At 40.6% G+C, this 71,454-nt stretch overlaps 4 protein-coding genes and 2 long non-coding RNA genes across 6 annotated transcripts; 4 read left to right on the forward strand and 2 right to left on the reverse strand.

The window, feature by feature from the left end:
* Window positions 1-4,501: 4,501 nt before the first annotated feature.
* On the forward strand, window positions 4,502-8,170 carry LOC310721119. The gene is made up of 3 exons (XR_014531934.1): window positions 4,502-4,911; window positions 4,955-5,613; window positions 6,272-8,170. It is a non-coding gene; the product is annotated as an uncharacterized lncRNA (long non-coding RNA).
* A 4,264-nt stretch (window positions 8,171-12,434) lies between these two features.
* On the reverse strand, window positions 12,435-23,977 carry LOC310721096 (clathrin heavy chain linker domain-containing protein 1-like). Its single transcript, XM_083532393.1, has 11 exons — window positions 23,675-23,977; window positions 23,130-23,317; window positions 18,492-18,625; window positions 18,218-18,419; window positions 17,141-17,256; window positions 16,947-17,046; window positions 15,700-15,806; window positions 15,459-15,630; window positions 15,151-15,353; window positions 13,321-13,500; window positions 12,435-13,028 (listed from the first exon to the last, which is right to left on the reverse strand). Exons 1-11 carry the CDS (start codon window positions 23,888-23,890, stop codon window positions 12,832-12,834), a joined length of 1,815 nt encoding a protein of 604 aa, XP_083388519.1. The 5' UTR covers window positions 23,891-23,977; the 3' UTR covers window positions 12,435-12,831.
* An 802-nt stretch (window positions 23,978-24,779) lies between these two features.
* On the forward strand, window positions 24,780-27,278 carry rps27a (ribosomal protein S27a). The gene is made up of 6 exons (XM_083532429.1): window positions 24,780-24,884; window positions 24,993-25,057; window positions 25,424-25,478; window positions 25,677-25,762; window positions 26,876-27,007; window positions 27,087-27,278. Exons 2-6 carry the CDS (start codon window positions 25,010-25,012, stop codon window positions 27,234-27,236), a joined length of 471 nt encoding a protein of 156 aa, XP_083388555.1. The 5' UTR covers window positions 24,780-24,884; window positions 24,993-25,009; the 3' UTR covers window positions 27,237-27,278.
* Window positions 27,279-27,412: 134 nt separating this feature from the next.
* Window positions 27,413-28,277, forward strand: LOC310721572. Its single transcript, XR_014532102.1, has 2 exons — window positions 27,413-27,667; window positions 27,698-28,277. It is a non-coding gene; the product is annotated as an uncharacterized lncRNA (long non-coding RNA).
* A 1,574-nt stretch (window positions 28,278-29,851) lies between these two features.
* Window positions 29,852-48,533, forward strand: LOC310721558 (stonin-1-like). The gene is made up of 13 exons (XM_083533342.1): window positions 29,852-30,050; window positions 33,961-35,863; window positions 36,834-37,036; window positions 37,150-37,201; window positions 40,138-40,169; window positions 41,470-41,571; window positions 42,674-42,797; window positions 42,982-43,028; window positions 43,259-43,352; window positions 45,971-46,479; window positions 46,573-46,842; window positions 47,887-47,976; window positions 48,079-48,533. Exons 2-13 carry the CDS (start codon window positions 34,042-34,044, stop codon window positions 48,184-48,186), a joined length of 3,453 nt encoding a protein of 1,150 aa, XP_083389468.1. The 5' UTR covers window positions 29,852-30,050; window positions 33,961-34,041; the 3' UTR covers window positions 48,187-48,533.
* A 1,617-nt stretch (window positions 48,534-50,150) lies between these two features.
* Window positions 50,151-58,537, reverse strand: LOC310721092 (lutropin-choriogonadotropic hormone receptor-like). Its single transcript, XM_083532380.1, has 11 exons — window positions 58,245-58,537; window positions 58,037-58,108; window positions 55,619-55,693; window positions 55,174-55,248; window positions 54,995-55,069; window positions 54,694-54,771; window positions 53,907-53,975; window positions 53,537-53,611; window positions 52,908-53,096; window positions 51,528-51,596; window positions 50,151-51,446 (listed from the first exon to the last, which is right to left on the reverse strand). The coding sequence occupies exons 1-11, from the start codon at window positions 58,409-58,411 to the stop codon at window positions 50,309-50,311; spliced, it is 2,082 nt and encodes a 693-aa protein (XP_083388506.1). The 5' UTR covers window positions 58,412-58,537; the 3' UTR covers window positions 50,151-50,308.
* Window positions 58,538-71,454: the final 12,917 nt, after the last annotated feature.

The raw sequence follows: 71,454 nt of genomic DNA on the forward strand, positions 1-71,454 counted from the left end.
TGGAACAATGTGCTCAAAGTTCAGCTTGCAGAACCATGTCATTTTCACACACTTATCATATATATATAGTTCCTCATTTCACTACACAAAAAACCCTACAATTGACTCACTTTATTTCACACATCTGTTTTTATGAGTTACATGACCATAGCTTTCAGTCACCTGAGCTTCCTGTGCTTGAAGATGCCCTTTAACACGCTCGGGTCATGTATTGATCTCCTGGTGCTCTGAATGGAATCGATTATTCATACATGTGCTGTAAGTAAAACGAGTTAAGCCTTTAATGCACTTGCAGAGACATCAGTCTGATGATATCAGGGAAAAGAGTATCCGTATCCTCCTGGTTCCTCCTGCAACTCTTTGCATTATGTGACTCGGTGTTCGTTTGCAACGCGTTCAAAAAGCTTGTTCTTGCTTCATACGCTCTTGGATTACTGCGATATGGATGAGTTTAGTTCACTTATCGAGTTTTGAAATGTACTTTGGAATGGGAAATGGTTACTGATAGTGAGGATTATAATATTAATAATAATCTGTGGAGAGCCATCAGGGCCAGAAAATGTACTTTTGTTTGAATTTATTTTTGCGAATGAATAGTTATTAAATCATTCCTAATAATTCTCATTTCATAGCGTTTCTCTCGGGGACGAACGTTACGATCGAATCAGATTCTAGCCTTCAAATTTAAATATTTAAATCTATATTGCTTAAACCAATCAGATCGCGATGTATCCGCTCCAAGGCCCTCTAGAAGGCATCCGATCACGTCTGCATTTTCTTCGATCGGATGGTCAGAGCTCGCAACCCGCGTCTGTAGAAAACTGCACGGCATCTAATCTCGTGAGTTTAATAGATTTTATTTAATTCTACAATGATCGACAGAGGAGAAGAAATCGATTCCTTACAAGGAAGTTCACAAGACGCGTCCAGCATTTTCAAGAAACATCGCGAGTCAAAATAGTTAAGCTTTTTCGTAAAAACTGATATACATTCCCTGTAGAATCTGCACACAAAACACACAATTCGCTCCCGTTAGAGACGATGTATGCGGGCGGTGCAGCTGCGGCTACAGTGAAAGGAGACGTGTTGAATTGTGTTTGTTGGGTTTCTTGCTTTATGGAAATTATTCTCACTTTATGAGACTCCTGTGTGTGATGCAGTGCTCTGTTCTACTGCGTTTCTCTGTAATATTGATGGTTTCTATAGAGGTGGTGTCATAATGATGGTATTACGAGGAGCATTGTTTCAGGTAGAAGACCACTGAAGGCCTGGGGGTAAAATACATGGATAATACCGGTTATAATAATATTAATATTAACATTTTTTTATAATTGGTAATCAGCTGTTTAGAAATGAAGGATACCTGTTTTTTCAGCATTTATTCATTTACTTATTTATTCACGGACACGTGAAATGGAGCAAGTGTGGAGTACCGTGCGATCAACTGCATTATTCAGGTTGTGCGCTGGTTTTTACTTCGAGCTGTATCAGTTTTCTTATGCTGCAGTGAAAGACTAAGAGAGAATGGCAGTGCTTTAGAGAGAGAGAGAGAGAGAGAGAGAGAGAGAGAGAGAGAGAGAGAGAGAGAGAGAGAATGACTGCCTGCTTAATGTACCAGGAATCAGGCTAAAAATGTACCACATATAATTATACTTTTACTCCATACAAAGTCAGGACATTATTTTTTTCGCCAAAAAAAAACCTCCTGTTCTTGCGTCATGCAAAAGACATTCCCAAATCATCACCCCATAAAATCCATTCATCTTCATTCCCAAGATATTAATGGCGACGTTTAACGTCCTAGATGTTATTCATTGGAGCACAAGGGCGTGACTCTCGCAGCTTTCAGATAAGAAACGCTCGCTAAACATTTCAGGAATGAGGCCTTGCAAGGATGAGTCCTAAAAAAAGGAGCTCTGAAGCCATTTCGGCGTCTTGATTACACACTGACCTCCCCCGGATTGAGTTCTCTTCAATTGGAGACCACTCTGCGTACCTGAGGATGGTTTCAGATGAACAGCCTAAAGATCTTGAGCAACTCCAGAACTATGAGAGTATTTGGACTGTAATTAATGGCTTTGGTCTGCAGTTTGCATGAAAACCTCAACAATGATGGAACTGTAACGAATGGACTATCGGTGGGGACATTCTAAAACGCATAACGTGGGGAAAAAAAATGCAAAGGCGGCGTTTTTAAAAGACCAAACTCAGTAAACACAAATCTATACAACGTGTTTTACGTTACAGATTTACAGTTAACAGGATTTTATGCAGAGTAACATGCATATATCGTCTTTATAAATCTGAGCAAGAAGCTTAGGGGCTTTGCTCAAGGGCCCAGCAGTGGTTTAAGGGCCCAGCAGTTGCAGCTTGGTGGGGATGGGATTTAAACTTAGCGCTAGCACTTCCCCGTAAATCATTCTTTAAAAAATATGCAACTTAGGTAATGAGATAAAATTCTTGCACCAACAAGTTGCCATTGTTGGGCCCTTAAACAAGGCCCTTAATCCTCAACTGCTCAGGAGTATAAATAAGATAACTATCATCGTAATCGCTCTGGATAATCGCTTCTGCCAAACGATGGGAATCCAAATATAAAAGTGTCACTTTGACATCTAGTTGTACGTGTGAATGTAACCTACTTGCTAGCAAGCTAGATTTTTTCCAATTTAAAAATTCTGGGACTGGAAAATCTAGACGAACTCCAACATGTAATTGAATCCAGGCTAGTAATCTGCTACTAAATAATTGCCGGTTTACTCCCACACTAACACTAGAGTATCAACCTGGCTAAGATTATTACTAATTATCTAACATTACGATCGCATGTCTAGCAAACTAGCTAACATGAGGTGCACTGTTATCCTGGATAATCAAAACCGGTAGTCAAGTTTGCTAGCTGAAGCAAGGATTACTAGCACACTAGCATTGCAGTTCAAATGTTTATATTTTGCTAGCAAGCTAGACAACATTAGGCATATCATTGTTAGCATGGTTTGCAAGCATGTTAGCTAGCATTAGACGGTTTATGGTTCATCTACTTATACATATTGAATCATTTATAGCCGGTTCAGGAAATTCCTTTAGTCTGTTGTTGTTTTTTTCATTAGCATAAAAATAATCGAACGTTATGCTATCTATTATATTAGCCTATGTATTTAGCTAGTGGGTGGAAATGAGGACTTTGGCCTCTTTATTAAGTATATTTATGGGTCTGAAGGGATAATTTATGTACTAAAATGGTAGCTCAAGTTGCTTTAATGCTAGAACTTCCCTTGGTTTATAAATGAGGTAAACTTCATAACGACCCTCATTCCCTGGTGATGATAGAACATCAATCCTTCATGTCATCCGTGTTATTTTTAAAGAATGTAACGCGATAGCTGCCTCTGCCTGACACGACTTGTGTTGTAGGAGCCAAGGAAGCTCGGATATTTCCAAACCCGGCTGGAAAAGTGAAAGCAGGGATAGAAATAACCACGAGATGTGCTGGTCATCTCTGTGCTTGAGGGATTTCTAGAGGGGACAAAAGGGTAACAGAATAATTCATGAAGCATGACTAAGTATCCTTTGATTTTGCGATGATGGCACCCAAGTTGTTGGCGTTTCTACCTTTGCCTTGTTTATGCGTGAATTATCCACCACGTCAAATAAAGGGCAGTGGGTGGAATTAAAAAGAAATCTAGAAGTGTGAAGGAAAAAATCAATAGTTTTGCTTAAAAATCTAAAAGTCTTTAGTGGGTTTTGAGGGACACATGCATGTTCCCTTTGTTTCTATGCAACAAACTAGAACTTGTAACAGTATGTTTATTAACTTTACATTTTTCCTCCATTTGAATGAAGAATAGGTTTACAAACTCTCTGTATGCGGACAGTTCATTTCTCCAAACCTTCAGCTTAAATACTTTGCCAGGCCTCTTCTAAAAAGATGTTTTTCACTCAATTTCTTTGTGATCCAGTTAATCTCAGAGCAGTTTGATAGGATTTCGGTGCAGTGACTGGGCATGGTGTTGAAGTATGGAATGTTGGTTCACCCCAATGGAATAAATCTTAACCTTCCCTGCTCCAAAACAATGCTAAACCATTAAGCTTCCACCTCCATGTTTGACTGTGTTCTCCATCTTACAAAAGTTCTTTTGATAAAAATAAAAATGTCCCATTTGGACTCTGAAGAACTTTCTTCCACTCATTCACCAACCATTTTTTGTTTAGATTTTTCTTCCTTTAGAACAGGATGGAGATCTCATCTTCAGCTAAGACAGATTTCTCAACCTCATACAGATGCGGTTTGTGTTGAGTATTTGACTTATCGTGTAAATCAGCGAGTTCCCCTTTTTGTAAAAGAAATCCGTCTGTGTCTTGAAAACATTTACGAGGAAGGTGAAAGTTGCTCGTTGCAGGCAGTCCAAACTTGTGCAGGATACGGGCGAGAGATGTTATCATTCCTCGCGGGGAGGACATAGGTTCTTTTTTTTTCCACTAAATGAGATTCCTGAATGAAGACGCTCCACCACCGGAGTCAGAAATGCAGAATCACTGTCGAGACTAAGGTCATGATGACGCTGCTATTCCGGGCCTGTGAACGACTGTGATCAGCGATCAACATTTCAGCAGCATGACTCATACACTGGCTCATTCTTCAAGAATAAACAACACATATGCTCTTTTAGAGATGAATATACCCGCTTTGTAGGATCTCAGATCGAAGGAATCCTCCAGCGAGATTTTCTCGTGAAGCTCTAGTCATTGTAAGGTGGGTAATTTATCATATTTTCCTGCCTGGAATAAAAGAAAAAGAAGCTGCAGAACAACTATAAATTGATAATAATGCAAAAATGTATGTAAAATTGTACTCATTGGCAAAATTGCTGTTGAATGAGAAGATGTGTCGAATGAAAACGAGCGACTTCAGTAAACAAGTTGCTTGTGTTGATTTATTAATATGGAAAACCAGCATATGTTTTTGTTCCTTCTTCCTTTTATAATAATTTTACCACCCAGTCTAGGCCACACAGAGTAACTAGCTCGCGATTCAGGAGAATGGATCTTTATCAAATAACACAAACCAGACACACACAACGTGTTGGTATATTGTTAACACAAGTGGTATCATTTACATATACACACACAACTGTACAACGGTTTGTCTTCAGGGTGGACCGAGGCCAAAAAAACTGAACAAAAAATGTCTTCGTTTGAAAGCTTCTTTACCTAAAAAAAAAGAAACAGGAAAATACTTCCCGAAAATCAAACTTCCCAAACTCCCTACTGCAAAAATTAAAGAAAAACAATCCCCACCCCCAAAGGAAATGGCAGCCACACACCTACTGGCAGTAAACTAAGTGATAGCTGTAAACAGAAAAGGTAAACAAGTCCGAAAGGGCAAACCAAACTCAGGGTCAAAATACAAGCAAAAGTCAAAACCAGAACAAACACCAATCTTCTTTAAATTGGAGCATCGGTCACGATGTCATCGGTTGCAGGCGGGATCAAGGCAGGCCAGGGCAGTCTGGAAACTCTGGTTGGGAATGGAACCTGCACATAACACAACATACAACGGCTTCTCCCTCTAGGGGTCGCCACAGCGGATCATCCGCATGTTTGATTTGGCACGTTTTTATGCTGGATGCCCTTCCTAACGCAACCCTCCCCATTTATCCGGGCTTGGGACCGGCACTAAGAGTGGCTGGGGTTGGTTCCCTGACCTGGTCGAACCCGGGCCTCAGCGGTGAGACCGCCGCATCCTAACCAATAGACCACCAGGGACCTATAACACAACATACAACGAACACGACAAATAAAATAAAAAGTGAGGGTTGTAACAATAATAATAATTATAGTGATACGAATTTTTATTTATGTGCGTCCCACGTGACACTCAAGGACACCTTACATACAATAAAACCACAAAACAATAAACAACAACAATTTCAAATAATAAAACACTATACAACCAATAAGGCGAACATTATAAGACCCCAAGTTCTTTACGCAGGCGCGGGACGGTAACGAAGTAAACGTAATCCGTTATCGTACTTTAGCTGTACTTTCGTTTTTTCACTACTTCGCGATGTTACAAAATCAAATTTTACTCAACTACATTTTGCAAAGTCATTCGTTCCTTTTTAATTGGATAAAAACTTAACTGGTCAAACCACCAATCAGGATCGAGAGCGTTTTGTTTTCGAGAGTATAGGATTACTTACTTAATTCTTCCTGACATTGTGGAGGACTGAAATAGCACAATGTACGCACCTGTGACTGGCAAAAGTGTTTCTTCTGATACAAAAACTAGTTCCTGTTACAGTAAATATAATATGGTGACCCCCACTCTTCTGGGGAGAGGTTTTACTAGATTTTGTGGAGATTTTTGTGAGATTCATTGAGCCACAAAGGTGTTAGTAAAGTCAGGTACTGATAAAGGTGAGGTGAGTAGGCCTGGGCCTAGACCTCAGCAGGAGATCTTCCACTCGATCCCATGTAAAGCAGATCTTAATGAACAGGTTTGGGTATCCGAGTTTAAAAAAAGAGATCTTATGTGGAAAGAACCACAGATGGCATAATAATCAGTAACTATTACCAGACTTATATGAGGTTTTGGTGCTCCAAAAGCCGTGCCAGATTTCAAACTGTGCTCTGGAACGGGATTCTGTTGCCCCGGGTATCGTATTGCCTCTTCTGCCCGCTGTTCCCAGTGCTGTAGTTTTGCTGCACTACGATCCTGATGAGACAGCTAAAGCGACTCGGGTGGAAGGGATTAGACCTGATGCCTTGCTCATCAAACAGGCCTGAAGCTGTAGAAGGTGATGGGAAACAAAACAGGCTTTGTAGAAGGTGATGGGAAACTTGGAAACGGCATTCAAGTCCTCATCCTGCGTTCGTCTAATTATTTTAATCTAATTACCCGCCTGAAGAGCAAATCTGAAGTGGGGGTTCTCCAACCCTTTGTAGACCACAGACCAGTTTGGTTTTGCTAAATATTCTCACGACCTGCTGGGAGGGCGTGTGTAGGAGGGGGAGGGAGTAATTGTGGGTTTAGAATCACTGACACGTTTTAATCATTTCTATTTTTCTCCATGAATACGGTTTCAATTAACCTCAACAGTCTATTCGAAGCATTTCATTGCATTTCTTCTTAAAATGTACGTTTGCGTTTCTATCCGATCAGATTTCAGCCGTCACGTGTTGCCGGGGGGCCGCGAGGTCTTCAGAATCAACCCTGCCCGCCCTTGTTGCATAAATTCCATGTCGCATGAAGGCTTTTGCTTCAACCAATCAGATTTCGTGTATAGCAGGCGTCCAATAACATCAACATTTTCACGAGCTTTGATTGGACGGTCACAGAGCGCACTAGTCGGAGCTCGCGAACCGCTTCTGCAGCGCGAGCTCGAATCTATTGGTGTGGATTTTTTCATTCCACCCTGACAGACAGAGTCTCCAATCACTCTTATAATAAACTCTGATCTTCTGGGAAGATGTTCCACTACATTTTCGGGAGATTTCTAGCTCATTCAGCCAGTTTACATCAGGTACTGATGTAAAATGAGGTAATGAGGCCTGGGGTGATGTTCACATTCATCTCAAAGGTATTTCATAGAGTTAGAGGTCTATAGCAGGAGATCTTCCACTCCAACCCATGGAAAGCATATCTTCATGGAGCTGGAACAATGTTTTGCTTTCCTAGTTCAAGTGAAGTGAAAAGTCGGTTGTCGCAATACTTTTGACCGCATAGGGTCTTTGTATGTTTCTGCTCGCGGGGTGCCAGGAGTTAAAAAAATCCTTGAGGATTCCCATGGGAATCCATGAGCCGTTTTCCACTTTCACACACAGCAACATTCAAACTTGACGTCTAAAATATCATGCAGACTAAATATAAAATGGTTCCAGGTGAACTCACAATAGAAAGTGACTAAACGTGAGACAGACCTGTCTCTATCACACACACACACACACACACACACACACACAAGACTAAATGCTTAGCTAATATTCAAAAATACACTCCAATGCTAGCAAAGGTTTTGCTAGCAGGAGAGAATTGTGTTGAAAAGCAAACAAAAATGGTTTCAACAAAAAGTCCTTTGTGTCATGGATAAAGCTGAAGTCAAAGCTCTAAGGAGAAATACTGTGAGGAACCGAGATGAAAAAAAATAATAGAGAAATAAAAAAACAGATTTTAAAACACATCCCTGTCTTAACTGGGTTTCTTGCTTTAGTAAAATGGTTTTCACCTTCATATGTGAAATGTCTCTCTCTCTGTAATGTGTTGATGGTTTCTATAATTGCGACGTGATCGTGGTGGTATTAAGAGGTGGATTAATTCGGGGGAAAGTCCCCACTGAAGGCTCAGGTACCAAATGCACGGCTACTGATGTCTACTTTCTCAATTTTCTCATTAGAATTTATATAATAATCCATATTCTTCTCTCTTCTCTCTCTGTGTCGAGTTAAACATGCTCCTGAGGCTCCAGTGACCACTGTTCCTGCCCCTCTCCCCTCCGTGGATCTTCCCACTTAATCCAGGTCTGCCTCTGGATAGAGTTCTCTTCGACTGGAGGCCACTCTGTGCAGCTTGGGACGGTTTCTCATCAACGCCTTGGGTGGTTCCATTAAATTCCGGAGTAAGAACGGGAGCTTTGAGGATGGATTGGACTGTAGTTAATGTCAACAGTCTCCTACACTGACTCAGGACTACAGTTTCGCTTCTGATCATCATCACTGCACCTCAACATCCTTTATCTGCTATAAATGGACATTCGGTGCAACCCAGATGAGGATGGGTTCCCTCTTGAGTCCGGTTCCTCTCAAGGTTTCTTCTTTATGCCGTCCCGGGGAGTTTTTCCTTCACCACAGTCGCCACCGGCTCGCTCATCAGGGACAAACTTACTTAAAAGAACATCTTCATTTTTAATCACCACATTATCTGTGGAAAGCTGCTCTGAGACAATGTTCATTGTTAAAAGTGCAATACAAATAAAAATGAATTGAATTGAATTTGACTTTAGTACGTTTTGTTTGATGTGCGGATGGTCCCCGAGTTAGGGTTCGACTAGATTTGGCAGCAGCGTATGATGTAGGACGTGCAGCCGGGAGGAGCGAAACTCCCGCTCTGTGAGATGCCTCGGCGGAGTAAAGTCTTCAGTGATAAAAGTGTGTCTTCCAAACGCAAAGTACGTCTCCTGCTTGTAGTGAAAAAAGAAGAGGAGGAAAGGACTTAATGTGTGGTCGTCGTAACGTAACGTATCTCCAGCGTAAGTAGAGGAATACCTGTACGGTACCTAATTACATATTAGTTAATTACATCATATCCGTTACTAAGTAAATAAAAAAATATATATAAATGTAGAAAAAATTTTTTACAATTAAATAAAAAATGATGCAAAGAGAAATTGGACTTCACCGATCGATTGATGGGCGGAGAACAAATGCACAACACAAAAAAGAAAGAAAGATGGAAACTGATAGAAACGCAGGGCGGAATGCCGTCGAATCGAAGGTTGTTCACTCGCGTGCGCTCGCTGTCTGAATTCTGAATCTGCATTTGCGATTTCTCTCATTATCATAAATGACATTATACTACATTTATTTGTATTTAATTTTTGCTGCAAAAGTGCACGTCAGACTCAAATCATATTTTTGCGCAAATTATTTGCTCACGATTACACAACTATATTTAACCGTAAATGACGGCGTATTTAAATGATCATTCAAAAAAAATAAAAAATTTAATAAAATTAGAAAGCATTCGAATTATTGGAGCAATTAAAAAAAAAAGGGAATAAAAATAAAATTTGTCCGTGAAATATTAGTGTTAAAATGAAAAGGATATTAAACTATATATAATAAAATTAAATTCAATAAACGAAATAAAAAAGGGAAAAAAAAGAAGAAAAATAAAAGCAATCACGCAGTAAAAAAAAAGGAAAAGAATTAAACACATCACATGGCACAACTATGACCATCATCACCATTATTTTAACACCATCATGTTTTTTTATTTTAATTCAAAAAAATTTTGTTATAACACTTTAAAGGTGTTCCTTCAAAAAAAAAAAAAACGTTTCAAATTTTTATCTCGTCCTTTTCGAACTACAATATAAAGTATAAAGTAAAGTTTTATTAAAGTAACTTTCACATTTACTTAAATAAAACTTTGTTTTTTTACACCTGAGATGAAGTCAATCATGCTGAAGACGCCAGCCAATCAGATGCATCCATGAGCACGTGTATGAGGAAGAGGGCAGATAGCGAATTTCTCAGATTGATTCCCTGAGAAACGAAGCTTCGTACGCTTCACCCTGCGCTTAGTACCAGGTAGAGAGACGGCTAGAGGTTTAAAATGGGCAACTTTCACCCAAAATTCTCAAAAATATCCAAAGATATTGGATTATTATAGCATTTTAGAGGCCTCCATTTCCATCAGGTTTATATTGCTGAAAAAGTATACAATACACACTATACGATTCATCACATACTCTTGTGTTTTATTCCTCTAAATGGTTAGGAGTTAATGGTGGACAATGAGACATGGTCTGGCCCCAGTGTGCAGGTGGGGCGTGAACACTGGGAGTGTGTCAAATGCGGATGCGAGAGTTGAGCTGCAGGGAGAAAAACAAGCCGCCTGAGCGAGTCGAGTGAGGTAACGCTACGAGTGACGCTGCAGTTCTTCGGCTACACACTCTCACACACACACACACACAACCACACACACACATTCACACACAATAACAATGACCCAGCAGAAGGTTCAGGCTCGGGTCGACTCCGGTTGTTGCAGAAGATCGATAGGAACTGAAACGCCAAAGGCTTTGGCTGCTCCCCAACACACACACACACACACACACACACACACACAGACACACACAAACACACACACACGATTCAAATCAATGGTAATTAAAAATGATTGTATCTCTGTAAAATATATTGTAAAATTTTAAATAGAATTTTCACGATTTCATGATTTCACTTCAGGAATTCCCTCTTTGCAAATTGTGGAATCAGGTCGAATCCAATCAATTCCCGTTTCGTATATATAAAAAAAACCTTTCCTGCAAGATGATTGGCTGCAATTAAAAAAGTGAGGACCTGCAACTGCATCTTTGCACGTGGAAAAAAAACGCGGACACGCGCAAATGATTTCATAACGATAACCTTGTAGAACTACATTCAAACGTAGATTATGGAAAGCGGATTTACGTTTGAAGGTATTGAAATTATTGAAGCGAAAAAAAAGGAAATATTATTATTAAACGATGCAAAATATGGAAAGGAAAAAACTGAATAATAAAACAAAATCCAATAAATAAAAAAAAAATAATAATAATAACAATCCATCACCAGTGTCACAAATCACTGAGATCACCTGAGATGTTGTACGGTTTAGAGACAGTGGTATTGAGTAAAAGACAGGAGGTGGAGCTGGAGGGAGCAGAGCTGAAGATGTTGAGTTGTTCGTTGGGAGTGATGACGATGGACAGGATTAGAAATGAGTTTATTAGAGGGACAGCGTATGTAGGACATTTTGGAGACAAGGTGAGGGAGGTGTGATTGAGATGGTTTGTGCAGAGGAGGGACATGGGGTATATCAGTAGGAGAATGCTGAGGATGGGGACACCAGGAAGGAGGAAAAGAGGAAGACCAAGGAGGAGGTTTATGGATGTGGTGAGGGAAGACATTCAGGTAGTTGGTGTGAAAGAGGCAGATGTAGAGGACAGAGGGGTATGGAGACGGAGGATCTGGTGTGGCGACCCCTAATGGGAGCAGCTGAAAGAAGAAGAAGAACATCATCATAATTTTTAACATCATCATCATCACCATCAACTTCATCATTATTTTAACATCACCATCACCATCATCATCATCATCATCATCATCATCATCATTTTAACATCATCATCATTTAACATCATCACATCACCATCATCATCATCATCATTTTAACATCATCACCATCATCATCATCATCATCATCATTTTAACACCATCATCATCATCATTATTATTTTATCATCATCTTCATCACCATCATCTTGAGATGATTTCCAAGTTTTATTTTTTGTGCTGTGTGTTTAGAGATGATGACTAGGCTCAGTGTGTGTGTGTGTGTGTGTGTGTGTGTGTGTGTGTGTGTGTGTGTGTGTGTGTGTGTGTGGGTGTGTGTGTGTTTGTGGACTGAGGAGGAGTCGCTTGCTTTCATGTGCCTTGTTACCATAGTGGCGGAGCGACGTGACAAAGAGCTCAGTGTGCAGTGGAGGAGATCACAAAGCTGCCCATTTTCTCTGGCCTGCTGGGAAGAAAAAGCATCCACGCTGACAGCGACCCCCCCCCCCCCCCCAACACACACACACACACACACACACACACACACACACACACACACACACACACACACACTTTTAAAATCTCATTATCATTCCCACTGACGTGGTTTTTTTGGTACCGACTGCATCCTAAAAAGTGCTGATGCATCAGTGATGAGTCGTTCATGAACGATTCTTTCTTCTGAGTCACATCGGAGAACGAATCGTTCTTGAACAAAACGTCACAATTGAGTTACTCGTTCTTTATCATAATTTGTCCTCAGCTGTGTCGTCATATTTTCAGAATTGGAACTCAAAGTTGGTGTATGTAGACGTGTTGGATCTGCTTATTGAAAAATTATCATTTTTAATTATTTCTGATCAAACAGACAAAAAAAAAAAAAGATTGGTTCATTTTGATGATTGAGATCCAAAGAAACGAGTCTGATCTTCCCATCACCATGAAGTACTGAACAGGAACTGAGTTTCCCTGAAATCTTGTGTTTGACTCACAGGCGCCACCTGGTGGCTACATGAAGACGTGCTCCATGAGCTGGGCACTGTCGTGGCCTGGAGAGAGGAGCACGGCGCCGTCGTGGAGCAGCAGCGTGGACGTGATCTCCTGCGCCAGGTCCACACGCCCGGTCTGCTCACAGCGACCGGCGATTTCGCTCCAACCCTCGGCACTGCACATCTCGTCGTCCAGGATGGTGTTCTGGAACGCACCTGAGTGAAGAACGTTGAAGAACCAGTGCTATGAAACATTATGATGACCAGTGAGACACCTCACCAAGACGCCCAACTTATCCCCTGGTCCAAAGAATAAAATGGAGACTACGGTGATGCCACTTTGTGCTGTTTTTCCCCGCAATGTCCATTAGTTTTAGGAACAAAAAGATCACGTGAAAGGGTGCCGATAATTCTGACAGCAACGATAAATGACATCCACATACTTCATATGTGTGTGTGTGTGTGTGTGTGTGTGTGTGTGTGTGTGTGTGTGTGTGTGTGTTCAAACCTTGTCCACTTGCTTGAATCTGCTCCAGCAACTGGAACCCCAGATCCTCCAGCTCGGAGTCGAGAAGATAATGAAGGATAAACCCGACAGACATGAGCGCAGGAACGCTGTTGCAAGGCCGAGTGAGGTCCTGCAGCAGCGCCACACTGGGAAGCTCCTTCAGCACGAATACCACGTCATCTGTAAAAAAAAAAAAAAAAAAAAAAAAAAGGGTTTGGAATACAGCTGTGCATCGGCAAGAATCCGTCGATACGATATGTATCGCGATACAGAGGTTTGCGATACGATACATTGCGATACTGAAAGCAAGGTGACATATTGGGATATTTCTTATTGTAGGCATTGATATCATTTTTATTAAAGCTGTCAATTTTTTCTCCCTTTTTATTTTCTCTTCTCTTTACCGTTCAATTTAAAAAAAAAAATTTTTTATACATATGCACATTAGGTTATTAAAGATTTAACATGAAGTGGGATTGACGATGATGATGATGATGATGATGATGATGATGATGATTGTATTATAGGCGAGTAGAAGCATGATCTGAGCTCTAACTACTGTTTTACCTATAAAAGCTACAATCGCAGACTTTTTTTTTATTTTTTTACAAACAAATAAAATAAACTCCACCGGAAAATCATTTGTAATCGCTAAACATTTGTTTTTTTTACCGATGAGTCTCAAATCGGCGCGCGTCCGGCGTTTAAAACCGTCCGTGTGGAAACACGGTGAAAGTTCCGTTTGGTTTCCGGATGATTTACGTGATTTAAAATTTGCATAAAGCTTCCATATTTTTCTGTGTTGATTAAACGTTTCTATTTTGAACAGATAAAAACGTGTGATGAAGTTGCGAATTATCACAAGTTACCTTGTGACAATCATGCGATTAATCGTGATTAAATATTTGAATCGCTTGACAGTCCGGATATATATATACACACTTAAGTTATATATTTATATATTATAATTATATGCTTAAACCTTACTTTAGACTTTATACTTTTAATAGTCTTATATTTTTATTAATTTATTAATTAATTTATTTTTATTCTATTTACATGTTGGACAGTCGTAAGAAGCATTTCTCTACGTCATACTCTAAACTCGAGCAAACGAAAACGGCCACTAGTTGGCGCACAAAGCGCTGTTCTTTGAACTACAGGTAGTCGTCGACTTACGACCACGATTGGGACCGACAGACCGGTCGTAACACGATTTGGTCGTAAGTAGAGTAGGCTATATGTGCAGTACTGTGAAATGATGCCGGAAGCTGGTAAAAAAAAAAACGTACGCCGCGGCTAGCGATTGTGGTCGTAAGTTGCATAGGTCGTAAGTCGGCGACTACCTGTACAAATGAAGCTTTGTCTGGTTGTAAATACAACCACGAACAGCACGTGTTATTCCTGATCTTTTGAATAAAATTGTAACATATAAGCTCCTGAAAAACAAACCGGACGTGAACGAAACATATTGGCGTTGGTGTGAGTCACAGTTTAGATAAAAAGACTGCGATCAATCCGGTGGTCAGGATTTAACCTCAAAATGAAAAACAACTGACATGAATCTTGTATGATTAAAAAATATATATAACGATACCGCGTTTATTTTGAGAAGTATCGGCGAACAAAATATCGCAATCCTGGCGTGTATCGATATTTTCTTACACCCCTCGTTTGGAGGGAGTCTCCAGTAAAAACGCTTTGTGAGATATAAAGATATAAGGCTAGACGTTTTCTACAAGGGCTGCCGAGACTTCTTCTGAAGTGATGCATCACAGCTTGGATATGAGGAGCGTGTGTGTGTTGTGAGTGACCGATGGTGTTCCTCACCGATTGTGAATTCTTTGTGGTTGTGAATGAATTGTAAAGCGGCGCCGGTGAGGCCTCGTCTGCACATGCTCAGTGCGGCTTTCCTGAGCACGCCGCAGGCCGTGTAAACGATCTGCGCCAGGGCCAGGCAGGTGTCCACGGTGCGTAGGTGACCGGTCGCGTAGCTGCAGATCAGATCACCTAATTCCTCACTGAACGTCAATCTGCAGGTGGAACACACGAAAAAAAAAACAAAAAAACGATATTTTATAGAAAATTCTTTTCAATTTTTCACCCGTTCTCCATCTCCAATAATTAGCGATTTTCACCTGTGCTGAGAGACCCCGAACATCACCAACTCGACGTGGCCGTGCCGCAGGGCAAAACGGACCCCCTCCTTAGACATCTTCTCCGGGAGCGGTTTTCCAGCCGGTGCCGAGTTCATCAAGGACCGAAAGAAGAACAGCAGAGGAGGAACGGCCCCCTTGTGGACTGTGATATCTACAGAAGAAGAAAACTGGTGTCAAAAAACTGCAACCGGCGCGAACGTCGTGGTGGAACGCACCGTACTTTTGAATTTCTCCATGACCCCGATGTTCCTCAGCACTCCGTAAGGGGACATGGAGGCCTGGAAAGCCGCCGTCTCGTAGTCGGCCGCTTCGAACAGCTCTATAAATCTGCGGAGGTGGAAATGCAGATGGGATCAACAACGCTGAGGACGTGACGGTCAAAGTATTGCTAGGTGGTGATTTTTTCGTCTGGATTCAAATAAATACAAAATTATGGAATGAAGACAATCCGGAATACATTTGAAGACGGCGGTTTGGTCTGAAAAACCTTCCGCGTTTACACGTTTGTTTTTTGCGTGTTAGCAAAATGTAAGACGCTTCGACCCGCGAGTCGTTTCCACGTGACGTTGATTTACTTTACGGCTCTCCGGAATGTTGCGGTGACGATGTTTTCGCAGTCCATTTAAAAAAATTAAAATAAATAAAAATTTTAAATCGATCCACTTTGGAAAGACGTATTAGTGTGAACATGGCTATGGTATATAATTGAATTTAATGAACCAGTCAGTGGGAGAAATAATGCACAATTGTTGTGGCGAACCGGAATTTACTGGAATGTTTTTGAGGATTGCTGAATTTTTTTTTTTCCAAAAATGGTGCTTCCGAAATCTGTTCGGATTCGAAGTTTTAGTGCAACGTAAGGAAGAAAAAAAGGGACAAATCTAACATTGCGAGATTGAAGTTGTAGCAAAAAAAGAATAAAGTCGAAATATTTGAACCCCCGGGTGAAGTTCTGCCTTTAACTCCGACAGGGTCGATTTCATTCATCATCATCATCCTCTCTTGAGAAACATCTCCTCTTTGAATAGCACACAGATGTTTTTTTGGATCATTTGGTCTCGAATCTACTTTTTAGTGCTGCGTCCAAAAAATGTCAAACTTTCAAGTCGTAATTACGAGAATAAAGTCGAAATATTTTGACGATAAAATTTTAATATCTGAAGAATAAAGTCGCACAGATTCAAGATCTACTACTCTAAACGGGACTTTATTCTTCAAATATTTCAACTTTATTGTCAAAACATTTCGACTTTATTCTCGTAATTACGACTTGATCTTCAAAAATTTGACCTTTTTTTAGGACGCAGCACTGAAAAGTAGATTTGAGACGAAACGATCCAGAAATATACGGACTATGTTATAAAAAAAAAAAAAAAAAAAGTTGCTATTTGCAAAAAAAGTTGCTATTTGATAAACAAATTAATTAAAAACACGTCTCTGTTTTAGAAAAGTGACTCTCGGGGAAACCTTTCCACATAAAACGCCAGACGTGTCGATTCCTTGATCTTCCCCGGATCGTCCGTTTCTAGACCGCTGGTCTGGAAGCCCGTTTGGTCGTTTTCAAGTTCTGGAACAAAGAACACAGGGCAAACGAGACCAATGCACATCGATGTTACTAAAAGTATGTTCGAAGCTCCAAACATGGAAGAACTTGTGGTCACCTCTCATTCTTGATACATGCTTCAATTCAGAGGACAGGCGCTTGGGTAGAGTAGTGCGTCGTCCTGAATTTTCCCAGCGTCCGAGAGCTTCCTTGAGGTACGTCAGCTGTTTATTCCTGAAGACCAGATCGGCTACTTGTGATTACTACATACGTTTTAAACATCTGTATTATGAAAACCATTACGCTATTCTTTATACACACTATATGGACAAAAGTACTGGAAGACCTGATTCATATATGGATCTTCTTGTATTGTATACAACTTCAGAAGACCAACTAGGAGACCAAAACCTATTCCAGCATGACAAAAACCCAGGTCTATAAAGGTCTACAGTACATGGGTTGAATTTAGAGGAAGATCTCCTGCTATAGAGCTTCAACCCTGTTGAACACCTTTGGGGTGAATTGGAACTGCACCCCAGGCCTCCTCACCTCACCTTCATCGGACTTTACCAACACTGAATGGCTGAATCAATTTCCACAAAATCTAAGCGTCTTCCAAGAAGAGAGGAGATTAATATAACAGCAAATGAGGACTAAAATTGGCCTTTCAAAAACCGTGTAAAGATTGGATAGTTTTTTTAGTGACTCGATTCTCTGAATCTCGTTTGTCAATATAAACAAATCTTTTTGGAGTCATTTGGTTCATTTGATCAGACATTTTTCAATAAGCAGACACCGCCCCCCCCCGCCCCAACACATTTACATAAACCAACTTTGACTATCGTTATAATAATACAAAAATATGACGATGCAGCCGAGGACAAATTATGATAAATATTGTATTGTAACAATCACATGATAAAAGAACGAACGACTGGAATCAGAGGACTCATGAGACAAACTACTCGATTCTGTTTCCAGGAGAAAATGAACTAATCTCTTTTCAAAACGACTCGTTCCTCTAAGTTCATGAACGACCCATGTGAAGGGGTCCTCAGGGGTACTTCTGTCCATATAGATTCATCATGAAAAATGATGTGTGTAAGTTTTAGTTTTTGTGCATCTACTGATATTGTAGGCTCTTTGGAAAGTTGGCGGACTGAACAACCATTGTGCTCAGTGACGTTCTCACCAGAGAAGCAGTTTGTCGTTTTCTGCAGAAAGTTCATCTCTTTGGCTCAATATGATTTTCATTTTCCAATCCAGCTCGAGTTTGACCCTCACTGGAACATACTCGCTTGTTTTCTTTATCAAAAGTTCATTTCGCTTTTGCTCCAAAGACTCCAGATGTTTATCCAGGCATTCCAGGTTTAACGACTCACTTAGTGTAAGACCTGCGGATGGAGAAACATCAGGAACTGGAACTAAAGAGACACTTTAAAGAACATGGATTTCAGGTGAAGTACCTGGTGTTTGACCAATGTGAACTGTGACCTCTGATGTTTCCACTTGTTGCGAATCTTCTTGTTTATTTTGGCCTCCCTGAAGCCTTGTTATGTCTGTTTTCAAGTCAGCTGTGTTTCGCCGGATGGTTGCAATCCTGAAAAAAGGAAAATCGAGAATTGCTTTAGATGTTTGGTGTTTTTTTGGGCCAATCCAGTCTACTACTGACCACTCTGTCTTCCTAATGAACTTTCTCCTCAAAGAAACCCAACCCAAAGGAAATCCAGGTGGCATCTGAAGAACGTCTGTGCTTTAAAAATTTTTACCAATCCTATTCATTTCCATTAAATTATATCCAAACCAGTTTACTTTCACAGAAATTCTAACCAATCCTGTTCACTTAAACAAATTCTAACCAATCCTGTTCACTTAAACAAATTCTAACCAATCCTGTTCACTTAAACAAATTCTAACCAATCCTGTTCACTTAAACAAATTCTAACCAATCCTGTTCACTCCCAAACAAATTCTAACCAATCCTGTTCACTTAAACAAATTCTAACCAATCCTGTTCACTTAAACAAATTCTAACCAATCCTGTTCACTTAAACAAATTCTAACCAATCCTGTTCACTTAAACAAATTCTAACCAATCCTGTTCACTTAAACAAATTCTAACCAATCCTGTTCACTCCTAAACAAATTCTAACCAATCCTGTTCACTCCTAAACAAATTCTAACCAATCCTGTTCACTTAAACAAATTCTAACCAATTCTGTTCACTTAAACAAATTCTAACCAATCCTGTTCACTTAAACAAATTCTAACCAATCCTGTTCACTTAAACAAATTCTAACCAATCCTGTTCACTCCTAAACAAATTCTAACCAATCCTGTTCACTTAAACAAATTCTAACCAATCCTGTTCACTTAAACAAATTCTAACCAATCCTGTTCACTTAAACAAATTCTAACCAATCCTGTTCACTTAAACAAATTCTTACCAATCCTGTTCACTCCTAAACAAATTCTTACCAATCCTGTTCACTCCTAAACAAATTCTAACCAATCCTGTTCACTTAAACAAATTCTAACCAATCCTGTTCACTTAAACAAATTCTAACCAATCCTGTTCACTTAAACAAATTCTTACCAATCCTGTTCACTCCTAAACAAATTCTAACCAATCCTGTTCACTTAAACAAATTCTAACCAATCCTGTTCACTCCTAAACAAATTCTAACCAATCCTGTTCACTTAAACAAATTCTAACCAATCCTGTTCACTTAAACACATTCTAACCAATCCTGTTCAATCCTAAACAAATTCTAACCAATCCAGTTCACTCAAACAAATTCTAACCAATCCTGTTCACTCCTAAACAAATTCTAACCAATCCTGTTCACTCAAACAAATTCTAACCAATCCTGTTCACTCCTAAACAAATTCTAACCAATCCTGTTCACTCATAAACAAATTCTAACCAATCCTGTTCACTTAAACAAATTCTAACCAATCCTGTTCACTTAAACAAATTCTAACCAATCCTGTTCACTCCTAAACAAATTCTAACCAATCCTGTTCACTCCTAAACAAATTCTAACCAATCCTGTTCACTTAAACAAATTATAACCAATCCTGTTCACTCATAAACAAATTCTAACCAATCCTGTTCACTTAAACAAATTCTAACCAATCCTGTTCACTTAAACAAATTCTAACCAATCCTGTTCACTTAAACAAATTCTAACCAATCCTGTTCACTCCTAAACAAATTCTAACCAATCCTGTTCACTTAAACAAATTCTAACCAATCCTGTTCACTCCTAAACAAATTCTAACCAATCCTGTTCACTTAAACAAATTCTAACCAATCCTGTTCACTTAAACAAATTCTAACCAATCCTGTTCACTCCTAAACAAATTCTAACCAATCCTGTTCACTCAAACAAATTCTAACCAATCCTGTTCACTCCTAAACAAATTCTAACCAATCCTGTTCACTCAAACAAATTCTAACCAATCCTGTTCACTCCTGAACAAATTCTAACCAATCCTGTTCACTCATAAACAAATTCTAACCAATCCTGTTCACTTAAACAAATTCTAACCAATCCTGTTCACTTAAACAAATTCTAACCAATCCTGTTCACTCCTAAACAAATTCTAACCAATCCTGTTCACTCCTAAACAAATTCTAACCAATCCTGTTCACTTAAACAAATTATAACCAATCCTGTTCACTTAAACAAATTCTAACCAATCCTGTTCACTGAAACAAATTCTAACCAATCCTGTTCACTTAAACAAATTCTAACCAATCCTGTTCACTCCTAAACAAATTCTAACCAATCCTGTTCACTTAAACAAATTCTAACCAATCCTGTTCACTCCTAAACAAATTCTAACCAATCCTGTTCACTTAAACAAATTCTAACCAATCCTGTTCACTGAAACAAATTCTAACCAATCCTGTTCACTTAAACAAATTCTAACCAATCCTGTTCACTTAAACAAATTCTAACCAATCCTGTTCACTCCTAAACAAATTCTAACCAATCCTGTTCACTCCTAAACAAATTCTAACCAATCCTGTTCACTCCTAAACAAATTCTAACCAATCCTGTTCACTTAAACAAATTCTAACCAATCCTGTTCACTTAAACAAATTCTAACCAATCCTGTTCACTTAAACAAATTCTAACCAATCCTGTTCACTCCTAAACAAATTCTAACCAATCCTGTTCACTCCTAAACAAATTCTAACCAATCCTGTTCACTTAAACAAATTCTAACCAATCCTGTTCACTTAAACAAATTCTAACCAATCCTGTTCACTTAAACAAATTCTAACCAATCCTGTTCACTTAAACAAATTCTAACCAATCCTGTTCACTTAAACAAATTCTAACCAATCCTGTTCACTCCTAAACAAATTCTAACCAATCCTGTTCACTTAAACAAATTCTAACCAATCCTGTTCACTTAAACAAATTCTAACCAATCCTGTTCACTTAAACAAATTCTTACCAATCCTGTTCACTCCTAAACAAATTCTAACCAATCCTGTTCACTTAAACAAATTCTAACCAATCCTGTTCACTCCTAAACAAATTCTAACCAATCCTGTTCACTTAAACAAATTCTAACCAATCCTGTTCACTTAAACAAATTCTAACCAATCCTGTTCACTCCTAAACAAATTCTAACCAATCCTGTTCACTCAAACAAATTCTAACCAATCCTGTTCACTCCTAAACAAATTCTAACCAATCCTGTTCACTCAAACAAATTCTAACCAATCCTGTTCACTCCTAAACAAATTCTAACCAATCCTGTTCACTCATAAACAAATTCTAACCAATCCTGTTCACTTAAACAAATTCTAACCAATCCTGTTCACTTAAACAAATTCTAACCAATCCTGTTCACTCCTAAACAAATTCTAACCAATCCTGTTCACTCCTAAACAAATTCTAACCAATCCTGTTCACTTAAACAAATTATAACCAATCCTGTTCACTTAAACAAATTCTAACCAATCCTGTTCACTGAAACAAATTCTAACCAATCCTGTTCACTTAAACAAATTCTAACCAATCCTGTTCACTCCTAAACAAATTCTAACCAATCCTGTTCACTTAAACAAATTATAACCAATCCTGTTCACTTAAACAAATTCTAACCAATCCTGTTCACTGAAACAAATTCTAACCAATCCTGTTCACTTAAACAAATTCTAACCAATCCTGTTCACTCCTAAACAAATTCTAACCAATCCTGTTCACTTAAACAAATTCTAACCAATCCTGTTCACTCCTAAACAAATTCTAACCAATCCTGTTCACTTAAACAAATTCTAACCAATCCTGTTCACTGAAACAAATTCTAACCAATCCTGTTCACTTAAACAAATTCTAACCAATCCTGTTCACTTAAACAAATTCTAACCAATCCTGTTCACTCCTAAACAAATTCTAACCAATCCTGTTCACTCCTAAACAAATTCTAACCAATCCTGTTCACTCCTAAACAAATTCTAACCAATCCTGTTCACTCAAACAAATTCTAACCAATCCTGTTCACTTAAACAAATTCTAACCAATCCTGTTCACTCCTAAACAAATTCTAACCAATCCTGTTCACTGAAACAAATTCTAACCAATCCTGTTCACTTAAACAAATTCTAACCAATCCTGTTCACTCCTAAACAAATTCTAACCAATCCTGTTCACTTAAACAAATTCTAACCAATCCTGTTCACTCCTAAACAAATTCTAACCAATCCTGTTCACTTAAACAAATTCTAACCAATCCTGTTCACTTAAACAAATTCTAGGGTTAGGGTTATTTTTCACTTTTTTAAAATCTCTGGTTTCAATAAACTTTCTTTTCGGCTTCTCCCGTTAGGGGTCGCCACAGCGGATCCTCCGCACGTTTGATTTGGCACATGTTTTACGCTGGATGCCCTTCCTAACGCAACCCTCCCCAATTTATCCGGGCTTGGGACCGGCACTAAGAGTGGCTGGGGATGGTTCCCTGACCGGGAATCGAACCCGGGTCGCAGCGGTGGGAGCACTGCATCTTAACCACTAGACCACCAGGGGACCATAAAATCTCTGGTTTCAATAAAGATCCATAAAGAATGAAAATGTTTTAACTTCTCCTGCAGCTGAGCAGCTCTTCTTTGGTAGTACATTATGGAGGTGGGTTGAGTGAGCTGGGTCTTCATTTTTCCATGAGCAAGCTGAGCCTGATGCTGATTGCTCTTCAGCGAGGTAATGAAGTCATCATATTCTTTCTTGATGGCCGTGAGAATCGGTTTGTACGCCGTACTGTAGTCGATTATCTAACAAGGGGACATGAAGACGGTTGTGAAAGAGAAAAAGAAAATAGAAAAAAAAAAAGACTTTTCTGGTAAAAGAACAATGGGGTTGGAAATCATTTTATAGACAGACAGACAGACAGACAGACAGACAGACAAGATAGATAGATAGATAGATAGATAGATAGATAGATAGATAGATAGATAGATAGATAGATAGATAGATAGATAGATAGAAAAATTGATAGATAGATGGTCAAGGGTGCATTCATAGAATGCAATAGGATGCAGTTGAATGAGAAAAAATGCAAAGAAAAAATACACTGGTTTTATTATAATACTGATATAATTTAATAATAAATATGAATATAATGAATGTACCTTGTGGAAAGCTGTGCTGTAAATGGTGTATCTTTGCTCATCAGGTCCCTCATTAAGACAGGACAACTGCACCTTCTCACTTTCTATAAATTCTTTCAGTGATTTCATAAAACTCTTGTCTTTAGCACTTTCAAACATGGTGTTCCCTTTAAACGCCATCAAATCTTTCGGTTTTTTTCCATTCCTAATTATTCTGTTAAACTTGCTTATATACATATACACATATTGTCAACACAAAATCGACCTTTCTTCCTTAACAGCGTCTAAAGGCATGTTTGGGTGCCATGGAAACAAACGTGCGAGCTGACGTCCGCTCATACTGACTCTGGAGTCGACTTCGATTCGGCTCTGACTCTTGAGTCGACTCTACATATAATAATATTCATTTTTATAAATAGAGTCGACTCAGATGCTGCTCCGACTCTTGAGTCGACTCTACATATAATAATAATAATAATAATAATAATAATAATAATAATAATAATAATAAATAGAGTCGACTCCGATTCCGTATTATAAAATATATATACAAAATACATCGATTTGTCCTCTTTTGTCAGAACTAATCCTATGAATCATAAGTATTATCAATTTTAATTTTATTGTTCTTTTTGTTTCACTAAATATTACAATAAAAATTCCCAGAGTTAATTATTTGCATTAATAATAATAATAATAAATATTATTATTATTATTATTATTATTATTATTATTATTTATATTATTATGGATTCGACTCGACCATGAATCGATTCCTTTGATGGCTGATTCAAATCTTCCTCACTTCCTACACAATAAAACAGTATTTAGTGGTTATTAGAAAAAAGCAATATTGCAAATGATGTATAAATTAAATAAATCACACGATACAATATCTGTTATTTCTAATGATGCATTTTTTTTTTTTTTGACATTAAAAGGGAGTCGACTCGAGGAATCGATTCCTTTGATGGCTGACTCAAATCTTCTCCACTTCCTACGCAACAAAACAGAAATTAAAATAAAACAAAATTTCGACATATTTAAAAATTAAATATTTATAGATGACATTTAAAAATATATATATTTGTTATATCTAATGCGCTGTGTGGTTGTTTTTGAACAGGCACTGTAAGGGACTCCTAACACCCCGTGCAAAGGTCTCGAGAAAACCCCGTAGCGCGGTCCGAAAGCCCTCTTCTCCCGATCCGCCATTAGCGAGAGGCTTGTGGTGAGTTGATCTCCGGCTTCGGATTTGATTAAAAATAGCAGAAAATGCGTTGAAAAAGTCGATATTTCGTTACTGAGGAAACGTTTTTTGTGCGTGTTCTGTGTGCAGGTGGAATCGACGGCAAAATGCAGATTTTCGTGAAAACCCTTACGGGCAAAACCATCACCCTTGAGGTGCGCGAGCGGCCGCGTTGGCTCAGTCAAACTTCGGGTTTTCATTTAGAATAATTTATTCTGATTATAAAAATAAAATTTGTAAACAAATTTTACGTACTTTTTTTTTATCATTAAGTGTCTCATGAAGCATAAAATATATAACTAGCATTAAAATCGCTGCCAGCCGCTGCCGCACGTGCGCGCGCGCGCATGCGTTCAACGTTAAATAGTGTGAAGAGAAATTCATGCTTTAGGTTTTAAACCACATTTCTGTCTTTTTTTTTTTTAATTCTGAGTTGCTTTAGTTAATTGGTTAATTGTATTATTAGACACGTGATTCTCTTCAGATCGTGCTTCTCATGTTTCTTTATTTTGACTCCTCAGGTTGAGCCTTCGGATACTATTGAAAATGTCAAGGCCAAAATCCAAGACAAAGAAGGTAAAGTTGCAGCACCAGGGCTTTGATCATGACCATAATTGCTTGACTGGTCCTCCATAGACCTGTCCTGGTTGACGTCTTTATAAGCACGTGTCCTGGTTGTTTTCAGTGCTCGTTCACGCTCATGTATCTTCTACCTGTAAACGTGTTTGGAAGTCGATTGTAATTGAGCGATTCTTTCTCCCGACTTGAACCCAGGCATCCCTCCTGACCAGCAGAGGTTGATCTTCGCCGGGAAGCAGTTGGAGGATGGACGCACCTTGTCTGACTACAACATCCAGAAGGTGAGCTTTAGAATGGACCACAGGTTCTGCAGAACTGGTCCCAGAGTGGATGTTCTGTCCTGTGTGAGATCAGGATGGAATTTAATAACAGTGAGCTTCTGATCAGGAGGTCATGAGTTCAAATCCATCAAGCTGTACTTGGAGCCAGGCCTGTATTAACCCCCTTATTTGTGCAGTTGGATTAGTGAGATGGTTGTGAGATGCGCCGGATGAAGTTTGCAAGTCGATTAGATAAAAACCCTCAAGGTTTTCATATCCTTCGATCCAAAAGAAATCGCGCTTCGTTTAGCAGAAAAAACGGATTCATAAGTCCAGGAACATCAGCTGCACTTGAAATGATTGAATTGTGCAATTAACTATAAAATTATTGATGATTTCTACTGGGTTCCACCACCTCCACCACCACCCCCTCCTTCCTGTCTGGCTGTTATGTAGTGTTTATGTTGGCTTAATAAAGTCATGACGCCAAAAGGGTCAGAAAGCAAACACTTTCCACAGAATTCACCTAGAGAACCTGCATGTGGAGATTTTCCTGATTGGTTCAGTTTTTCTCCCCGATTGATTCATTTTAAACGCGAGTCTGTTTGTAAACCAGCGTGAATATCTGCCGTTTGAGATTTTGTTAGAATACGTTTTTTCCCCCCTTAGGTTCTTTATATTTAACAAAGGATAAATGGCAGTTTTTCTTCCTGCATTTGAAAGTGTGGTGTATCGTTAATAGTGAAGATGAGCCTCCACATGATTTATCTCCAGTCTCACCGAGCCGTCTCTGTAGCTTGTTTTAGCAGCGCGCGGTCAACGAAGTGCACGTTTTTGTACAAATATAAATAACTGTATGAGGCGAAATTACAACCTTCAACGCAACACATTTATTCACAATGTCATTCCTTTACTCGGATATACATAAATAATCCACCACTTTTTTGTAATCGCTAAACATTTGTTTTACTGATGCGCAAAAAGTCTCAAATCGAGCACCAACATCCTCCACGGTGCACGCGTCCGCCGATTAAAACCGTTCGTGTGGAAACACTGCATTTAAAACACCATACAAACATGAACATGGATATTCTGCTGTCAAGTTGGACTTGATTAAATCTGTGCCTGTTCCAGGAGTCCACCCTGCACCTGGTGCTGAGGCTGCGTGGTGGTGCTAAGAAAAGGAAGAAGAAGTCCTACACCACCCCTAAGAAGAACAAGCACAAGAGAAAGAAGGTCAAGCTCGCTGTGCTCAAGTACTACAAGGTAGGAACCTTCAGCACTCCAGCTTTATGTACATTTCCAATAAACACCCCGGTCTGATCTCATCCTTGTCTGGTTTCAGGTCGACGAGAACGGCAAGATCCACCGCCTCCGTCGCGAGTGCCCAGCTGACGAGTGCGGCGCCGGCGTCTTCATGGCCAGCCACTTCGACAGGCACTACTGCGGCAAGTGCTGTCTCACCTACTGCTTCAACAAGCCGGAGGACAAGTGAACGGATGTACAGTAGCCAATAAAAATCATTTCCACCCCCAAACATTCACTGTGTCGCTTCTTTTCACTCATGAGTTTCCCTTTAACATTATTTAATGGTTATATACGGTACATTATAGTAATTTTATAATATTAATTTTGTATTACTTTTTTTTTTATTATTTATTAAATGTGCTGGCGGGAGGGGGTGATTGGGTGATCAAACAAGCATTTTATAAATCTAGTCCAACATTTTTTCTGATGTTAAAGTTTATGGTGCTGGTTGTCTAGACATAATTTATTATATGAAAACCAGCGTTTTCTCTTTATTACAAAAAACTGCAAGAATTGAACTTTATAGTTCAGGATTAATAAAGAGGGTTTAAGACTCACGTGTTGTACGTTTGACCATGAAACGTATTATAATGAAGCATGGTGGCGGCGTAAGGTCTAGTTTATGATCCATATATACGTGTGTAATAGTGTTGATGCCAGGATAAACGTGAAAGCTGGATATGTGGGACTACCGTTCTGAAGGTTGTGAGTTCAAATCCCAGCCGCACCAAGCTGCCGCTCCTGAGCCCCTGAGGAAAGCCCTTAACTTTGTTCCTCGTCCAAGTTTGACACAGAACAAGGAATGTAGGTGACGATTCATCCCAAAGGTGTTGAGATCTACTCCAAACTTATGTTCATGGAAATTTCTTTATGCATTTTGTGCCATGTAACGTGTTCGAGTCTGGCGTGAAAGGAAACGTGATGCTGCCACGTTTAAAGACGTCCTGTAAAATGATGTGCCTCCAACTTTCTGGTAATGGTGTTGGGATGAACTTATACCTGGAAAAGTTGGGAAATAATGTATTTAGCAGCATGTTAAGAGGAAAGAAAATAACACGTGTATTGGGTGTCATTTAAGTGATCGGTCAAATGAAATCTCCCACACTGATGCCTTCTTCACCGTTACTTTTATAAATTACCAGAAATGGGAAAAAAAAAATTACTTGACAGTATTCAATCCATTGAATTAAACTGGGTGAAATAAAAGGTGTCCATTATCAAACTGCAATGGAGGGATTTTGACCATGTGCTTCTTTCATATAGCTGTGTTTCTTTAGTAATAAATGAATGACTGGTTTTTATCTCATCTATAAAGCTTAGATTTTACACTCAAAGCCATTAACAACTGGGTTTCCAAACATTCGTTGAAATTGTGTGACTATATTTGCTTTTGACATGTGAATAATATTAAAATCTCCACTTCTGGACTTCTAGCCAGACTCTATGGTTTAATAGATATTTTAAAATCTTATTTGGTACTATCCTATTCTCTTTTAATTGACTTGAAGATGTCCAATTAGGCCAAAAACCAAGTAACTAGTCTAATGAAGGTAAATATTTTCCTTGCACATTATTTATATATATTCCAGTATTTTTTTTATTAAACATGAACACTGTTACACATTGTGGGGGTAGCATTATGGTCTGAGGCTGTTTCCCTTTACAGAAAATGAAGGGAAAGATGAAGATCATTGATGATCTCCAAAATTTTTTAAGAAAGCCTAAAGCCATCTGCCAGAAAGTTGGATATGCAGTTAGGTGTTACAACAGATCAACGACCCCAAACACATAAATACATTGTTTAAAATCAGGCTTGAATTACAGTTTTAGAAATGGCCTTCCCAAGTCCAGACCAGAACATGTGGACTGAGCTGAAGAAACAAGTCCATGTTACATATGGCCAAGGATTCGACTAGAAGCTTCTGGATGGCTATCAGAAGCACCTAATTGAGGTGAAAATGACCAAGGGATATTTCACCAGTAATGCTGTATGTATGTATATATATATATATATATATATATATATATATGTTGGAAACTTTTTCACAAACTTTTCCTCAAATCGTTTATGAACTTTGTGCAGGCATTTTGCCCTGCTGCTTTTAGATCAATGTTGTTATTTAAAGGTTTATAACTGGGTCAGGAACGGTGTCCTGATGCGCTGAATCACAGAGAGGAATCTCATACAGTGAGAATGAACATCGTTACTAATGTCGCATACATCATCTCCCGGAGAAGCATCGATATTAACCTCGTAAAATGACCCCGTCCATCTTCCTGGGGATTTGAAATGAAGGCAAATTGTGCAAATTGTCTGTGAAAGAAACCGTTAAAAAGTATAAATGGTTCATGAAGAAGCTTCCCGACTGTTTTGAACTGTTTTAGCCTTTTTCTCACGATGTCAAGCTTTTATTGAAAAGTCCGACTTGTAAAAGTGTTTCTGCGACCAAATCGATTTCTTCTCCTCTGTCACTTGCCATGGAATGAAAAAATCAGCTCTTACATCTGCACAAATAGATTTGAGCGGATGACATAAAAACCCCTAAGTTACTGTACGCCTGCTAAGTGGCCTCGGTGTCGCCAATTTAAAATCTGATTGGTTAAAGTACAAATTTTCAATGCGATGGCTGAAATTTGATTAGATAGAAACTCTAACCTAAAGTTACACAACGCAACTGAGAGAAAAGCTATTAAAATCAAGATAATATTCATGGAAACAAGGTTAATGGTGCAATAAAGGCCACTGCTTTAAGACTAAGCTTTCTTCCCCATGTCACGTGACTGCTGGAGTCGAATCCTGGAGTCGACTCCCAAAGGAGTCAGACTCGGAATCGACTCCCGGGGTTTGGAGGATTCCGTGGTGTTTTCCTGCAGCAGGAAGGAGGTGGAGGAGGCTGTAAAGGATCCTACAAGACTTATTATTACCCCTGACAGTTCTTTCTCTCTAAAGAATTCGTTTTATAATGCTGAATTGATGTCGGGACTATTGGACCCATTGTGTGTGAGTTTTGCATTTACTCTACAGAGACACGTAGCGGTTTTAAACTTCGTTTGGAGCAGATGATTTTGCGGGTAGTCATTTAGAAAGGAGACGAAACTTGACATTTGGTTTGTGCAAAGGTTTAAAAATGCGAATCATATCAGTTTTATTATTTTTCGTTCATAAAAACAAGCTGAAAAGCATTATTTTTAGGTGGTTTGAGTTAGCGCATGCGTAGTAGGTTTTTCCAGCTAGTTCTCACCACTTTCCTTTCGCGAAATTATAAAGAAACAGATTTGGATAAAGTTTTTAAAATCACGAAATCTTCTTTATAAGAACCATTTAAATCGATTTGGATTCGGGATTTTTATCTAAACAAGTTGGGTTTTTTTGTTATTCCCTTTTTATTTTGTACTACAAATGATGCTCATGTTGATCAATCAAAGTTGCCAGATCTTCCCACAATCATCCTTTTTCCTTTGGGAAAGAATTCGTATTAAAGATTTTGCAGTGTGAATGCACTGACCCGGATTCATTTTATTGTCTAACACTGAGACGCCCAAATTTTACCACATGAAGGAAAAAAATAGCAAATTTTAAAATTAAGGCTGGGAAGTAAATTCTGCATAGAAAAATCAATTCGAATTCACTTCTATTCTGTATATATATATATATATATATATATATATATATAATTCAATGTCATTTTTTTGCAGCTTACATAATGTTCATTCAGAAATAAAAAGCTGAATAATAGGATTTTCTTTTCTTTTTCCCCCTTTCTTTTATTATAAAGCGTTCATGGCCCAGGCTCTAGTTTGGGCGTCATTGTGTACCACTTATTAAGACACAATTCGATATAGCAATATATAGGATAACAGAAAAAAATTACAATGGAGGTAAAAAAAAAAAAAAAAAAAGCTATTTGAATACTTTGACAATCATTTGGTACCACACAGAAAGAATAAAATCGTATCTTTTATTTATTTATTTATTTACATTTTATCGACGTGTTCTGCAGGGTGTTTTATAACAACAACCTAAAAAAAAAAAGGAAAAAAAAAAAGACAATTTTCCAATGCATTTTTTTTCTTAGCGACGATTAAAAAAAGCTCGTAGTGATTCTGCGTTATGATTCGTTTAGTTATATTTTTTAAATACTTGTGATTATGAAATAATTGGAAAAACTGGAGTAATGAGATTGAACCAAAAGCCATCGAGTGTGTGTGGGGGAAATGTTTTTCTTTTTTTTTTTTTTTTTTTTTGTATGCTTTTACTGAACAAGTCGATCTTACCAGAGCTGTTTTGGAGGCTGTCCTGGATTTTGTGTGTGTGTGCATGAAACCGGAGCTCTTCATCTGGACGCCTAGATGATAGTTTCACTGTTCAGCACTTTGGAACCCTGTCATTATCTGGATGTGGCTCCACCTTCAGCAAGTCCTTATTTAAACCCGTGCTCATTGTAGCTTTCGACGCTATAATAAGCACTTTTGCCTCGGGTTCAAGATGAAGTTAGGTTTACGTCAGCGTTTTTTTCCTTCTGATTAATACTGTCGGCATGAAATCGATTCGTGTGTGTTTATTAGAGGTCGACTGATTAATTGGTTTTGCTGATTAGTAGCTCATTGGGTACGGCTCTGAGTTACTGATCAGGAGGGTTAATAGAATAGAAGAGACTTTATTCGTCACATAAACATTACAGCACAGACAAATTCTTCTCTTTGCAAATGCCAGTTTGTTCAGAACCTGGGGACAGAGCCCAGGGTCAGCCACAATACAGCGCCCCCTGGAGCACAGAGGGTTAAGGGCCTTGCTCAATGGCCCAAGAGTGGCAGCTTGGCAAACCCCGGTGTTGAACCCTCGATGAGTAACCCAGAGCATTAACCACTGAGCTACCACCTCCCCAGTTTGGTTGAGGGTTCAAGCCCCAGAACTTCCAATCTGACACGGTTGGGCTCTTGACCAAGGTCCTTAATTGCTGTATAGTTCCTTCCTCCACAGGTCCTCCACAGGTCCTCCAAAGCCCTCTTATTTTTTGTTGAACTTCCACACACGTGTACGATTCCATGAGTAACACTTCCTCACCACGAACTCACCAGTCATATGTTTCACATGAGCTTGATGCATTGTTCAGGACAGAAATATACAATAAGGTTTGTCATCGCCAGTCAGTTTTTCAAAGGCGCTCGATTACCACTCCAATTGTCAAGAAACTTAAAACCATTTCATGTCGGAAGGCCACAGCGACGATGTTCAGTGCACGGGTTTGTCAGAATTGTTGTAGGATGGTATTTCCTTCGTCCATGCTGAGCGTCCCAGAGGAATGCCAGGAATGTGTCTCGGAGCCTCCGACGATTCTGTAACCTCTCATTTCTTTTCTGCCCACTCGCAGTGTTTCTGTGCCGCAGAGGCCCGCTGATGCTGCTCATGTCAGCTCAATGTTTACGGCTTGCTCCCGCAGAGAAAGAACGATCCGGCACTTTGTTTTTTTTCCTCTCTTTTTGTTTAATGACCAACTCCGTCTCAAGGCAATGCGGCTAACGGCCTGTATGTTAAAATAACCGCAACACGGTCAGATTGTTGAAATTGCGCGACCTTTTGGATACTAAAACGATACTATAGCAAGAATTCGTCAACAGTATATGCATATACTACAGTATAGTCGCTCCAATCAAGATGTACAAATGATTACGTTTCAGCAACAAAAAGGTTTTGTCTTATTATTGGAAAATACAATCAAAATTCTTGGCAGATCTACAGTTGTAAAGATTCTTGACTCCGCCAGACCATGATCCCTCTACACCAGGGGTCCCCAATCATACAGCCTGCCCCCACTTTTGGAACGGCCCCCTGAACAACTCCTATCATATCTGTATTTAATAATAAAGGTCGTCTTTTAAACAAAAATTTCCCCCGAGTTCTCTATAAAGCTCGAGGCAATGACAGTCGATCGCTGGAACTATTGGCTATCGGCAAAAACATCTATACTGATAGTTTTTCAGGCTAACCCTAACCCTAACCCTAACCCTGTCATCACGAGAGCGGCCTCTTGGGGCGAGACAGTGCGCTGCACGGAGAGCGCGATATTCTATTTAGTTATATATTGTTATATTTATTAATGGATATATTCATATTTTTTTCCTTTTGCACATATTCATGATTCAATATTGTATTTCTTTTTCAGTTCAGTTCTATTTTACATGGTGGTTTTTAAAATGTTTTATCCCGTATGCATTTAAAAAAAATCCACGATAAGTCGACTTTTAGTTAAGAGCGTAGCCTGATTATTTGTTCGATTCATTCACTAACCATATCCATAAGCAAGTAAATGAAATAAAGAAATTTCATTATGATCGTAATAATACTTTTAATAGTTTGGGGACCTTTGGTCTGCACCATGATCATCTGTATCAGGCTATTATTTTTAGCGGTATAAATCACACGTGGATGTCGAATCATCAAGACAAAAAATTGTGACACAGTTCCTTCCTTCCCTCCCTACCTCCCTCCCTCCCTCCCTCCCTCCCCAGCTGTTACAATGATGGCTAATCCAGATGTTTCCACTTCAATGCATTTAGACCAAGGTGCAGCCAGTAAAGAAGCTAAGCGTGCACAAGCGCTTGTTCCGTGTCTCTGAGTTATTAAACTTGTGAGAAATCTGCAAACGGAAACTTATATGCATATGATTGTATCCAGCTGCATGATTGTATCCAGCTGCATGTTTGGCAGATGAACAGTTTAAAAAAAAAAGAAAAAAAAAAACCCAGACACGTGCAATTGAGTAAAGTCTGTATACAGTGCAGCTGGAGCATGAGGAGCGTCTCGTTATCGTGAGAACGTTTCCGTCACGTCCGTTTAAAAAAAAAAAAACGTTGTGTTTTATATTGTGATGCGTTTTTTGATGCAGGTTTCTGCCCTTGTTTTTACACAGATGACGCCCAATGGTGGGTTAGCTTGAAGGACACTACAAAAGGAACTCTGAAAAGGCAAACAAATTTCTCTTAAATTGACAATGTGTTCAACGAACCATCCAGCAAACTGGGTGACATTCGAAGATGAAGGCACCCCCCAGTCATCACCGCAGAAATCCTTGGCGTCTCCTTCAGCGAGTTCTGGGTCAATACCCCGACCGAATGGCTTAAAATTGGTGCTGCCGCCTTTGGGCAGTTCAGCAAGGAGACTCTCCAGTCCACTGGAATCTCCCCAAATGCACTTTAGCTTCAACGGGAGCTCATGCGTTCCCAGCAACACTCCCATGTGCACTCCAGTAAGGGAAACTCCGAGTAGTCCATCTCCCTTTAACCACGACTCTCTAAGACCGCCTAACGTCTTTAGGAGTTTCTCCAACACGTCAACGAATTTGTCTTCTCCCGATAGACGATTGTCTTCTGAGACATCCACTTTTTTCTCAGCGTTCCAAGAAGATCCCGGTCAGGAGAGCAAGCACAAGAGAGATTCTGGAAGTTCTTCGTCAGATTCCGAGCCTGGTTCGAGCTTGCCCAGGTTTTTTATCCGAACCAAGGATGGTTACGAGCCACCCCGGGACCAACTTCAAAACTCCTACTCGTACATCTGCCATAAGCTCGAACGGTTTAAGGCGAAGGAAAACCAAGACCAAGTGAGAGACGAAAGAGATTTGGATGTGAGCAAACTCAAGGATCTTGATGCAAGAAAAGGCCCTTTTTCCTTTGTTCCACAGGGACTGTTCCTCAGCCAAAGGAGGCACGGTTGGTCATTAATGCTGAGGATCCCAGAGAAAAAGAACCGTATGTCATCCCGCCAATGGGGCCCTATATACCTGCAGCTGCTCCCAGGGGCCATTCTCCAAATGTATTATGAAAAAGGCTTGGAGAAACCCTTCAAAGAGTTCCAACTGAATTCCAGCTGCTATCTTTCAGGCCCCAAACTGGAAAGCTACGGCGAGCCGCGCAAAATCGCGACGCTGAAGATCGAACACGTGTCGTACATCGAACGAAAGCGATACCACCCTAAACCCGAGGTGACTCACGAAGCCGAAGCGGAGCAGCTGTTGAAGTTTGGCACGACGGACTACGGAGACTTGGAGGACTTGCTCGTGTCCCTCGAGGAGGAGCTGATGAAATTACCCGGTCCCCTGAAGCAACAGAAGCATTATGAGGAACAAGAGTTGTCCTTGCAGATCGCAGACCATATCTGGATGCGAGTAGATAAGGACGGAGCCATCGTGGAACGTGCGGCCATCACGCGGTTCCACTGCTTGGCCTTCATCAACGGTGCGGCCGAATGTTTCTTGGCCCTGAATGACCTCGGGCTTCTGAGCAAAGACACTAATTACGGCTCAGAAGAGGACGAAGCATGGATGGAGATCGCCGACTATCGCTTTCACAGGTCTGTGCGGGAGGCTGAATTCGAAGACACTAGGTTAATCAAGTTCTCACCCCCCGATGCCTGCAGGGTGGAACTTGGCCGCTACAGGACCGTATCGCTTAACTGTGAAGACTTGCCTTTCTCGGTGAAGGCTATGGTCACTGTTCAAGGCGCATACCTGGAGCTACAAGCCTTTCTAAACATGCAGTCGTCCTTTTCTTCGTCGCCCTTGGTGCATTCGGAAACGCTTTGCGAAAACGTCCTGATCCAGGTCCCGCTACCTGGGGATTGGGTGAAGGTGCCTCGAACCATCTCGCTGCTCTGGCAGAAGTCCATCAAGGCCCGTATGAACAGAAACACCTGCCTGGGCTCGGTAAATCTCACCGATTCTCATCCCGTCATGCAGGTGACTGTCGGTACGGTGAAGTACGAGAACGTCTATGGAGCCATTGTTTGGAGGATCGACAAGTTTCCTGCTAAGAACACGGGTAAGAAAAAAGCCTGCAATATCTGAAGTTTTCCACTATGTCATGTTTTGATAAATTTCAAGCACGAAGACTACCTGAGTGTGTTCATTTTAATCTTTTTTGCATTAAATATGACGTAATAGCAGTTCGTGTGCGATATTGACAAAAAATTATATTATCGATAATGATAATTAGACGATATTTTGCTGAGTCTGTTATCGTGCTGGTACCTTAAAAAAACAACAAGGTGACCAAATGACACCAATGCAAACATTGTGTAAGATATTTGTTGTCTATTAGGACATTGGTTGCTTTCAGGGTTCTTACACATTTTGGGAAAAAATATGGGATTTGATTTGAATGATTTCCAGGTGTTGATTAGTATTAAGGGGTGAGTGCTGAGGCCTATTCAGTTTTCTATAATATGAAATTAAGATGTTATAAAAGCAATTTTTTATTTATTTTTTTTAAAACAAACACTACGTCTACACTAATCTGGATACAATTGACTTTTTTGTTTTTGTCTAAAAACGTTCCGCGTCAACAAAAAAAGGTTTCCAAGAGACATGTTCAAAAAGCTACGTTTTCGTTTGACCGAAAACGTCGTCTCAATGTGGTCACGGCCAAAAGGTGACACTACCGTGCGACTGAACACGTGGAAAACTTCCGTGATTCTGATTCTGACAAACATAAGAGATTTTCACATAACCCATGGCATTGTTGGAATTGAAAATCATTATTTCAGATGTTAAATATGATCTTCAGGGAAGTGTAGGATCCCTGTGCTTTGGTTAAAAGTTTTAGTGACCAGTATTTGGGGAATTTTCCAACGAAGTGTCTTGAGCAAGGTCGTGAGTTCTCCGTGAACTTTTGAGCTGCTTCGCACTAAAGGCTTTCTCTCATAGTCTCACTAGTCATGCTTGCTCTATACTCCCTCTAGTGGTATAACATACCAACCTTTCATTTCTTCTACTTATTCATTCCCTCACAGCAGCAGACCATCCCCACTGCTTCTCCTGTAAGCTGGAGCTGGCGTCGGACCAAGAGATCCCCACCGACTGGTTCCCATTCATCACCGTGGAGTGCGAGGTGGCAGATACGGTCGCTTCAAATACGAGGGTGAAGTCTTTGGGAACAGAAAGTGACATTCAGCCTCAAAAACACATCAGCTACAGGAGCTATTATCGATGCCAGGTAAAATCCGAGAAGCGAAATCAATCCGTCTGTAGAAACGAACGCGTCAGTGACGTTAATTCGGTACACGGCTGATTTACTGTTTTTTTTTCTTTTTTTCTTTCTGCTTGTAGGTGGAAATCGAGAAAAAGCTAATCGATGCAGATGCGCAGAAACCATCGAGCTGTGCGACGCAGTGATCTGAAGCGTTTAAGAGCAAGAAAACACAAAAAAAAAGACTTGCATACCCGCACTAATGAATAATCAGCATGCACTTAAAGCAGACACATGAAATGTTCTTAGTCTTCACTCTGGTCTTAAGATCAACACACAATTCAGCAGGATTAGAAATAGGAAAAGTGCGGAGTCTTTTTATGGTTTTTGAGAAATGGGAATGTTCCTTTTGTTTAGATAAAAAGGAAAGAACACACATTGGACAGTGAATGAGTGGAAGAAAATTCTGTGGAGTACTTGTGGAGATCACAGTGGTGATGCATGGAGGTTTAATGGTTTGGGGTTGTTTTAGAGCAGGAAGAGTTTGGAGACTTATTCCAGTGGGGCGAAAGGAATCCTAAACCAACCTGGCAACCATTCCATACTTCACCATTACGCCATGCAATTCCGATCATTGGAATGACTTCACTGTATGACAAGACGATGAAGCGTACGAATCGTTTTAGAGTCTAGAGTCTAAGTCATCCATCTGTATGTCTGTCTGTCAGTCGGTCTGTCTGTGTGTGTGTGTGTGTGTCTGTCTGTGGAATGACCTGCCCAGTCACCGCACCTAAATCCGATCGAACTGCTCTGGGATGAACTGGATCGTAAAATAAATCTCGGCAAAAGCATTTCAGGGGGAACTTTTGGAGAAACAAACTGCCAAAAGCCTGTAAAGCGGTTCTCCGTGCTAAGAAATTGATTTTTCAACGAGAATAAACTGAAACATCTGGACATTTCTAGATTAGTTTGGTCAGTACCAAAAGGAACACGCATGTGTCTCTCAAGAACCATAAAAAAAACCTTTCCATTTTTCACAGAAATCTGCATATACGTATTAAAATCAACCTTTAAACGAATGAACGTGTGCAGCGTGATGACCGTACAAATGCAGCAGCCTACCATATTTGCACATTTATCTATTATACATTTCAGAAGGACGCGATGGATATTAAACCCCTCTTATGACCTACCGCGAGAGCACTGGTAACATTTTAGATAATCGGACAACGTGGGTTATGGATTTAGCAATAAATAACGAATTAGCGTAAAAATAAATACTCTACCTCCTAAAGTTTTTAAAACATTCCCTGAGATTTTCGTGAAATATTTTGTCGCAGTGTTGTAATAATCATTTTACTACTATAATAGCTACGTTACTAACAATAAATGTCTCCGTTATAGCTGGTCTCCTGGACTTCCATACTCCCATACATAAAACACGTTATACCATGTTTAAAACCTTGTTTGTTTGTATTCGCAACTTTTGAAAGTAATATAATTTTAGAAATAAATAAAAAATTAATTCAGACAGCTCTGTGTTCACGAGTCATGATGTAATGGATCGAGTGCTGACGTTTATCTGATGAGATTTAAGTCAAGTTTTAATGCACCACAGGGCCATCAGGGCCAGCAACGGCTTCTCGAAGGGTTCTCAAGGGCTTTTGTTGCTTTAACCAATCAGATTGCGAGTTGCTGAGTCCGGGGGCCATCTAGCAGGTGTCCCGATAACTTCGGCTTTTTCACGTCCTTCGATTGGACGGTCGGAGAGAGGACTAGTCAGAGTTTTGTAAACTGCATCCGTGGCACGATCTCAAATATATTACTGAGGATTTAATAGCTGCTTTTCATTCCACAATGGCTAAGAAACAAAAAATTTATTTAGTCAAAGTTACAAGAACATTTACAAGGTCGAACCAAACAGTTAAAAACAGTTGGATAATTTTTTCCTATATACTTTTTCGTTTTCCGCTAGATTCTGCACAAAAACACAATTTGCTTTAAATCCCCAGGAAAACTATAATGCACATTTAATAAAAATACACGGCCATTTTATGAGGCTAATCTCGATGTTTCTGCTCGAGATGATGTCTGCTCGAGGGGCGGTTGTGGCTACAGCGAAAGGAGACGTGTTGAATAGTGTTCACTGGGTTTCTCGCTTTAGTAATGACCTTCATTCTCACTCTATAAGATTTCTGTCTGTAAATGCAGCTCGTTATACTGCGTTTCTCTCTAATTTTGATAGTTTTTATAGTCGGGGTGTCGTAATGATGGTATTGAGAGATGTATCGATTCGTGTAGCATCCCACTGGAGGCCTAGGGGTAAAATTCACGGCCCACCGCCGCTGAAATGGGATTTCATTCACACGGTTTTATTGTATTTATTCAAACGGAGCCTATAAAATGCGTCTCATCGCATAGCGATCGTGTAACTATTCTCATCAGTCTACCTCATCGTTTCCCAGTCGCCTAGCGAAGGTGTTGATAGCATTTTAATGACTAAATACTTAGCACGGTGCCTTTCCGGATCGTAAAATGACTGCGAAACGCGATAAAGCTGTCCTGAAGACTAACATTTACCTCAGACGTGTCGCTAAATGAGGGCAAATTGTCGAATAAATGCTGTTTAAAACCCAAAAAGGGATTTCCATGTCACAAAAGAAAATCTTGCTCAATACTTAAAGTACGGTACACTTGTGGAATGATTTGTGAACAAGAAATGGACACGTTTATTAGTAGTTTATGGCAGAAATTTGATTATTAACCACCATTTTTATGTAGCATTTGGTTTGCTTATTAACACAAACTAGTTTAAATCCCTGTCTAATGGGATGATTTTTGAACTGATTTTGTTATATTAGTGTCCCTGATGTTTTATCCAGGTTATTTTAGGTTTTTATGTTACAAATTGTAACTTTAAAATTAAATTGATTGCAGCAAACTTGAGGCGATCTGTGTTTGGATCGGAGTCGGATTCGACTCTGCGTTGTTAGCGCGGGTAATTATGAACCGACTCTTTGTGTTCGACTCCTGTGCTGATTAGGCCGGCTGTGTGGGGTATCAGACAGTCCTACACCTGCTGAGTTCACACCGTGTTTAGAGAGGGCTGGAAATACTAACTAAATGAGACCTAAAAATGCTCTCAAATTCGAACATACTAGTAAGTAACTTATATTAATATATTCATTCATTCAGTGAGTCGCTCGCTTAATGGTAACCAATAACGAGTCATGTATATTTCTCTTTGTCATGTATATTTCTTTTTTATTTTTTACTTTACTTACCGACGTTAATTACAGTTTAACCGGCTAGTTTGCTTTTAAGAGTTCAAAAGCTTGAGTTATTTATTTAATAAACACGCATTTTAGCGAATGTATATCTTCGTCAGGCTGGGAATCGACTCTAAAAAGAGTCGAATTCAAAGAGTCGATTCTTTAAAAAAAAAGATAAAAAGAAATGAGCTATAAAAAGGTTTAAAAGCGGCTTGTTTCCTTTTTAGTTTTCAAATTAAATAAAATCCTTCAGATATTTATTTCATAAACAGATATTTTAGCGAACTGATGTCCCTGTTGAGCCTGGGAGTCGAATGTAAATGGAATCGATTCTTTAAGAAAATAAACTATAAATGTATATAACTATGCGTGAAAATGTCGGGCGTTAACGTCAGGCGGTTCATTTGGTTTCTGGGTGTTAAAAGTCTAAGTTATATATTTTATTAACACATTCTATCGAATTGATGTCCCCTTTGAGGCTGGGAGTCGATTCCAAAAAGTGTCGAATCGAATAGGAATCGATTCTTGAAAAATTGAAGTAATTATATTATTAAACTATTAAAATAAGAAGAAACATACGAGTAAATTATTGAATTATACAATAAAAGGATTAAAACGTTCGCCAGTTGCTTTGTTGGTTTCAGAAGCCTAAATTCTTTTTTAAATAAACACCGATTTTAGCGATGCCCCCGTTGGGGCTGGGAGTCGGTTCCAAAAAGTGTCGATTCCAAAGAAAGTCGATTGCATAATTAGTCGAAAAGAACAAGGTAGTTTGCTTACTAGGTATCAAAAGCCTAGGTATATATACATTTAAATAAAATAGACATATATTTTGGTGATTTAATATCCACCTTGAGGCTGGGAGTGGGCTTTCAAAGAGGCGATTCCTCAAAAAGGAGTCGAATCCTCCATCTCATGTCGTGTAGTTCATATTAAAGGCTGGAATTTGGCGACATTTTTCATAACTCTAAACAATAATAATAATAATAATAATAATAATAATAATGCAAAATATATATATATATCCCACCAATTTATAGTAAAGTTCTTACTGTTTGCTGTCTCATATTGGAGTTTTGGGATGGAGACAAATAAAGAGTCGACTCTTTAACAGGAATCGAATCGAACACATCTGGAGCACAATGTTGCTGAGGCTTTCTGTGTAATCAGTTTCTTTTTCTATTAAAGCCTAAACTCTACCTATCCATCATCGACGATGTGATCGAGAACGTCCGAGAGATGTTCATCGATGAAGGGGTGGAAGAGAGAGTGCTTGATGAACTCAGGCAGGTGAGAGGGAAGGAAAAAAATAATATTGAATATAATATTAAAAAGAAAACAGCTGGGGTTGACATTTGCTTGTCAATGAGAACAATTTTCTTATGGGCTGCATAATACAGTAATAATGAAATAATGTTGCTGTTTGTGGATCCTGCTGGAGCTGTTTAAATAGAGTTTTATTTCATCACCTTATATTGTAGTTTGGAGGAAATGCATGCACATGACACGTAATCTGAATGGGACATGGAAGAAAACAACCGTTTTTTGGTTTCACGTTAGAATTTCATCAGTTTTCTCAGATGCTAGAAATAATAGTATTAATAAAAACAAATCTTATTGCATAATTCAGCATTTCCATATGATTGAACTGGAATAGAAACGTAAATAAAGCAATAACAAGGTTTTGGTGCTCCCTAAATTACCACTCAAATGAAGACGAGTTCCCTTTCGAGTCTGGTTCCTCTCGACGTTTCCTCCTCGGATCGCCACCATGGCACCTGGCGCTCATTAGGGATGAACGTTAAGGGAAAACGATAGGGACGAGTTTAGGAATTTCAAATGTACATGTAATATTATTGTACAAATAATGTAGAAATAAAAAAGAACCTTGCCTTAAGGTCTAAATGGGAGATTTTTGTCTCTAAAGAAGATCTTGTGTTAGATGGAGACCAGGAGGGAAGATGTGATGACTCCCTCACCCCCACAGTCAAACATGGAGGTGGAAGTGTAACGGTTTGAGGAGCAGGGAAGGTTTGGAAACTTATTCCAGTGGGGTGAAGGGAATCCTAAACCAACATGGCAACCATTCCATACGCGATTTCAACGCCATGCAATTCCGTCTGGAATGGCCCTGTTCGCGTTATTTAGAGATCGAACTCCTTCTGAAGTGTTCTCGATCTATCCATGGAACAACCTGCCCAGTCACTGCACCTAAATCCTGTTGAACCGCTCTGGGATGAACTGAATCGTAAAGAATTCCCTAGCGAAGAACATCTATGGCGAGTTTTACAAGTAAACGCCGCGAGCGCGTGAAGCTGTTCCACATGCTGAGGAAAGATACTGCTAAAGCGGAGCGTTTCGAGATACTGTGCATGTCGGTTTCTGCCCATAGCTCTGGGAATCGAAGGTCCTGCAGTCGAAAGCGGTGGAAGGCTTCGCTAAAGAGAACATCAATCCATCCAACTTTGTTCTCCAGCTTCCGGCAAATTATTCCCAAACCCTGCAGAAATCCACAGGTCAGTCCAGTGTACAGATTTCTTTTCATTTTCGATAATCTTTTAATAATTAAAAAAAACACACCATGCATATGATTCAGAAACCTGTTCGGAAAACATTTGAAACCCTAAAACAGATACAAATTGTCTTCTTTAATAAATAAAATATTGTTTAAGTGTCTAAAAGCAGGTTTTCTTTCTTTAGCTTCTGGTGTTCTTCCCGTCAGGCAGCAGAGTTTCACAGGGAAAGCTGTAAGTCATATTTAATTTTCTCTGACATTACAAATATTATACTCACAACCACGTTGGTAGTAGAAGGTCTCCAGGAGGTTGATACAAGTATCAGAGTTTCCTCAGGAAAGTAGAGTCCGCTCATGTCTTTCTATGATTTGGTAGATTTTATTATTTTATTTTGCATTCCACACTCCACTTTAGCGCTGGCCAGATGGTTCAAATTCCAGATTTTATTTTCTCCTTTCCAGAGCAACCCCAGCACCATCGCGACGTTTTCCCTGCCACCTGGAGTCACCTACCCTGTTCAGATCCCTGCAGGTGTGACCCTGCAGACCGCCTCAGGTGAGCCTCATCAACCCACCTGGTGGATGTTTCTGAGAGATTTCGGATGGTTCGTGAGGGAGCGGATCAGAGCAGAAATTTTCTTTTCTTTATTTCTCTTTTTTTTTTTCTCTTTCATCATAAATCTTTTTAGATATTAAAGGATTTAAGAGCTGAACAGACTTAAGTTAAAACGTGCAGTACGGGGTGGTATAGTATATGGATAGTTTAGCAAAATGGAAAAAAATTTACACTACTGTAATGTATAAACTGTACAGTATATGTATGTGGCAGCGGGCGCATGGGCAAACTCCGGTTCGTGTGTGGAGGTCGAAGCCGGACGCCCTCTGTCTGTCCGGCGACAATGACATAAAGGAGAGAGAAAAAGCTAAAATTGGGCTTTGAAGGGCCTAAGATGGGGGATGCGTACATCCCGGCAGATTTCCAACAGATCAGACGAAAGTTAAAAATATTAATTTTTCAATATACAATTTTGTCGTATCGCAATTATCATCGTAAGATCGGAAAATCAGAAATCAAACCATTGAAACTTGGGTATGCCCTGTGTATATATACAGTGAGGAAAATAAGTATTTGAACACCCTGCTATTTTGCAAGTTCTCCCACTTAGAAATCAAGGAGGGGTCTGAAATTGTCATCGTAGGTGCATGTCCACTGTGAGAGACATAATCTAAAAATAAAAATCCAGAAATCACAATGTATGATTTTTAACTATTTATTTGTATGATACAGCTGCAAATAAGTATTTGAACACCTGAGAAAGTCAATGTTAATATTTGGTACAGTAGCCTTTGTTTGCAATTACAGAGGTCAAACGTTTCCTGTAGTTTTTCACCAGGTTTGCACACACTGCAGGAGGGATTTTGGCCCACTCCTCCACACAGATCTTCTCTAGATCAGTCAGGTTTCTGGCCTGTCGCTGAGAAACACGGAGTTTGAGCTCCCTCCAAAGATTTTCTATTGGGTTTAGGTCTGGAGACTGGCTAGGCCATGCCATAACCTTGATATGCTTCTTACAGAGCCACTCCTTGGTTATCCTGGCTGTGTGCTTTGGGTCATTGTCATGTTGGAAGACCCAGCCTCGACCCATCTTCAATGCTCTAACTGAGGGAAGGAGGCTGTTCCCCAAAATCTCGCAATACATGGCCCCGGTCATCCTCTCCTTAATACAGTGCAGTCGCCCTGTCCCATGTGCAGAAAAACACCCCCAAAGCATGATGCTACCACCTCCATGCTTCACAGTAGGGATGGTGTTCTTGGGATGGTACTCATCATTCTTCTTCCTCCAAACACGTTTAGTGGAATTATGACCCAAAAGTTCTATTTTGGTCTCATCTGACCACATGACTTTCTCCCATGACTCCTCTGGATCATCCAAATGGTCATTGGCAAACTTAAGACGTGCCTGGACATGTGCTGGTTTAAGCAGGGGAACCTTCCGTGCCATGCATGATTTCAAACCATGACGTCTTAGTGTATTACCAACAGTAACCTTGGAAACGGTGGTCCCAGCTCTTTTCAGGTCATTGACCAGCTCCTCCCGTGTAGTTCTGGGCTGATTTCTCACCTTCCTTAGGATCATTGAGACCCCACGAGGTGAGATCTTGCATGGAGCCCCAGTCCGAGGGAGATTGACAGTCATGTTTAGCTTCTTCCATTTTCTAATGATTGCTCCAACAGTGGACCTTTTTTCACCAAGCTGCTTGGCAATTTCCCCGTAGCCCTTTCCAGCCTTGTGGAGGTGTACAATTTTGTCTCTAGTGTCTTTGGACAGCTCTTTGGTCTTGGCCATGTTAGTAGTTGGATTCTTACTGATTGTATGGGGTGGACAGGTGTCTTTATGCAGCTAACGACCTCAAACAGGTGCATCTAATTTAGGATAATAAATGTAGTGGAGGTGGACATTTTAAAGGCAGACTAACAGGTCTTTGAGGGTCAGAATTCTAGCTGATAGACAGGTGTTCAAATACTTATTTGCAGCTGTATCATACAAATAAATAGTTTAAAAATCATATATTGTGATTTCTGGATATTCTTTTTTAGATTATGTCTCTCACAGTGGACATGCACCTACGATGACAATTTAAGACCCCTCCATGATTTCTAAGTGGGAGAACTTGCAAAATAGCAGCGTGTTCAAATACTTATTTTCCTCACTGTATATGTGTGTGTGTGTGTGTGTGTGTGTGTGTGTGTGTGTGTGTGTGTGTGTGTGTGTGTGTGTGTGTGTGTGTGTGTGTGTGTGTGTAAATATATTCCAAAATAAACCATTTTAAAAGTCAAACACAACCATTCACACACATCTGTACTACAAAATCCCTGGGAGGCCAGGCAGTGTTAAATCCCCCAAACACATACACACACACACACACACACACACACACACACACACACACACACACAGCTTTATCCCAGGTTTATTTTCACTACTGAAAACTGTGGACTAATTAACTAATTAATGTCAACTGTAATTTAATAACAATTTTCATTTTCAGCAATCAAAAAAATCAAATGTTTATCTCTATAGCAGGCAATTATCAAATTTAATTCCAGTTTTAAACTCCTAATTTTGAGAGAGACCATAAAAACAAAGCATGGCCTCCCTATTCTACCTACAGGCCACTTCTACAAAGTGAACGTTCCTGTGATGGTGACTCGGGCTCCTGGGTGCCATCGCATGCCTCCTCAAGCCGCCCAACCCCATGTGGAGCAGATGCCCTCTGCTATCATTCAGAACCTCCCTGCCTCACAGGTGCCTCCTCCTCCTCCTCCACCACCACCTCCTCCTCCTCCTCTCTGTCCCCAAGCCGTTTCGGCATCTCAATCCCTCAAACAGCACCAGGAGCTCCAGCCTTCTCAGATCCCGCCGGATCCTCCTGGTCAGGAGCAGGAGACTCCTGTCAAACCCCAGCTTTCAGAGTCACCCCCAGGAAATCTGGATGATTTCACGCTGGATGGAATCGACTTCAGCCCGCAGTTTCTCGGCTCGAGCACGCCGTCGTGTCTCTCGGCGGAGCAGATGGTGGAGAGGGCCGTCAGAGCGGCAGCAGAAACCGGGCTCAATGCCGAGGACACGCTGAGTCGCTTCCTGCCTGATTTGGAAAGGACACCCGATGGTGCACTTAAGGTAGAATTAGTAAAATAACTAAATAAGTATTCGTATTATAGGAAAACCCTGTGAATGATCCGTAACATGAAATGCCTCAAATGTTCCCTTGAGTTGGACATGGACCTCCTGAGAGACTTCAACTTCAACGAGTTAACCGACATTCCACAGCTGGACGGGCTGTGTGACAGCAGCTCGGAAGCGGGAGACGATCCGGAAGAGGAAAGAGAGGGACGAGGACCCGTCGAGGAAAACGAGTTCCTGGGCATGATCAATGCCGAGGCTCTGCAGGCGCTCCAGGGGGTTGGAGGAAGCAGTGATGGGAACAGCAGCTCCAGCAGTGACGGGGATGGGCCTGACCTGGAGGAGGAAGAAGAGGAAGAGGTGAGACCAGACAGATCAAAACCGATGCTGTAAATTTATTATGTAGTAATTATTTTGTTTGTAATTAGGACACCTTTTCACAAGAGCAAAAAGTTCACATGCCGATGTGATGCGGTGTTTTACTGATTAATTGTTTACAAAAAAAAATTCAGTTTTGAAGATGCTGTCAATCTTAAATCCTAAATGATGCTGTCGGCATATTCCATTATCGCTGACTGCGGACTTTTTCAATTGTTAAAATATTAATGATGCCAAAAAAGAAAAAATCACCACTTTCACAATTCAGAGCAGAATTTACCTGGTTTTCATAATATAAAAATGTGAGACAAGATCTGACCCAAAAAGAGAGCAGGTCCTAATGGAGAAAATAAAAGGTTTATTGGAAAAAAAAGGGAGATGGGTACAGGAATGCAAAGACTCATTTCATCCCACCTATCAGACCTAGTAAAGGAGGTGTGGCAAAGGAAGTGTGGCCATTATATGGTATGGCCTCTATACCACTCAACTATGGCAAAGAAGGTGTGGCCTTCTATCTTCTACCTGTCAGTCAGGATGTCTGACTTCTATTCCTGTCAGTACTGGTAAAAGGAGGTGTGGCCTCTATACCTGTGACTTCAGGCAAAGGGGGTGTGGCCTCTATACCTGCCAGTCTTGGTGAAGGAGGTGTGGCCTCTATACCTGCCAGTCTTGGTGAAGGAGGTGTGGCCTCTATACCTGCCAGTCTTGGTGAAGGAGGTGTGGCCTTTATACCTGCCAGTCCTACTAAATGGAGTCTGGCTGCAGTATTTGCAGGTCCCTCTTTCTGCTATTCTCAATGAGACCCTAAATGTTTAATTGAAAAAAATGTTTATTTCATACTGTAATATCACCTATCAGTATGCATCATTTGCTGCTTAATATTTGAATATCAGATTGTTAATGAAACCTCAAGTCTTAAGAAGTGAAACGCACATCGCTGGTGAATGTATTGCATAAAAACCATGGGCCAACGAGGCTCTTGTATGTAAATGAGCAGTACTTGTCAGTGCTGTGCATTTCGCCTAGGACCCATTGAACTCCGGCGATGATGTAAGCGAGCAGGACATACCCGAGATCTTCGATACCGAGAACGTTATCGTGTGTCAGTATGATAAAGTGAGTTCCACTGTGTGCCCTTTCTCTTTTTACGAAGAAACCTAGGCATTCGTTTATTCTTTCCACCAGTAATAACCTGAAGGTTTAATGCCATCCTAACAGATCCATCGCAGTAAAAACAGGTGGAAGTTTTACCTGAAAGATGGCGTGATGTGCTACGGCGGTAAGGACTATGTTTTCTCCAAAGCTGTTGGCGAGGCCGAGTGGTGATGTGGGGAGAAACAGCTGGAGACAAAACCCCTTATATAATGCTATTTAAACTCATTTTTTGCTTATTCATGCATTTATTTTTCAAAAGAGTCTCAAAGAAAATCCGACACATTGACATATTTTTTCTAATGTATATTGTGTATATATTTTTTGGGGAAATTTGAAATGATTGAATTTTTGACCTAATTATTTCATGCCTATTTATTTGTGCACCCTCGATTACAGGCTGCATAAAATATTTGTGGCAAATCTTTCTTTAAATAATCGAGAAGTTCGAAATCGGTTGATAACTGGTTATTGTTTTTGCTTTGTGTAACTAAATAAAATACACAGCAGGGAAAACCCAACCAGATTCTTTGTCTTTGTTTGTTTCTCCCCCACTTTTTAATTATTTTGCACTGTTTGTCTGACCATGCCCCCGATTTCAGGCTGGTCTTAAGATTATATTCACAAACTTCAAATCTGCTCCATATTGAGGTGGTGCAGGCTGTTTGTTGGTACCTTGAATAGTAAACACTACAGCAGGATGTGGAGCTTTCCACGGAAGCGTTCTGTTATTTTCTTGTCATCACAACTTAATTTTCTTATGATACCCCCAGAAGGTATTCTGTCATACAGTAGCTAGTCTTACCAGCGTCCTTACTTGAGAATTGCCGTAAATAGTGTCCATCCGCGAACTCAAATGGATTTACATTTGTCACCCGGATGAAGATGGTTCCCTTTTCATGGGTTCCCACTGGTCCCTTCTGTGGTTTCTTCCACTGACACTACCAGCTTGCTCATTAGGGTTCAACTTTATACCGACTAATTTGATGCTAATGTGTACATTTACATTACCGGCATTTGTACAGGCGCCCTTATCCCGAGCGACATTTCTAATTCATACAACTGGGCAGCTATGGATTTAAGGGCCTTGCTCAGGGACCCAGGAATGGCATCTTGTTGTGGCCGGGATTTGAACTTGTGACCTTCCAAGTCCGAAGTCCATTGCCTTAACCACTAAGCTACCACTTATTTGTTTCTGTAAAGCTGTTTTGGGTTAGGGTTGGACAGTTCGTTTTCTCACTATTTAAAGGTCTTTCATGCAATTTTGACATGAAAAAACAAGCAACAAAAGCTGAAATGCTGCCTATCAACGGTTAGTTCTAGTTTGTAGCGTCTCTGATAATTTCATATCTTAACTTTGCAATTGCAGAAATCTTGCGGTTATCACGGTTTCTTTGTTCTCAGTTGCAACATGTTTTTTCTAAGCGCGTTACAAGTTTATTTTTGTGCTTCAGCGCGAGGAGATGTAAATAAAGCGACGCCACAAGACATAACATGTCGGATTTGGAGGTCAAGACAAGTTCAAAGACCGTGCCATCTTTTCACTCGTACTTTAATTTGGCCAGGTCTTCAAGTCGGGTCATTCAGCCAGAGTTTGTGTGGTCAGTTTCAAAACATAGAGTCCAGACCCTAACTTAAAAAAACGTGTCAAAGGCAAGATAATGGTCCATGTTTAGATTATGTGCAACTTCTTACAGAGGTCAACTGTTGCTTAGGGAAAGAAGCTTGGAATTTGTCAGGTGTCCAAACTAAAATAAACCCATACTTCTGTATCATGCAAATTATTATTAAAAACAATTGCTTTCAGCTTCTGCAGAGAACAACCCAGTTTAGAAGTTTTACAGTCCAGAAAACTGACTGCCTTTTAGTGCCACGTGAAAAGTAAAGAGAATAAAGTTTAAATATTTGAACCCCCGGACACCAAGGACATTATTCTCGAAATATTTCGACTTCACTCTCGTATGGCTGACTTGATGCCCCCGAGTTTGACTTTTTCTTCTCAAAATACTTTGACTTTTTTCTCGTTGGGCTACGACTATTCTCTTAATTGTGACTTTTTTCCCTCGAAATATGACTTCATTCTCATATTGCTACTTTAATCTCTAAGCCTTAAAGACTTTAATCTCGTGATCGTAGTAAAAAACAAAAACGTTTTAATGTGCCAATAAAACGCCATCGTACAAATAAATGTAAATAAAGAGAATTGACAGTATGCATCACGTATTCACAGTATGTACAGCATTCACAGGTCGCTGCAGGTTAGCAGTCAGTGGCTCAGTAGTTTGAAACGCGACGCTCATGTCACGGCTTTGTTGAAGAAACATCCATGCAGCTTGATGTGGTACGCTCGGAAGTGACCTGAGCGGGATTTCCTCAGGCTCTTCCTCCCGGGAGCCAGGATGACCCCGGAGAGACCCCGCGACCTGTAGTACTCCGCTTGTGTGTGGCAGCAGCCGCATCGGCTTAAAAGCAGACAGGTGTCCCTGCGGAAGGCGCGTGTGGAAATGGTGTAGAGAAACGGGTTGCACAGCGAGTTGATCGGGTAGAAAAGAATGAGAAGGATTTTGGATTGGGACACCGTGATTAGAGGCATGCGCAAAGCAGCGGAAATGGCGAAGAACGAGATGGGCGCCATGCACAGGAAGTCCGTAAAGATGAGCACCGCCATGCGTTTGGCCATCCTTGTGTCTCCGTGGCGTGTCGGCACGTCCGGGTTCCGTACGCTCAAGTAAATCCCGGCGTAGCTGGAGCAAACCATTAAGAAGGCCGCGACGTTTACGGCCAACACGGCCACCACGTATCCCTGCGAAACCGGAGTTTCTATGTCCATCGGAAGGCAGATGCTGACCTTCGTGTAGCTGCTGACACCGACTACCGGAAGCAGAGCCATTAAAAGGGAAAATCCCCAACCGATCGCCATCATGGTGACCATATGGCGAAGTCTCAGTCTCCTGCTTATCTGCATGGCGTGAGTGATGGTGTGCCAGCGCTCGAGCGTAATCATGGTGAGAGTGTAGATCGAGAGCTCACTCGAGAACACAGACAAGAACCCGGCAACCCCGCATCCCATCCCCGTCTGCCAATCCGTGGCGTGGTTGTAGTACTCTTGACGCGAGCGGTAATCCGCCAAGGCGATGAGCAGCAAATAGAAGCCCATGCAAAGATCCGCGAAGGCCAAGTTGCACATGAGGAACCGTGAGACGCTCAGCTTTTGGTGGCTCATCAGCAGAACGAGCAGCACGGCCAGGTTTCCCACGAGAGAAAAAACGGTAACGATCCACGTTATGGCACGTAGCAAGGCGTGACCCAGCAAGTCCTCGCAAGGGTTGAAGGCATCTGGTTCCGGGGTGCACTTGAAGGAGCTGCTGCTGGCGCACAGGTCCAAATCAGGGTAGTGAAAATTGATGTCGTAAAGATCTTCACTTGATGGGTCCCTGTTGGGTGACAGAGAATCAGTTTTCTTTGATCGCTTGCTCAGTTTGACATGAAACTGATGAGAAGTGCCACAATCTTACATGTCTGCTTGGTCAGCCATGTCGCACAGCATGGATAGGTTCTTAAAGCGGCCAAATACAGCATTCTCCCTGTGAGAAGTAAGAAAAAAGTGATATAAGCTGCAAAATACAGCATTTGCTCACAGATGGGAAATGTAAATCATTCATTCAAATCAGTTGTATCAGATGAGATGATGGAGAAGATACACAAGTGCCACTTGGAAGTCTACTTGGCAAGGTGGGAGCTCAAGCATTGGACTTTGGATCCGAAGGTCGTGAGTTCAAATCCAAGCCACACCGATTGGCTGCCCAGCAAGGCCCTTAACCCCATCGAATGAATATATGTATGAATAAGATAAATGCAAGTCGCTTTGATTAAAGGCAAAATGGCATAAATGTAAATGCAAGTCTGTTAGAATTCCCCCTATAAATTCCTGGGTTCAGTCATGAGCTCAGACTTACACATCTGTGTGGAGATGTTCGCTCAGTTTCTCCTACAATCGTAAAGTCACTCGGTGAAGTATAATTCGTTCTGATGCATCGATTTAAAAAAAAAAATTGAATTTGGCATTAGTATCGTGACGCATCGATTCGCATTGGTAAAAACTACTTATCAGTAGAGATGCTTTAATTTTATTATTTGGAAAGTGACCAATCATTTAATATATATTGGCTACGTGAATACGACGTACCAACACTACCGAGGCGCCTCCTGAGGGTCACATGAATATTGATTAACATGGCAGAGGTAGAGCTGCATCTTACTGGAAAAAGAACAGGAAAAGAAGGTATTTTTCCTCCTTTTGCACTGCAAATTCCTGTTTGGGAAAGAGCCATGCATTCGAAGGTCAGAAGGCACTTAAGTAAATTGTATTTCTTTTCCTTTGTGTCGAATCGTGATTGGGGTGAATCGCATCGGTAGCTGCTTCATATGTATCTTTAACGCATTCGTATCGTCGTTTGTGCATCGAGAAGCAAATCCCTAGTGTGTGTGTGTGTGTGTGTGTGGGGTGTCCTGCAGTCGACTGGCATCCCATCTCCTGGTGTATTTCTTGTGATATGCCCAGATCAAGCATGACCTTGACCAGATAAAGCAATTACTGAAGAAGGGATAAATGATATGATACTTAGAAACTCTGTTACAGAATGAGAGAACGAGTGTAACCTTGTGGTTCTGGAACACTGACTCACATCCATTATTCACATGGATTTCTCATAGATCGCAACTAAGACCGTTTTTAGAAGCAAGAATCCCAGAAACATTCATTTATTTGAGCTAGCTTTGTCATCAGTAAGTCAGACGGCATTTGAAGTCATTTGGTAAGAAGATTATTCCTCACTTTGAGGTTCACACGCAAAAAAAAACGAAGAGGAGAAATTGTGAAAGGCGCATGCTCCGACCTGTTGTCCCGTTTCCAGGTCTGAAAGGCACAGCAGTGGCTTGGGTAGGTGAGGTCAGCCTCCTGAAGCTCTGCAAGGTTCTCAAGAGGAGGGAGGGTCTTTAGGGAAGGTGTAAAGCGTGCGACGAGAACCTTCACCTCTCTCAGGCCTCGGGAAGGGAGCGAGCGCAGAGCGGTGGATGATACATCGCTACACAAACACACGTACACAATTGTGGGTAAAATCTGTGATGCAAAATGAACCTCATGAGCCAATCAAAGTTCTTCAAATGAGTATTACATATTTCCTGTAATATCCTAATTTCTTTTACTGTATGCACCAGGCGCCATTTTTTTTTTTTTTTTAATCCTCAAACCTACGCTGGATCTTCATAGAATGTCAAACTGTAAATGTCCCATAAAAAATATTTTATAACAATTTAACATAAACCAGTTTCCTTTTCCCCCAATGAATATCTAAAGATCTCTAGATTGCCTTTCTGTCTCGTTCATTCCAGTGTTGGAGTTCATGGCGATGCTCGTGCCTGACCTTCAAACATTTTCTGACAGCTGTTAGTCCTTGGCGAACAGATACAAACCACTGAACCTCTCCAGTGGGTCATGATTGTACATAACGTTAGTTGCACTTACAGTAAAACCGGTCCTTCGGCACCTTGGAAGGCATCGTCGTGGATTTTGATTAGGTTCTTGTTGTCTTTCAGAATTCTAAAAAGATCAGACAATCAATTAGTTATTGATCACGTAACAGTAAAACACACTGAACTTGTATCGGACCGACGTGATGTTTGTTTAGACGCGGCGACTAGAAGCCGACGTGTGAACTGTCAATAAAACAATGTTTTGTCTCGTTTTGACATTGATTTATTCGTACACTATGTTCCTTACTATTTGTCCCTCAAACTCAAAAACAATCAACCATCCTGCCACTCATTCGGAGACGAGCTCCTCGTAAACACGTCTGAACTAGAGAAACTGTATCGCGCTGATAAGAGATACGTACAACTTTTCCAGTCTGGTCCCGTTGAAGGCGTGAGAGTCGATTGCAGTCAGTCCGTTTCGGACGAGATTCCTGAAGAATCGAAGCAGAAAAAGTTTGTTTATTTGGACTCTGTACAACATGTACAACAGTGTTTTAGAGGCACGAAAATTACTCCTTCGGATCGAATAATAGCACGGAGACGTTTACCCTAAATATCCTTCAGACTGCACAATGTCCGTCTGATTAATTTTTCCCCTGAATAAATTACCTTAAAGAATCGCTGCCGAGTCTGGTTACTGATTATAACTGTGCTGAGGTGCCAAAACACAAATTAACCTATTGCTAAATCCGTAACCTAAAGTAGGATTTAAACTTTTAATTTTTATGCAAAACAACGACACATTTCTTGCGCTTCTGTGATTTTTCTCAAAATATTTTCACTGCAGTCTCGACTTATTTTTATTTATATATATAAAATATATTTCCACTTTATTCTCGTAATTTCTTTACTTTATTCTCAAAATACAGTATTTTGACTTTGTTCTCATATTTTTTCGACTTTGTACTTAAAATATTTCAACTTTATTTCCGTATTTTCGACTTGATTCTCAAAATATTTCGACTTTATTCTTGTATTTTCTAAAATATTTAAAATTGATTCAACATACATTAGCGGACCCCCCCGCAGTACCGGCGCAGTCCCCGTAGGGGGTGCGGACTGCCAGTTGAAGACCCATGGTGTATTTCATTGACTCAAGCGACAACCAATGACTTTCACATAGGACGTGGATGAGCGCGGCCTACTCACATGTACACGTCCGCCCTGGACACGCCTCGAAACGCGTTGGCTGGGACGCTGGGTAGCTGCCTGTTGTCTCCCATTTCCCTTAAAACGAAGAGAGCGGAAAATCCGACACGCTCGTTTACTCAACATGGATATTTATGTCCACACACACACATACACACACACACACAGCATGCCTTTAGCCCTGTATTAAACAAGCTGGGCTCAAACCCAAAAATCCATACAGGTGCACTCAGAAGGGCAGACACTTAAATCAAGACGAGTGAATGTGTGCTCTGGATCACAGCAGGACGTGACTACTCACAGGAAGAAATCCAGCTCCAGTGATGAGATGCGGGAAAAATCCGGGAAGTGCTTTATTCCCGTGTTGCAGATGCTCCTGGAATGAAATTAAAGAAAAAATGGAGAGATGAGCTCATATGAGGATACGGTTAATTACACTATCAGCAGTATCAATATGGGTAGCCGTCTTTTTCTCCTTACAGGTATCTCAGTCTCGGCAGATCCGTAAAGGCACCTTCTTCTACAGCCGACAGGTGAATGATGTTCAGGATTGAGCTTTAAAAAAAAAAAAAAAAAAGGGAGCCATTTACAGATATTGAACATTACAAAGTATTGACAATTTTTTTCCCCCCTGAGAGACACACATGCATGTTCCTTTGGTTTCTATGGAATGTATTTCCATTAGCATGAAGAACAGCTTTACGCAACTCTCAGCAGCACGTTTCTGCCAAGATCCAGCTGAAATACTTTGCTGTTCCTCATGGAAATCCTGCCACTGGATGGAGATTTTGTATATGATCCAGTATCAAAATTCCAGTTTGGACTCCACACCTTTTACCCCAACAAAAGGAATATGCATGTATCTCAAAAACCATAGACTTTGACCCGCTCTGTAAATACAATACAATGAGGTGAGATGACTTACATTTCCATAACGCTGTATAATGAGAGAAATGCCTCGCCTTCTATTTTCCTGATCGAGTCACTTTGGGAGATTTCGCTGCACAAGAAACAGCAGCCATTAAACATTTACCGTTATGTTCCACACGCACACGTCTCGTCCAGTGGCATTGTGACGCATAATTAGTCCGGATTTTTTTTTTAAAACTACTAATCAGTTATATACTTATGGAAGCCCGTTTCCACTCCGCAGTTCTGACTTTATTCCTTAACTCCTGTCTGCATTGTAGCATTAAAGCGGGATCCAGAAGCGATCGCTGAAGCTACCTCTTGGTTGTTAGAGAAGGATTTGTATTGGCAGAAATGGCGAGAAATGAAGTGGGAATGGCGAGCAACATAGTCGGAATGGCGGTAAATATAGTCGGAATCGCGAGAAAAATTTCAAACATGAGAGAAGTCACAATGGAAAAAAATATAGTCGGAATCGTGAGAAATATAGTCGGAATGGCGAGAAATATCTCAAACGTGAGAAAGTCGAAATGAAAAGAAATATAGTAGGAAGCGTGAGAAATTGTCGGAATGGCGAGAAATAAAGTCGGAATCTCAGAAACATGAGAAATCAAGTCAGGATCACGAAAAAATTCAGTTGGAATTAACACAGAATTTCGATTCATTATACTCTCGTTTGTCTGTCTGTTTAGGAAAACTGTCCTTATTCTCAACAGCCCATGTCCTTAACAGTTCCATTGTCGAGGTTATCATCTGTTCCCTGATGGACACTTGAGTGTTAAACTGTCCATGGTGATTGCAGCACTGATCCAATGTAAGCAGACTCGGAATTATATTAATTCCGGTCCAAATCCATCTACATGGTTCTGGAGTTAAGCCCCTCTATAGTAACCTCCTAAATCTTCGGCAGCAAACGAGTGGTTTCTAATCGAAGAGGACGAATTCGTCATGAAAGAAAGTTTGTCACTCGAAAACGTGTTTGTTTTGGAGACATGGCACCACGATGTCTCCCCGGGACCCCGCTGTGCTTTCCGCGGTCATTTATCGCGCTTTTCCGCGGTAATGGATCCGTTTTCCCGTCCACTCGGATGAAAGCGCATTTAATTTATAACCGATCGCCCACGATTTGAGTACCTAGACCTTTAACCACGAACACGCTCCCAGAACACCGAGCTCCGCCTCTATAAACCGATTACACGCAAGTTAGATTTTGAAGATAAGTTTTCGATTAAGGAACGGAGGGTTGAAATGTAGCAAACGATCGCCGTTGGAAGAATCAGCGCTTCTCTATCTATCAGCCTGGGCGTGCTGAACAAAACAATCTGTCCTGGAAAAGATCACCGTAACCATATACAGCAGTGAAAATGCTGAAACCTCAAAACCCAAAGCTTTATTCCCCCTGTATAAAAAGTGTTTCTCTAACAGCTTTCTGCGGAAAATCCTAAAGTACACCTGCATATATATGTAAGTATGTGCAATGCATATGACGTACGTACGTATATATGCGTACATATACCGCCTCTCTATACTACTTGTATATACTTAGCATACGCTGCTACGTTTGCGCCTCCCGTGTCCCCCGTCGCTATCGCCATCACGAGATCGGAAAATCGTAACCCGGAGACCATCGATACACTGTGATGTCTTTCATCAATCCTTTTTTTCTTCATGCTTCTTCAAAATATCTTCAAACCCAAGCCCGCTTTCGAGATCTTCACCAAGAAGAGGCCGACGCAGTAGAACTACCTTGTGTCTTCTTGTATGACCATGTCTTTCAAAAATCCTCCTACACGGCTGTTTCTGTTTCAGTTAATGACTATTTCAACCTACATACGAAATGGACCCGCTCGGTAAAAACCGGTCAATTATACACCTGACGTTGTTCGAGCATCCAAAGTGTGTACAAGGAAGAATCGAAAGTTTGAGGGCGGTTAACGGAACTATTGGATTTGATTCCGATTTCTCTTCTGATCATTTCCTTTTTATTTATTTTTTTTACCGAATTTTGTCATTCGCAAAATCGAAACGATTAAAAGCAGTATTTCCTCCACACCTGCCTAAAAAGGCAGATTTATTTATTTCTTTTTTACTTTTACATTTTATTTTTTACCTTTGTTGACCGATTTCCAAAGCGCACACAAATCCTTAAGCCTTAAATATTAAAATCTTTTATTTATTTATAATTCTTTAAAGAAATTCTATACATTTGACATTTTTGTGATTTCTAAAGCAGACACAAATGTATATAAAAGGAAATTTTACCTTCAGATAATATATACGTTTTATTTTGTATAATGTTTGATGTGTGCGCTTTAAACATAAACATAGCTTTAAAAAAAAAAAATCACAATTATTTATTATTAAAAATGAATACAGTGAATCTATATATTTCATTTTGATTAATATTATTAATATTTAATATAAATAAACTCACATTCTGGTGACGTTAATGAGACCTCGAAAAGTTCCCCTTTGCACTTCTGTGAAAGGCAGGTGCGCCAGTCTTCTGCAAAAAAAAATAAAAAATAACCCCAAAGGAACAAATGAACAAAAGTTTTTGGCACCAATCAAATTTTCCATTCTTGAACTTCTGGAACCTCTCTGCCTTTTGTAGAGGCTGTTCGAGATGATGGTAGACGTACAGGTTGTTGTTGGAGGACGATCCCCGGGCTGCGCTCTCGGTCTGCGCGGTGCATCTCAGTGTGTCTGCGGTGCAGATGCAGGGCAGCGGGCAGGTGAAACTCCCCCCACGGTTCAGGCGCACCGCCAACGCCAGCAGCAGCGACGCAAACAAGCACTGGGACACCATAATCCTCCTCCTTCTCCTCCTACTACTTCACTCACTGCACATTCATCTGCCATCCAGCTCCAATCCCCAGTCAAAAAAAAAAAAAACCCCACCTACTTATTTTTCTTTTTTAACCGGTCCTCCCACCAGGGGTTGCCAGATCATCCATAGGGCACTCCTACTCTTCCTGGTGCGCGTTCCTGCGTCACCGCTCAGGCACATCTCCTGCCCAAACACCAGGGATCAATGATCTGAACACACACACACACACACACACACAGAGGTATTAGAAATGATATTTCGAACATGCAAAAAAGGCACAATGCCTTTAGGCCTAAAATACATTTGAAAGGCATTAGATCATGTCTACATTATATCCAGTACTGCTTTCACAAGTTTCCTTGTGAAGTGATATACAGTCATGGTAGGCCACTTTATAGTCAACAGGAAATACGAGACGGCAAACGCAGACTCACTCGATAACCCGCTCTGAAAAGAACAAATCGCTCGCTCGAATCCCTTGTGGCGACGCTCCGAGGACAGACTACAGACTGCGGCTTGTCAAGTTACTCATGCTTCAAAGCAATAGAGACTACTGTGACTTTTTCTCTGTAGGCAATTTGCATTTATATGATCTGCACCAGGATGATTGCAAAACAGTTATTGGTGTAGGGGAGCGGGCGTTACGCAGTGCTACAGAGCGAGCTAGACGCCTGTCTCTGCAGGTTATCGTCTGAGATTTTCTTTTCTTTTTTTTGCTGTTCGTTTTCAGTAAAGCTAGGTTTGGTGTGACTGTATGCCTGGGTTTTTACCATGTGACCAGGCTGGAATCAGTTGACCAATCTTGCCATTTTCAGTATGGCAAGGGAGGGGAGTGATTGATAGACTACGTGTGTGTGTGTGTGTGTGTGTGTGTGTGTGTGTGTGTGTGTGTATACACGAGTGGTAGTGTATGCAGGACTGGATTCAATTAACCACTCGGACACTGGGTTATGATATGGTCCAATTAACTAGTTCGGCACTGGGTCCTAAATCAGGGCTCAATTACACACTCCAACACTGGGTCCAGATCTAAATAAACACTCGGGCACTGGGTCATGTTAAACACCTGATTAAACTCTTTGGCACTGGGTCATGTTAAAGGTCTGACTTACCTCTTGGGCACTGGGTCATGTTCAAGGTCTGATTAACCTCTTGGGCACTGGGTCATGTTCAAGGTCTAATTAACCTCTTGGGCACTGGGTCATGTTAAAGGTCTGATTAACCTCTTGGACACTGGGTCATGTTAAAGGTCTAATTAACCTCTTTGGCACTGGGTCATGGTAAAGGTCTGATTTACCACTTGGGCACTGGTTCATGTTAAAGGTCTGATTAACCTCTTGGACACTGGGTCATGTTAAAGGTCTGATTAACCTCTTGGGCACTGGGTCATGGTAAAGGTCTGATTAACCTCTTGGACACTGGGTCATGTTCAATCTCTGATTAAACACTCGGGCACTGGGTCACATCAAAGTTCTGATTAACCAACCAGGCACTGGTTTGCCCTAAAGGTCAGATTAACCACTTGGGCACTAGGTCACAATAAAGGTACGCTTATCCACTCAGACACTGGGTCACACTAAGTGTCTGATTAACCACTCGGGCACTGGGTCACACTAAGGGTTTGATTAACCACTTGGACACTGGGTCACAGTTAAGATCTGATTAACCACTTGAGCACTAGTTCACTTTGGAGGTCCAATTAACTACTCCAGCACTGGGCCATGTTAAAGGTCCGATTAACCACTCGGGCACTGGGTCACGTTAAAGGTCTGATTAACCACTTGGTCTTATTGAAGGTCCAATGAACTAGTCTGACACTAGATCACGCCAAGCGTCCAGTTAACCACACCGGCATCAGCGTGACCCAGTGCTGGAGTGCTGGAAGAAGTGGGTACTGATGAGCGAGTCTGATTAACCGCTCCAGGACTGGGTCTTGATGATAGTGTGGTCATGTTGAAGGTCAGATTTTCCGAAACTGGGTCATGGGTTTTCTTTCTTGTTGAACACGTCTGCATCATCCAGTGACTTCACTTGAACTAGCAGACCTAAACCAGCTTCATGAAGATACATGGGTCGGAAGATGTGAAAGATCTCCTGCTATAGAACTCCCAGCACCTTTTCTGAAGAATTGGAACATCACCCCAGGTCTTCATTACCTGACTTTACTAACACCCTTGTGGATCAATGAATTTTCATGAATCTCTCAAAAAAATCTAGTGGAACACCTTAGAGGGGTGGAGCTTATTACAGGAGCAAATAGGACCTAAATGTGGAATATGGGATTTTCTTTATGTTCTAAGCTGTTAGATTTGCTAGCGTGTTCATTCTTCTGTACTTCATAAGCCTTCCTCAGCTGAAGGGGGTTTATTGAAGCAGGACGATAAAAAATTTGTTCATCATGTCCGAGTTCCTCGAATTAATAGTTTATGATGCAGTCCTTGGCCTTGGAAAAAAACGCCTGAATATTTCCCACGCAATCCATACAAACCAACGAACGCTTTCAGCAAGATAGGTCACGCTTACCAACTGTTGTTCATCCAAAAAACAAAAACAAAAAAGGTTTGAATTGTTATCCATTGGAGTTTTCATCTACGTGCTGAGCGGTTAACTGCAGCTGAGTCATCTGGTCTTTTATTCCTGGTGCACTGTTGACATGACGCTTACATAAGTGGTACGTTAATTGGTCACTTAGAAACCGTGAGCTTTTATTGTCGAGGTAATGACAGTAAGCATGCCCAAGTGCTAAAACACACACACACACACACACACACACACACACAAAACATACAACCTTTTCCGCCATTAAAGAAATTCCTCCTAATGCTAACGTTCGTACCAATGATTACTTGGAAGTCTTTCCAATCCAGATGTGTGTAAATGTGACATGGCCACCGAAACAGCTGTCTCATTCGACACAATTTACAAACCCGGCGCTTGTCTTCCTGCTAATTATGTAAGGAGTAGCAAAGGGGCAAAGAGGATGCTAATTATGGTACAGGAAGGAGAAGTAAAGAGATGGTTTATTTTTTTCTATGGTTTTCTGTAATTGTGTAATTAAAATCGCAGGTACGAAGCAGGTGGTGTGTGCGCGTGTGTATGTGTAAAAAAAAACAAAAAACGTGTTAATCACAGACGCGATAACAATTGTGTGCAAAAGTTGCGAAAAGGTTTAACTTCACCGCCGCGAACTGTAAAAAAAAACAAAAACAAAAACACCCCGGTACCTCCAGCATCTCATGACATGAAAACGTTAACCGTATCCACGTCGTAGCGAAAGAAAACGTCACGTGACCCAACACGAGCAGCTTCATCGGCGCCGAACATCTCGAATTCGGTCGAAGTGTAATATGGTAAGTGAATGTTTATGAGAGGTATATTTTTATGCAGTTCTTCAGCTCCATCCGGATTAACTTGAACATCAGAACCAGCTCTGCTCACTGGCGCCCCCTGCCTTGCCCACCTGCCATTACATACTTGAATCCAGGCAATTTTGCAAGGATTATTAAATGTGTTTCAACTTTTTTATGGAAGGTTGCGAATGATTTTTATGATGTGGGGGTGGAGCAATTGTGGTTGGAGGGCGGAGCCATTGAAGGTTCGAACCGCTTTACCGCGGTTCGAATCTGGCACCCCGGTTTATCGCTGAATTGCGTTTGCCACATAACTAATTAGTTTGGCTGATTCTCGCGGAGGGCACGATAAGACCAAAAAAACGTATAGAGAATTGTTTTTACGGAGTTTTCTGTTGAAATAAGGAAATGTATTAATATAAATATCATTCTGAATTGAAGTAAAATGTTAATACAGTACAGAACAGAAACGAAAGAATGCGGTGATCTTTAACTCCGCCTCTTTTTTGACGTTGTAGGACATTTCAACCAATAAACGAGCAGGGAAACTACTCCAGAACCGTATACCGCACGGTACGTTTACTCACTACAAATGTGATTCGGTGAACCGTATTTCTTCACACAATTCGTTAAGCTATATTCTTGAAAAACTTTTCTGCGTGTTTAAAGTGTGTGGAAGACGATTCACGGATTATACGATAAAAAAAATAAAGCGTTTTAGGGCGGAGTCCGTTTTACGGTAATCCCCCGTTTTTATCGCGCCGCTCACGTTTCAAAACCGTGATTTGTCAACGTTTTGAAGGGAAAAAAAAGAGAAATTATAGTTCGGTTATATTTCTGACGACCAGCACGTCCACTTTTTTCCCCGTCGCATACTCCGAGGTGTTAGGAAGCGGAAAATAGTAAGAAAGGGCACTCTGACCGGCTCGGCGTCGGTGACGTAGGGCCTCTTGTGATGAGCTGTTAGAAACCATTAAACCTTCCTCTGCCTGCTCTACATCACGGCGGACAATAGCGGGACGCAGCATGCGGCTCATCATTTCTGGAAAAAAAAAAGAAAAAAGCGGGCTGGCGTGGCGTAGACTCCGACTACCGGTTTCCGATAATAAAAAACGGGTAAAAACCTGCTCCAGGTTTCAACTCTGTTACATCACCAGGATTCAAACTAACATTTAAATAAATAAAAAAATGCTGAACGTGCAGGATAATCATGTGTGATCCGATTTCAGTTTCATTCAACACGAAGCGATCCAATGGAAAAGAAGGGAAAAAAAAAAAAAAACTTTTCTCTGTTGTGTCTCCAGAAAGATGCAGCTCTACCTCTGCCATGTTAATCTATATAATACGTGACTCCCCGGACACGCCTCTGTCTCATAGCAGCGGTGGCGCTAAAAGCGCGCTCTCGAGAAGCAGTTTAGCGAGGAGAAATCGATCGGAAATATCGGTCACTTTTTATTGAATAATTCTATCAACAAATCGTTTATTTTTACAGACGCAAATATGTACAACAAATAGAGTAGACAAGTTGAATCTTATGATCCCTAGTGTGTGTGTGTGTGTGTGTGTGTGTCTGTGATTTCAGACTGAGATCTATTTGACATGCGCCTGTGTGAGAGTGGAAGCCTATTTTGGAACGCAGAGATACTTCTCAGGGTTGAGTAGTCTCCCAGAGTGACTCACGTGGAGCCGAGAGCCTGTTTCTATCTCCCTCACACACACACACACACACACACACACACACACACACAGACACCAAGCCTTATCATCTGTTTATTAGACATTACAAGAGGCAGACTTTGAGTGTGCACGTTAATTTCATATGATCTTTTTTTTTTTTTCCCTTTAATATTTCTATCATTATTAAGCAATCGAGCAATTAACAGATTCATTCATTCAATTGTTTGTTTCATTAAAATGTCGATTTTTAGATTCATTGATTAACTGAAAGTGTGGGAGGCTTTAACATCTGGATGTATTATATAATATATAATAATCTAATTTCCACGTATCCCTTTACAGTATATAATCAGACGCCCTTAAAGTGACTCATATTTGTCTCATTCATACAAACGAGCAGCTATGGGGTTAAGGGCCTCACTCAGGGGCCCAGCTTGGGATTTATATATATATATATATATATATATATATATATATATATATATATATATATATATATATATATATACTGTATATAGATAGATGGATAGATGGATAGATAGATAGATAGATAGATAGATAGATAGATAGATAGATAGATAGATAGATAGATAGATAGATAGATAGATAGAAATATACGATTTTCAGAAACTTTCCAGCAAACTTTGTTGGAATTTTAAGGCTGAAAGTTTTAGATGATAGAAATTCTCAATTCCATATAAATAGTTTGATCTCAGTGATCTAAAGGAAGTGCTTCAGATTCCTAATGTTTCTATAGAACATTAAAAGCCAGTGTTTCCCCACATCATATACTCTGCGTAGCTAAAGAACCGTCAGAGAACCCATGCTGACCCCTGTACACCACCCAAAGCTCCTACAATAAGACCTGGTCTGATCAATCACGTTTTCTTTTACATCATGTGGACCACCATGGTGTGTGTGTGTGTGTGTGTGTGTGTGTGTGTGTGTGTGTGTGTGTGTGTGTGTGTGTCCTGCTGCAAAATAGATGGCACCAGGATGCACTATGGATAGAAGTCAAGCCACAGAATGTAGAGTGATGTTCTGGGTGATGTTCTGCTTGGAAAGCTTCTTTTGCAGGTTCCTGACATTTGATGTGAATGTTACTGGGAGGTTACATACCACCAATTTAAAGATTGGTCCAGAAGTTCATGGAAAAATGGGAACAGTGTTTTACAGGCAGTGGTCTCTTTTAGCTCCCTGATCATCTTCACAACATCAAATTATTCAGGAATGGTTTTAGGAACATTCAAGATGGAGACTTTTAAAAATCTCAGTCTGATAGAGCATCTGTGGGCAAAAAAAGTCTAATCCACCTCAAAACAAGTACCTCTGCTGCTTACGTCTTGGTCCCAGATACCACAGAAGTTCTTCAGATGTCTTGTGGGATCCAGGCTGAGAAGAATCAGAGCAGTTTTGGGAAAACTACATAATACTAGGAAGGTGAATATAATGTTTTAGCTGGTCTGTGTATGTTTATTAACGGCAGAGGATATTGTAGAGGTTGTATTTAAACTTTTGTTGTTTTCCTGTGTAAAATAATACATGTGTAGGACACCCCCTGGTGGTTGGCGGCGTAATTGCAATTCTGAAGACATTTACATTTTTCTCGAATTCACTTTTGGTTTTCTAGAATCACTACGGTTTTCGTTCTCATGCTGTTTCACACGCCATTTAGGAACTGTGAGTATGCAAATGTAAATGGTGTTGTGGTAGCTTAGTGGTTAAGTCTCTGAGTTGGAGTTCGAATTGGAAGGGTTCGGGGTTCAAGCTCTCAGTTTTGCCTCTTTTGTGCCTTTAAACAAGGCTCTCAAACCTCTCCACCACCAGGGATGCAGTATCATGGCTGACCCTGCACTGATGAACTGTTCATTTTATTTTAAATGAGTCTTGAATGTGATTCAGAAGAACGAGTTGTCTCAAAGAGTTTAATTTCCACTGGAGGCGCATCTGAATGTGCAACATCTCTGTAGGTTATGGAGAGAAAACAGAATTCAGTCGACCACCTCTCGACTCTTCTAGTCCAAGTCATTCGCTCTTTTATCAAATTTTTTATCAGAAGGTTGTAAGTGTAAATCCCAGCACCACAAAGCTGCCATTGCTGGGCCCCTGAGCAAGGCCCTTAAGATCAGTTGTATAAATGAGATAAGAGCCAAATAAGTCTGTCAAATGCCATAAAAGTAGATAAATATAGCATACAATTTTCTGTGACGAGGATTAGAAACCTGTTTAGTAGAGGAACCTGGTAGGATGTTTTGGAGACAAGTTGAATGAGATGGTTTGGTCACGTGGGGTAAATCAGTAGAAGAACGCTGAGGATGGAAGGAGGAGGTTTATTTATATGGTGAGGAGAGACACGCAGGTTTGAAAGAGGCAGATGTAGTATGGCGATGGATGGTCTGCTATAGAGACCATAACAGGAACAGCAGAAGGATGAAGATACTATTTACCCCAGAAAAACTTCATGCCATAATTTATCAATTGAAGAACCATTCAGCGATCAGGGATTTTCAAAAATCAGGAGGTATGAGCTTTTTACTGAATCAGAGCGCTTCTGCTTTCTAGGACCTGTAATTTATCTCTCTGACCAGCAGGTGGCGCAGCTTTCCTTGTAACTTGCCGCTTTTCAGGCTGAAGGTTATTATTTCTCCTCGGGTGCCGGATTTTCTCTCACACACACACACACACACACACACAGAGAAAGCGTTTGGCCTTTGATCACGTATTCATTCAGATCTATCGAATGATGAATGCTGGGATACGGGACAAGGACGTGAGTGGAGCTCGTGCGGATGCGGGTTAATCAGAAGCGACTGGAGGAGATAAAGCGATTCCCAGCTCGTCAGCGTCTCCTATCTCCTAAGGCTTTTCCTGCATGATAGCGATGACTCATTTTAGAGCAAACGATGATCTGCGGCATATGGAGTCACGGTTTGTTGATTTTATGACCTAGCCTGTGAGGATAAACACTTCTCCTGACAGAGGCCTTCGCCAGATTGAAGTAATCTCACACACAGAAATCCCACGCTCATTATTAAAATATTAAATATTAAAAAAACGACAAAAAACTGCTCTGTATCGGAATGCCACCGATACAAAATCTGGCTTGTAAATACAGATCCGTGAAACACGTTCATGCCGTTATGGTACGCAGAATTATACAGACATAAACTGTTCAAATGAAATTTAAAAATGATTGATATCCCACTCCGTTATCCAGCATCGCGGAACGTTACGGAAGCACAGCGCGGTCATGCGCCGCGAATAAAATCGTGTTCACAATCAACATCAAAACATCTGGTTATCGCACTAAAAACATCTCGTTATCATCGTGAAATGTCTCGTTATCGTTGAGTTTGGCGCTGAAATGCACTGTTTAAACATTTAATCACGGTGACGTGCCTCCTAATTACCGGATTAAACGTCGTTCCGGTTAAACATGGTATACCGAGGCTGTGAAAAGTGTGGAAACTCCTCAAAAATTGGTGAACAAAGTTCTGTGCCCTGGACATTCTGAAGAACTCGGTGGTGTAAGAAGTAGACCAGGAGAGAAGATGTGAGCAGACTGTCTCACCTCCACAGTCAAACATGGAATTGAAAGCTTAATGGTTTTGGGTTGTTTTGGAGACCCAGTGGGGTGAAAGGAATCCTGAACCAACATGGCTACTGTTCCACACTTCACCATTACACCCTGCAATTTTCTCATTGGAACCGACTTCACCGTACAACAAAATGGTGAAGAACATCGTCGAGTTTCACAAGAGGAATGGCATTCGAGTATTCGAGATGGATGTATGGAGAAACGAACCGTCCGGATGCCGTGTAAAGATGACGGATGATCCTATTCCGTCTCCCCCCCTCCCCCGGGTTCCTGCCGGTAGACTCTCCTGGTTCATGCTCCCAATACCCTGCCCCGCGCTACGATTTCTCTGAGGGTATCGCTCACCAGAACGGCTAATTCCCAAACTTGTCTACTTAGCTCCGATTACTGGTACAGCTTTAATCTACATTTCTTCGGACTCTGTTCATCCCTGTTTGACTTTGTATCTTGGTTCGCCTTATTTTTTGCCCCTGTGCCCCAGCAGTTTTTTCGTCCCTGCTTGTCCTAGACATTCCCATGTCTGGGAATGGGACGCAAAAAAAACATACGAGTCTTCTCAGATATCCACCAACATTTGTCCATATAGTCGATATGTGCGTAAGGCAGTTTTACAGAGAACACTTTTACAAAATGAATCATTTCTTCAGCTAATACAACGCTCAATTTCAGTGAAACACCTGCTTCATGTGTAAAACCTGATGAAAGGTCTGATGAAAAGCTAATAAATACCGAACATATTTTTCCTTCCCACCTTTTTTTTTTTTTTACATTTTTTTTTTCTATATACACCACAGACGCAAAAAAAAAAAAAAAAAAAAAGCAACTACTGAACTGTATTTGTGTTTTGAATCATTTACCTGGTCATTACTCAGACTATCGAGCTTTCAGGAGCCTTCTGTCGGGTTTGTCTTCTCTCCACCCCCCATCTTCTCCTTTTTATTTTTTTATGATCATAAATCTCTGAATTGCCCATTGGAGGGCTGCAGTGGTGGTTGTCCTGCTGGAACATTGTCTCATCTCCACACAGGATCTCCAGTGACCATTCAGGTTCAAACCTCACTTACTAACACCATTCTCCTCTGATTACCCAGTTTGGTCAGGCAACCACCTCTTAGAAGAGTCCCAGACGGCCATACTTCTTCATTTAAGAATTTTGGAGGCAGCAGAATGTCTTCTGATTAGATCTTGCATAAATCCCGTCTTGAAGCTGTGCAGCCAGTTGACCTCATGGCTTGGTTTTTGCTGTAATACGCATCGTGAACTCCAATCATGGTGTAGGAATAAAAAGATGTTGGCATGCATCAAGCAAAGAAAACATCTACTTCTAAAATTGGGTTAAGAACTGTCCAATGCATTGTTAAAACCTGGAACGATATCGGGGAAAAAAAAAGGCTTCAATTTGCTAGGGAGGATAAAGTTTGGACTCTGGAGCAATGGAAGAAGGTCATGTGGTCTGATGAGTCCAGATTTACCCTGGTCCAGAGTGATGGGGCATCAGGGTAAGAGGAGAGGCAGATAAACTGATGCACCCATCATGCATAGTGCTTTCTGTACAAGCCTGTGGGGGCAGTGCTGTGATCTGGGGATGCTGCAGTCGGTCAGGTCTCAGTTCAGCATGAGGTCAGCTGACTTCCTGAATATGCTAAATGACCAGGTTATTCCATCAAAATATTTTTTCTATCTTGATAGCATGAACATATTGAGCCCAAGATTCCTCGATGCTAAAATTTTTAAAGACTGGTTCAGGGAGCATGAGACATAATTTTCACACATGGATTGGCCACCACAGTCCAGAGTCCAGACCTTTAACACCAGTGAGAATCATTGGGATGTGCTGTAGAAAACTGTGCAGCGGTACACCTCTCCCATCCTCAATACAAGATCTTTGCTGGAAAATGACTGCAGCTCTGGACAGGAATAAATGTTGTGACATTGCAGAAGATTAACGACGCCACGGCGAATGCGTGCCGTATTCAAAGCTAAGGGCGGTCCGACAAAACGTCAGTGTGTGACGTTATTTTTAATCGCTAAACATTTGTTTTACTGACGCGGCAATCGAGCAGCAAAATCCGCCATGACGCACATGTCCGCCAATTAAATCTGTCCGTGTGGAAACGTAGCAAAAGTTCTGTTCGGTGTCCTGATGATTTACTTAATTTAAAACACCAGAATTTAACTTTTACAAGAATATTTTGTCTTCATGCTCCATGTTGAGTTCAGTTTCACTAATAATAAACGTACATTTGCATATAGCGTCCAGATTTGACCCCGAACCGATAAAAATGTGACATTAAGTCAGGATGAATCGCGAGTTAACTCGTGACAATCATGCCACTTGAATCTTTTAATCGATTGACAGCCCTATTTAAAACTATTCAGCATGCAAGCCCAATCCAAATACTGCCCAATGTACATTTTGTGTGTGTGTGTGTGTGTGTGTGTGTGTGTGTGTGTGTGTGTATTTACAGTATATATGTATATTTATAGTGCACTTCCTCAGGCATATTCCATGATGACAGTGCCATTATTCATCAGGCTCAAATTGTGAAAGAGTGGTTCTGGGGGAATGAGACATCATTTCCAACACATGGTTTGGCCCCTGCAGAGTCTAAACTTTCACCCCATTGAGTATCATAATAAGCAAAACAAGTTCTTGGCAAAAAAGGGAAAAAAACCCCATTGCAAATCTGGATGGAAATACAGTTTGTGACGTCCTATTACAAATCAATACAGCGTTCCCAGCGCTCTTGCCACTTCTGGAATATGACCTGGAAGTCGTCGTCCTGAAAAGAGGGCGAAGTCTTCAGGAGCAAGTAAGGTGGGTGCAGAAGTGAGAACATCTGGCGAGAACATGGTCGGAATGACGGAAGCGATAACACGTCGTCGGAATAGCAGCAGTTGCACAGCTCCTGGTGTACACGGGATGATGTCTTTTGGCACACTGATGAAGGTACGAACTTGTCTTGAAATCTTTCGGTATCACCTCGTACACACACGCACATACAGTAGTATAATGTTGTAGTAGTGTATAGTTGCGTGTGTGTTTGCGTATACAGTCGACCCGCGATAGTCCACGCATTTGGAACTCAACTAACAGCAAGTTGCGGATTGTCTGAAAATTCGCGGGAATCCGAATGTTCAGGAACGTTAGGAATAAAAATTGGAACTTTTCATTAACAAATTTTGAAAACATTATTGTATTAAAGTGACATGACGTCTGGATAAATTAACGGATTTTCAGAACTCGAGGGGGTCTTAGTACTTAACCCGGGGGACCACTTTATATATATATTTATATACATATATACATTATACAATATATATTAAAATATCTTTAATATTAAAGTTGACTTCTGCCCTTTAACCCTATCGTCATCATCATTATCGTCATGTTTCCAGTTCACTGTGTTTGATATCAGATCATTGTTTATGATTTTTTTCGTCCTGTTTAATTGGAACCGCTCTCGTTTAAATCCAGCTTCTTTTCCGATCAAACACAGAGCTTCTATTGTAAATACTTTAGGCTTCGTCGGTGTGCAAATTGGATATATGGCGTTAACATCATAGACGGACACACACACACACACACACACACACACACACACACACACATTTTGCAGAGAAGCTCCAGCTTTGTCCAGTCGACTGTAAACTTAATCAGGCAATTAAAGCGACTCATTTGAAAGCTCGCCAGAGGATTTGAGGCGAGCCGACAGTAAAGCTATAGCACTAAATAGGGATAAATTAAAGGGCGAATCACAAAGTTTGCACGCCGGAGCCGTTTCATTTGCAGCTGCGCTCGCCCCCGAGAAAGTGCTGAAAAACGTAACGAATGAAACGTTTTTTTTTTAGGTTCTCTTTTAAAAGATGATTAATAATGCATGTGACCGGATACTTTAGAGAAAAAATAATAATAAATCACAGAGGAACCGAGCGTTTAATAAAATCCCCAGGATTCCCCCTTTATCCCTCCGAGAAGCTTCAAGTAAAGATGCGATTTGCACACACTGCGGTTTTTCCCCCACCAAACACACTCAATGAAAACCACTAGAATTACATGATATAAAAAGAATAGGCTAGTAATAATAATGTGGCTAGTTTTACCACAACACTGGGTTTATTACCTTTGCTAAGGTTACTAAGCTAAGCAGGAAATAGCCAGTTTATGAGGCAAGCTAATGAATATTATGCTGATATATTGTTTCAACCAATAGCAAAGTATGCTAATAAGCATTCTGCCCTCATGGTAGTCAGTCAGAGTATAAATTGTGCTTAATTTAGCTTTTAACTGCTCCATACAATAGCTAGTGTTAGCATTTAGCGTGTTATCAATAGCAAGCTAGCTTCTAAAAAACGGCTACAGCCTAACAGTTGGCTAAATGCTAACTGCCGTGCTA

This window comes from Silurus aristotelis (assembly GCF_946808225.1).
Source record: "Silurus aristotelis genome assembly, chromosome: 27".
NCBI classification, from domain to species: Eukaryota; Metazoa; Chordata; class Actinopteri; order Siluriformes; family Siluridae; genus Silurus; species Silurus aristotelis.

Excerpts from the sequence above, each read along its gene's own strand:
- LOC310721096 (XM_083532393.1), bottom strand. The coding sequence starts at position 23,890 with ATGTATATAAGCAAGTTTAACAGAATAATTAGGAATGGAAAAAAACCG. Across the intron at positions 23,318-23,674 it reads ACAGCACAGCTTTCCACAAG|ATAATCGACTACAGTACGGC; the intron begins GTACATTCATTA and ends TCCCCTTGTTAG. Across the intron at positions 17,257-18,217 it reads AACGACAAACTGCTTCTCTG|GAATAAACAGCTGACGTACC; the intron begins GTGAGAACGTCA and ends TCTGGTCTTCAG.
- rps27a (XM_083532429.1), top strand. The coding sequence starts at position 25,010 with ATGCAGATTTTCGTGAAAACCCTTACGGGCAAAACCATCACCCTTGAG. Across the intron at positions 25,479-25,676 it reads CAAAATCCAAGACAAAGAAG|GCATCCCTCCTGACCAGCAG; the intron begins GTAAAGTTGCAG and ends ACTTGAACCCAG. Across the intron at positions 27,008-27,086 it reads CTGTGCTCAAGTACTACAAG|GTCGACGAGAACGGCAAGAT; the intron begins GTAGGAACCTTC and ends GTCTGGTTTCAG.
- LOC310721558 (XM_083533342.1), top strand. The coding sequence starts at position 34,042 with ATGTGTTCAACGAACCATCCAGCAAACTGGGTGACATTCGAAGATGAA. Across the intron at positions 37,037-37,149 it reads GGAGCTATTATCGATGCCAG|GTGGAAATCGAGAAAAAGCT; the intron begins GTAAAATCCGAG and ends TTCTGCTTGTAG. Across the intron at positions 40,170-41,469 it reads TCTCAAATTCGAACATACTA|CCTAAACTCTACCTATCCAT; the intron begins GTAAGTAACTTA and ends TTTCTATTAAAG.
- LOC310721092 (XM_083532380.1), bottom strand. The coding sequence starts at position 58,411 with ATGGTGTCCCAGTGCTTGTTTGCGTCGCTGCTGCTGGCGTTGGCGGTG. Across the intron at positions 58,109-58,244 it reads TCGTCCTCCAACAACAACCT|AAGACTGGCGCACCTGCCTT; the intron begins GTACGTCTACCA and ends TTTTTTTTGCAG. Across the intron at positions 51,447-51,527 it reads ATGGCTGACCAAGCAGACAT|GGACCCATCAAGTGAAGATC; the intron begins GTAAGATTGTGG and ends GTCACCCAACAG.